Source organism: Saccostrea cucullata, unplaced genomic scaffold, assembly GCF_032062105.1.
Source record: "Saccostrea cucullata isolate Sc308-1 unplaced genomic scaffold, CSIRO_AGI_Scuc_v1 ctg6481, whole genome shotgun sequence".
NCBI classification, from domain to species: domain Eukaryota; kingdom Metazoa; phylum Mollusca; class Bivalvia; order Ostreida; family Ostreidae; genus Saccostrea; species Saccostrea cuccullata.
Genome location: NW_026933348.1, coordinates 1 through 56810, shown reverse-complemented (window position 1 = coordinate 56810; position 56810 = coordinate 1). Strand labels below are relative to the sequence as shown.

The window sequence follows — 56810 nt, the reverse complement described above, 5'->3', positions numbered from 1 at the left end:
TCTCTGAAGTATTTTTAAACCGGTTTTATTGTACAGATATGAAAAAAATTGATCAAAAACAGTATGCACATTAAATTGACATTTTTAAAGCAAAATCCAATTTTATTTTTTTTTTCACAATTATTGACGAAAAAGTAAATGAAAAACACTACAAAAAATTTACGATAAGTTTCACTTAAGATTTTTGTATGACCTACTTTTACGTCAGACGTTTAATTGTGACGTCAGATTTTGAACTTCCTTACTTCACAATGGATTGCGTTCAATATTTGTGTCAATAATGTTTGTTTTGCGGACAAATGTCGAAAACTAAGCTTTATTTTTATTTCAATCCCCTAATGTAAGGATTATAAAGTATATTGAAATCGTTGCTAGGGACGAATTCTGTAATAAGTAAAACATCAAGTTTAATCTGCTACAAATGTGTTCGTGGAAAGCACCTTAGATTTAGTAGTATAGTAAGAGATTCTTAAGTTAAGATCTTACAAAAAACGTAAGATTTTTTTGTGAAAAGGGCCACTAGTCTTATGTGCAAATATCATGAGTTCCATTTTTTCATAGTTTAGTTGAAGCAATCTTGCACTCATCCAGTTTTGTATGTCATTGAAGCAAGCAGTTAGACGGATGGAGATGTTTTTCCAGTTATCCCAGGGTTAAATCATGATATAGATTAGCTGCAGATCTGTAGCTATCCGAAGAAATATATATTGATAGACCAGATAGCTACAGTGCCACCCATTGAAAAAACTGTATATTGCGCACAAAATAGTGCGCTGTCTCTCGATTTATTTCTCCATGTTCCTAAAACTGTAATCTCAAAATATTACTTACCGTGTGTTCCTAACATATTCTTTTACTCTTTCCACAAAAAAACATTCCTCATAATTGTTGTTAATAGTCCTCCCGACCCTGATATTGTAATCATCGAACATTTCGATTATATATACTGCCATTCTGGTTTCAAAGATAATTCGGTCCAATATGCTTCGTTCAGATGGCAACTACGAATGTTCTTGATAGAGGAGAGAGAAACTTTTTAAAATGTTCCCTCTTTTGCAATTGATGTAAGAATTTGGAAGAAATAATCAAGAACCGAGCGCACTTTTTTTTGTGCGCAATAAATATACAGTTTTTTCAATGGGTGGCACTGTAGCTATCCGGTCTATCAATATATATTTCTTCGGATAGCTACAGATCTGCAGCTAGATATAGATCTGTGTGCAGTCTGCATAGCAATGATAGTTCATGTTGTTTTTGAAGCAAATTTCTCCTATTGGTTTTGCATACATGCAGTTGATACTTTGGCCAAGTATCAAACCTTTGGGCACGCCAGTCTTAAGACATTTCGTTTCAATAGTGTTTAACCAATCGAAGCGCGTTGTAAATTACCGCTCAGATACGATTGTAGCCACTGGATGGGCCGATCAAGCTATTCCGGGCCTATGAGTATTCCAGTCAACGAAAACATATATCATGGTTGATGATATCAAACGCCGCAGATTTATCAAGCATCAGTAGCATAACACAACATCCTTTGTCAAGAGATACCGCAATGTCAAGATGAACTCTGATAAAAGGGCGTCCCTGTGAAATAAACCGAGCGACATGCTGACTGAATCGAACTGAGATGATCTTCAATGTTTTGGGACGAGTTTTTGTATGATCTTTTAAACTTAGGACAGGTTTGAAACCGGCCTACAGTCTTTCAGACACTCTTCATTTAGCGACGGTTTCTTTAGAATCAGCTTACGTGTAACTAGTGCTTATTTAAAATCATCTTGAAAAATTCCTTACTTATTTGGCAACAAGACACATGATGATTGGTAGAACCTTTTTGGTGCAAGTTTTCAAGATTTTCATAGGGATCGAATACAAACTTCAGAACCATACGGCTGCATTTTTAAAACACAATTTTCAATTTTTAAGACTTCTTCGGCAGAAGAAGTGGTGAATTCAAGAAACGGTATTCCCGTATACCTTTTGTCTGCACACATATATTCTACTTATGTCTGTTGTTTAGTTTTAAAAGTGTGGTTAAAATTTCTTGAATTTTTGCTTCAAAAACTCCGCAAAGTTATCCGACAGATTTGATATATTGTCACAAGTTGGCAAAAATGATTTTTTATTTATTACCAGTCAAAATGTTAGCAATGCTGAATAACTGTTTTGAATCTTTTCTGGACTCTATTATTTTGGATGAAAAGTAGTCTTTTTATTTGGGTAAATAAAGCGCTAGACTGTAAATACTTTTCTATAAATATTTTTTCTATGCACCAACAAACGAGAAAATCTTCATGTCCGAACGGGCAGTCTGTTCTGAGGTGCTTTTTTCACGTTTTGCAAGTAGCAATTCGTTTGAATAACATTGAGTATTCGGTCACAAAACAATGTTTTGATGCGAAGGTGGGGGCGTGTTAGTCAACAGTATTTCAAACACAATCGTTTTAAATATTTACCAGATCGTTCACTGGTTATGTATGTAAGGGAAAAGTCGGATAACTTTTGAAATTGTCGATGTTCATTTTCTTATAGTTCCTTGATGCAACGGTTTTGCGTTGCGTGGATTGTTTTGAGATACATGATACCGTATTGTTTCTTTTATGATCACTACAGAACATCCCTCTGAAATCACATATGAAACTGTCATCGACTGTCGGGGGTATTTAACAATTTTGAACAACCTCTCGTTATGACAACATCTAGCAGATGACCATGAACGTGTGTTGATGTTTTCACTTGTTGAGTGAACCATATTCTGATAGCGTATTAGAAATATCTGCGTTGACATATCACTCATGTTTTCCAGATGAAAGTTCAGGTCTCCTATAATTGTCCCCCGCTTGAATATTTGGGCCTGTCCGTCCGTCAGTCTTTCTGTCTCTCTGCAACGCTTTCGTTTCCACACGATATCTCGATAACCGTTTGAGCTTTCGCAATGAAATTTTGCTTAGCAACTCCCTATGGACAAAAGAAGAACCCTCTCTATTTTGAGGTCAAAAGTTCAAAGGTCAAGGTCATGAATTTGCAAATTCTGTCTGTTATAACACTTTCGTTTCCGCGCGATATCAGAAGCACCCTTTGAGCTTTTGCAATGACATTTTACATATCAACTCCCTGTGACCTAAAAAAGACCCCTATTGATATTGAGGTCAAAAGGTCAGAGTTCAAGGTCGTAAATTTATACATTCTGTCTGTGTGTAGTACTATCATTTCCGGGCGATATTTCAAGAAGATTTTGAGATTTCGCAATGTAATTTTATACCAAAACTACCAAAGACCTGTCTAACCCCTCTTAAAGTGTCCCGCCCCGTTTGTTTTATTAGTATTTATTTAATACATGTCGCTATTTTTAACACAGGGGCATGAGGAGAGTTATTGCGTACAAAACAGTTTCTCCGCGGACTTTATTATGTCCCCGAACGAAGTTTTTAACTTATTTATTTTAGTGATTAGTAATTGTAGTTGTGCGATTCGCATTTAAAATTTCCAAATAATCGATTATTGCCATGGAAACCAAGGGAAAGTAAAAATACTTTAACTTTGACTTTTAAATCAAAGTACTGAATGGACTGATACGAATCGATGGTTGTCCAAGCTTTGGTAATGGGTTTTGTTTTAGTGATACCAAAAATGAAAGTCTTGTCCAGTTCGGGGCGACATATTGTTTGCAATAGCAGACTCTCTAGTATTTTTATTCCATCTATTAGAACTGTTTAATAAAATTAGACATCATGCTTTATGTAAAATTTTGACAATATCGAACGTGAATATATACATGTACATGTGACTTCATCTTTGCATATAATTTTCATCAATGTCAAGCGGTTTATTGGTGTAGTGGTCAGTTTCCCGCTTCACATGTGAGAGGTCCCGGTTCGAGTCCATTTTATTTTCAAAATACTGATTTTTCTAAATGATAGTATCCAGCATGTTAAATGAAAAATTTATTAAATAAATAAAAAGAATCTTCTATGCATATGATAAAGAAATGAGAAATCAAATTATTATATTCATGTTGGCATATTTTATTTTCTTCAGTATACATGTATACATTCAATAATTCTACAAATTCAGTCAGGGGGATTTGCCCCTCCCCCCTCCCCCAAACTGTGCATGGTTTACTTTTTCCCGAAGCGGGGGACACAAATTCTCTTAATTAGATTGTTAGCAGTACTTTTGTATCGATCACATGACACCTGATATAATCCAACTATTCATTGAAATTTTAAAACAAACATATTGTTAACTTGCTAACTTTTGGAGGACGTGGTCAATAAACTACACAAATCTGCGGTTTAGAATCATTGGTAGACATTGTACAATCAAGAGTCAAACTGAGTAAAGGAGTGGTTCATATGGATTTTTGTTATCTTTATATCCTTCCGAATTACGATGGCAACATCATCATCCGATTTACCCGGGGATTATATATATGTATCACATTGTAACCATTAGGTTCAAGATCTTTTAGTTCTGCATTTTCAACATCAGTCCTAAGTCACCTCTCTGTGAGACATCGCAAACACGTTTCAAATTATTTTTGTACTTAGATCACGGTTCGTTATTTTCACATTTCATTTGTATAAAAACTAAACATAATCTATCTTAAAAGATATATTATTCGTAGGGACTTTGTATTCTGCTGATATGATGTCTTTTGATTTTTCTTTGGAGAAATGTTTCCAATAGAATATAATTTTGCTCAAACAATAAATAAGTAAATGAAAAAATAAAATGAAAAAGAAAATTATCTTAAAATATTAAAATTTGTAAACTCCATTAAAATTGAAGCTTTATCATATAATACAATAATTTCAGTCACCTCAATGACCGATAAGATCGTAGTTGAATTTTCAGTTTATTAAGTTACTTTTATAATCAAGTACAATTCTTTCGACGACTATTTGACTAAACACTCTCCAGGGATCTGGAAGGGAATCAAATCACCATGTTGGAAGGTGATGTCTTCGACAATTTGTTAAATTTACAGACACTGTAAGTAAACAAACATTGAATAAATATTTCATTTTTTTATGACAAAATAATTCCTGATTCTGATTGTCGGAGTTAAAATATTATAGAAAAGAACAACGTTTTATTTACCTGCATGTGAAATTTACGGTGAACATTACCCGTACGAAACTCTTAACCGTTTTCCGGCTGGAGTCCGGGCGGACTGAGACAGATTCCGGTTAAGTGCTGGGAGGACCAAGCTGTACCTAAGGCAGACATGGAAAACGTCTAAGCTTTAACCGTTTTCCGCCTCATATCTAAGGTGGATTCACCTTAAATCCTAGGCGTATTTTTGTTAGACGTTTTCCGGCTTAGCTCTTAGACGGAATCTGCAGTAATCTTAGGATTGTGAACAGTATAAATAAAGTATGACCACATGTTTTATTCCTCTAGATGACCTTGTTTTCTTAAGGCACTAATGGGGGAGATATTCGTAAAAAAAAGTCAAACATAACTTTTAATCAAGTTATTTGACTTCGAGTATTATGCTTTATATAACATTGATTGTTGCGTTTCCTAGATGAGTAAGTTTTTTTTGCTGCCATATTGTATACCAGATACAATGTATACTTTAATTTCTAATGCGCACTGCTTGACCCCCTCTACAGGGGCGGAAATTTTCAGCCAGAGCCTCATTTTGGATGCACTGGTCAGTTTGAATGCAGATTTTGAAAGTGATGACTGTTGTCAATTTGGTTGATGAATCTTTATATTTCATTAAGTTAAAAAGGATTTTTGGCAACATGTATGCCTGTAAATTATTATTAAGAAGATGATTGTTCATTCGTTATGTGTTTTGTTGGAAAAAAAGAGTGACAACTTTTAGTGTTATTCTACTGAGCTTTGAAGTGAAGCAAATTATGCTGGGCAGTGAACATCATCTGCTAAATGGACTGGGAAGGACCTCGGTACGGGAATAAATGTGGAAAACAACGGTAAGTTAAATTCTAAGCCGTGTTTTTTGTTTTGTTATTTCTTTTTCCCCCTCTCTCTCTTTTTTATTTCGTACAGCCAAAATTTGGACTCCACCATTACTCTGTTAATTAAATCCAATAGCATTGAAGTCCCATATATTCACAATACACTATACACTAACCCAGATCTTTAAAGAAAAATGTGCTTAAAATTTCAGGTGCCATTTCTTATTGCCAAATGTATAGGGTAGCCTCAACCAACCCCCCCCCCCCCATGCAAATTTTCTCAATATTATGACTGTTTCCCTTTTGGAGTAAATTGTTAAAAAATACAGAGATAAAAGATAGGAAAATAAATAAATTAATCCATTGATCAATTATTAAGTAACATGTCCTTTTCTTATTTTAATGTGTTTTCCGGAAACATGATTTCCCTTTAAAATTAGTGACCGTCACTTACTTCCAGTTTTAAAATCACGGTTGAAAATTTTGTTATGTTTGTGTGTAAGCACTGTTTTAACCAGGGTTAGTGGAATTGATACACAAACACCTTTTTAAAAGTGTAGTTCGCTGCTTAACCCCCCCCCCCCGTTCACACAGAACTGCGACTCTACGGCGATCATCCCGATCAAGCCACGATCTTAATTTTTTTTTGGATCGGGGCAGATCGCAGCCGATCGGCGTCTAAATGGAGCAATTTTCGCAAATTGTGATCTTCCCGACGACCATACTACGATGTCGCTACGTCAAACGCGATGCTAAAACGCTTCTAGTACGATGTTACGCAGACCGTTGCCGACAATCGGCCGTGTTTACTGCATTTACGCTACGCTGCCACTACGACATTAAACTGTTAAAGACCATACTACGATGCTACGCATACCTAGATGACTGTACGGCGATGTCGCTACGGTGGTGCCGATCATATTACGATTGCATTACGCTTCTAGTACGATTTTGACGATGATGTAAATCTATATAGGTGTCTTTCAATCGCAGATATTTGTACTACGATTTTAGCGATGATACATATCTTGTGACCGCGGTTTTTTTTTTTTTGCGGTCTTGACCATATGGTTTAAGGGCATTTTCAATTTTAACTGTAATAAGATGTGAAAATTCTCAATTGCAAATGATTGTCAAGTATAGTGTCACCCTTTACATGTAGTTTACTGATGATGAAGCGCTATAAGAACAAACTCCTGTCTAATAGGTCGTGATTTGATCGGCGTAAGGTCATTGAAGGTCTTCGTAGGATCTTCAGGAACGTAGAGCGATCGTAGTGAGAACGTAGTACGAACGTATAGGGAGCATTGTATGAGCGTACTTGGTACCTTGATTAAAACCTCTTTTATATTGAAATAGAAAATATTAGGATTTTCTGCAGTGCACTGAGTGCAGTGTTATACATTTCAGCATTTTGAGCAGTACAAGTACTCAGCGATTATGGCTGAATAAAGGTAAAATGAGGATAGCGGCAACCACAGCAAGTCAGGATGAAGGCCAGAAGCAAACGTCCATCCACCCTTACCAGTAAACAGGCAATTCTGCTCTTCTCATTTGAGAGCTTGCTGAAGATTCATGGGGAAGAGAAATGCAATCTTACACATGTGCTTTATGTAGATTATCTATAGACTTAACCGGCTGACCGCTACAGCAGGTTATGAGAGGTAAGAATACATGAAGATATCAGGCAACTGATAGATATATATAAAAAATCATTCTTATATTATGTAAGTTTTAGTGTTGAGAAAAATCACACAAGAATGTTTGCATCCTAGCTGATCTGTAATACAGAACAGAATTCATAAAAGAGTCATTTTATTGAAAAATGTTAAAGTTTTTTTTTTTTGAATGACAAATTCATCTCAGTTATGTATTTTCTTTACAGACTTCATCATGTGTTGTGTGAAGAATGGCAAAGGAAAGCTGGAATCATGGAAAAGATAGCCAGGTTATACCACTGATAATGTAGGAAGGAGAACAATAAAAATGACACACTATTTCCTTACAGACAGAAAGAATTTTGTGAAAATATTCAACCAATTGTAAATTAACAACTAATTGTTCAATTATTTTTTGGTACAATATTTTTTATCTTTTAAGTTTTAATTTCATGTGAAGGCAAGTCAGGACATTTTCAAATGTAAACATGTTTTGTAGTCATTGAATTTTAAAGAACTAAAAAATAAATGATATATTATTTGTATAATTTAATTTTATTTATTGTTAAGTTTGTAAAAGATCTGATACACTGTGATAAGTAAATGTAGATTATGTAAACATTAATGCAAAACCCCTCTAACCATTAGGCGGAATACCGCTTGCTAGTAAGGCGGAATATGCCTACGTGAAGTTAGGCGGAATACGCCTTACAGGTTAGGCGGAATACGCCTATTGTAGGTAAGGCGGAATACGTCTTGCAGTTCAGGTGGAATACGCCTAGCAGGTTAGGTGGAATACGCCTTGTAGGTAAGGCTGAATACGCCTTGCAGGTATTCCATATTAGGAAAGGCGGAATACGCCTTAACTCATTTAAATATTTCGAGCCCTATTACGCCCTGACTCCACCCGGACTCCGTCTAATAGTCTAATTAAGCTCCTTATAGATAATAAGCGGATTCCGTGTTCTGAATTCTGTCTGGAGTCAGGGCGTAAATTTTCGTACAGTTAGGATTTATTATTTCTACATTGGACTAAAAATAATGAGGATTTCCAAGTTAAAATAATTAGTTGACACAATTAATTGTGAAAAATCATATTACCTGACCATTTTTTTAGGCATGTGTCATAACATTCAGGCACCTAAAATCCGGTTGTGGTATGGTGTGTGCCTCCTACCCGCTCCTCATTTCTTCTGAATATAAATTAGAACTTTGACTGTACTTAGAAAACATTTATAAAATGTCTTATATCCCCGTCACAATTTAACACAGAAAACTAAAAAAAGATCCTTGTTACATTAATAAACAAGATGAACATAACATTCAGGCACATAGAATCTTGGGGTGGGGGTGTCATTTCAAATTTTCCGCAGGTAAGTTGTTATTTTTCCCCTAATAAGTCCCACACCCCCTTACAAATGATGCAATGTGCACTGACATTTACTTTATTTTGTAGAGTACAGCACAAAAAGATTCCAAATTAATACAAATGGTTATCCTTATTTAATCCAGCTTTGGCTAAAACAATAAATATAAACAAGAAAGATGGCATGGTTTGCTTTTATGAGTCTGTATCATTTAATCTTTGAATCATGTACTAAAACAATTGTTGTTTAATTATGTCACTCAATACGATAGATTCATAGACAGTACTGTACAGTACAGTACTAATAGAGTCCGAAATAAGCCAGATCATCGTACTGACCAAAAAAATAACAACAACAACAACAACAAAAGTAATTGTATAATACCAGTAGCAATAGGTTATAAATACAGGAACTGAAATGTGGATCAATACCCTTTTTTTAATTAAAAGAAATGTAAGAGTGTATAATATCTCAAAAATGTAGAATTTCCCCGTCAAACAGATCAATATGTCGCACTTTTATTTCGCCTTAACTGATTGGATAACTGTGATACAGTTTAAATTCGTAACCAATCGACTCTAAATCCTCCTCCAAAGCTTTCAAAAAAGAAAATTTATCTGATTAATAAATCGTCCTTTTACAGCATGTCAAACACTAACGGCGGATTTTAGGTTAAAGAGACCAGTAGAAGAACATCTCCCTAACAGCTTTTGCTTGCAAAATTATGATAGGTAACACTGTTATTACCTTGGAAATTTGTCTCGAAGGGAATCCAACGGTTGTTTACAACTTTTGTTTCTTACCTTGTGTATTTTTATTATACCGTATAAGGTCATTCTTTAAACGTGAGTAAAAGTACAGCAGTCTTGTTGCACAGAATAACAAATAGATTTGTTTGATGGGGGGATTTTATACTTTTGAGATATTATATACTCTTACATTTTTTCTAATCAAAAAGGGGGATATTGATCCACACTTTAGATGCCTGTGGTTATGATAGGTTACGTAAGACATTATGTTTTTCCTTATTCCATTGTATATCTAGATCTGATAAAAGAACATGTATTAAATATCATGGAAATTATATGGTAACCCTACGCATCTAGCAGGCAAAGTGGGTACATGATTACAATGAATACTCAGCCTATTATCAAAATTAATATGCCCAGGATCAGTATTAGGGCCCAGGACAGGACATAGTTTGTAAGTTTTACTTTGAAAATTATAATCCAAAAATTAAAATATGTAAGCCTTATCATCAACTTTTCAAGACTTGTCCAAGGCTAAAGTTGGGTGAACTCTTGCAAAAGTAGATCAAACTCCAAGGTCGAGGTAAAGAGGTCAAATGTGTTGACACAGTGAATACAAATTCTAACTATGATTTTTATTTTTTGGCGGACAAACACACAAACAGAAAAAACAGACTGACGAGAATACTTTGAGTTGATAACTCGAAGATATGAAAAACACTTCTCTACACTTCTGTACTGTTTGGTGTTTATCAGAACTCTTAACTTAACAGTAGAAAAAAGGTTATTTATGACCTTGTGGTAAGGTATACTATTATGACGGCATACAAAACATAATATAAGTGTGCGTGTATACTAACGCTTTATAAAATAAAATATAAACTCTCAAAAGTTCCATGACACAGACAGACAGACAGACGAACGGACAGAGCAAAAACTATGTACCCCCAAATCTTCAATTACGGGACATAAAAACTCCTTGTACATATGAATTTATTTCAATTTTTTAGGCGGTTAAATGGCAACAATATAAACACAATTCGGAGCAATGCCTTTAATGGTTTGCCAAATTTACAGAAACTGTAAGTAAACATTCAGTATCAGAATAGAACTCCTCCATGTCTCCTTGATCAATTATCTTATTTTTTGTACCTTGCCATCAACTTTTCTTTGCAAAATCACATTTATTTAGGAAAAATCAATCGGATTCTTCACGAAAATTGAACTGAAGTCGATAATTAGAGATGCTACAATGTATAGTTGCTTCTTAACAATATCTATTTAGTGTTTGGAGACGATATCTTCCAGCGATCTGTTAGACTTGTGGGATTTCCTATTTATGTACTAGTTATGATTTTAATCAGCAGATCTGTTTTTGTATTAATTTAAAGCAGAATACATTTCAAACTCTCTACAAAACAAGAGGCCGAGCTCATTGGTCACAACCTTACATAAAAGACTTTGGCTCTGCTGTTCTTCACACGATTTTCCCCCATTGTCATACTTATTTTGGTCCGACTCTACTCCCAAGGGCCATGGTTTGGAAAATGTAAAGTCTACACTACCGAAGAAGGCTTTCAAAAAAAAAAATAAACTTTACTGGCCATTTGGGTACCGAAAATAAGGTTTTTTGAAAATATTTTTTATTATTTTATATATATTTCAATGTAAAACGTTGATTCCCCATTGTGGCCAAAATCTACCACCTAGGGGGAGCGATTTTAACATTTTAGAATCTACTCTACTTTAAGAAGCTTCCACATCATTTTTGGCTCTTCTTGACCAGAATTGATTCTATTACATTTTACTGTAAATCTTTGATTCCCTGTTGTTGTCCAACTCTACTCCCAGACTTTAACAATTTAAAATTTACACTACCCCAGGATGCTTCCACAAACGTTTTAGCTTTTATGATCCAGTGATTCCTGATCAAGAGAACGTTATTTTTAATTACCCAACTTTATTTTGTCTGTTCGTGATTATTTCCCCTTGTCAGAGAGCTTGGTGCTTTACCTTAATCATTTAAAATTCCCTTCACCCAAAGATGCTTTGTACGAATTTTAGTTCAAATTAGCCTTGTGTTTAGTGAATAGATAAACAGAAAAACGGATGGACTAACGATTAGAAAAGCAAACTGGTGTTTTCAGATCAGGTGATCTAAATAGAAGTCTCTGCAGTGGCATTTACTTTGACATTTAGATATACTGAAAACGTGATCAAATAACATTATTCATTTTCATTCGTACGTTGATTCTGTATCCCATTAAACCTAACGTTAATAACATTACAGGGTCTGACATATCTGTTTGATGTGGATGTTTTCCTATTAGAAGCATTGCAGGCAAATCTGAGAACTTATATATAATTACTTCTATGAAATACATTACTGTTAAAACTTTTCTTTCCCTGACGTGTAGCTGAAATAATGCTTACTCGGCAAAAAACAGCATATACTCATTTGGATGGTCGAAAGGGATAGCTTACTGCTCCGTGACAATGATTTCACTTTGGTGTTTACAGGGGTCAAAATGTTCTATTCCTTCAATGCTCAGTTTGACATTAGCTTTTAAAGTTTTGTTTATCTGAACATTTCATTTGAGATTGAAACTGCTCAGTTCAGCAACTGACTTCCAAATGACATTCGAACAGTTATTATTTTAATAAAACACGAGAAAAATGGATGAGGTCTTCATACACGGCTAGGATAAGGTTGTCCGTAAAATACCAAAGTGTTCCAATTGTAGTTACTTCTCTGAACTACCTAGATATGACATCACAATAGCAAATGATGTCATATCACCCCATGCATGAGCTAAATGACGGGTAAAGTGTCTTATTTTTTACATTCCTCTCATATGAAAGGTAGATTTTTTGGAATTGTTGAATTCAAGTGCTTTTTAAATTCCAGTGTGCTGTAGTGATGTTGCAATTAATATTGATATGCCTTTCACTTATCCGATTTGCACATATTTACACATTAACAAAAAATGCATGTGAAACGCTTCCACGTTCGTAGACTGAGTTGAAATTCATTACTTGTGTATATATTTGACTGGCACAAATGATTAATAAGGATAAATTAAAGATATTCCATGTAAATCTACTAGAGAAGTATGTCCTCTAACTGAATTTTGCGGGGGGATTGTGGGTAATTTATTTTTTTTATATAATTTGCGATAAAAAGTGGAAAATGCTCCCTTATATCTGGGTAACATGAATTTCTCGTAAAATATTTTCTTAAGAAAATTTATTTAACCACCAAGATTACGACGAATTGAATTTCATAACAAACTTTTCACAATAATATTTTTTTGCAATTGTGCCGATTCGATTTTGTGCAATATTTATGGATAGCTCATAAGTGTCCGTCACGTGATCAGCAAAGTCATGTAACGTCACAAAGATGCTTTTTTATAAAACCTGATTAAACTCTCATGACAAGTTGCCTGTAAATTCATACTTAGACTACATATATTGGAAAAAAAACCTAGCCAAAAATAAAACGATTATTTTCACGCAGGTATGTTAAGGTTATAACCAACATTTTACTTGCCTATATGATATGACGTCATAGTAAGCTATATGACGTGAAGTTTAGAAATATTGAATTCTTAAAATCAATACCAAATATTGATTTGAGGTCGTAAAAATGAATCAAAATATGCAGAGGCATAATATAAAGGGGATTTTATCGTTTCTGGGTCTCTTTAGTTATCACAGGTGTAAATACCAAACCCGTGACGTCGAAACTGTTGATCATGCAGTAGAAGAGTGAAAGTGAAACGTAACGAGAATTCATGTAAACAATCACAAGAAATCGGAGTTTAAAAGCAATTATAATGAATATCATGTGAGATTCTTTTGGGAATAAAGCTTATGAATAAGGTATGCTAATATAATTCTACAATTAAAGCAGTAAGGGTGTTTACTTGCCGATCAGCCTTTCCTCTGTCGTCCGTAACAAAAAAGATGCAAAAGTTCAACACTACGTATACGCCGTATACTTTGAAACTTAATTTTTGTTTCTATCTAAACTTCTCGTTCTGTTTTTGGAAAATTGCTGCTAGAATCGTATGGTTTACGGGAATTTATGCAATTTTTACGATGTTATGAGCAAAATGTAAAAATTTTGGGAAGGTTTCGTCTAAAAGTGTTGAATAATACTTTTTGTGATAGGACAGTAGGATTCTAGCAGCACTTTTCATGGTATAGAGATGTTTTTACATAATTATTATTATAAATTGAAAGTAATTATCCCCGGGCTAGTGTTGAACTTTTTACTTTGATATTGAAGTAGAACCTACGTCGTATGACATCATAACTAGTGAATGTGTTTAGCCTCTGCTAGATCCATCATAATTAATTCAATGTCATTTCCCGTACTTTGCAGCCTCAGTATAGAAATGGTAGAAAATTCTGCATTTTGAAATTGACAGAATTCAATTTAAAATCATGCCTAAATAATCTTAATTCGATTTATATATATTTTTTAACATAATGCTTAATGAATATATTTTTTATAAATAAGAGAAACCTGTAGGCACCTTTCATTTAATAGATCTTGACCTGAATTAAGTTGATAAATCCAAGACTATCGTGTGTGATGAAATTGCCATGTTTACAACTTACTGTAATAATGAAAATGGTATGTAACTATTTTGAAGAAATGCAAAAATCCTTTAAAAAAATCGTCAGTTGCCTACTAAAGAGTGTTATATCTTGATTAAATGTGTCTAAGTCAAATATGTACGTGTTGTTGATTGTGTGTATATTTTGTGAAATCTATCATGAAATGATGTGCATTCCTTTTTATAATTATTTGTTACTTATTCATATTCTTGGAGTTTTATTACAATTTCTCTATTAAATATGATCTTTTAAATTAAAAGTACATATTTATAAACATTTTTAATCTGAAAGTAGCCCCAAACAGTCATTTAATAATAAAATCCATGTAAGTGCAAAAGGTCAAGAATATTAGCATCTGTAAATAACCTATCTCTCATTAGTTAGAGGGGAAATGTATATATACTGTAAGGATTAAGAAACGCGTATTAAACTGTTGAGTTAAATTAAAACAATTATTTCAAATATGTTTTTCAGCATTTTTATCATACATTTTAATTCATCTTTAATTAACAATTTACCAAAATTTTATGCGATTTTTAGTGATAGTTCCTGAGATACTGATATCAATATGGTGACACCCCCCAAAATAAAACTAAAAATTTTTATAATCTCTCTTTCGCATCAGTAACTTGATTTTCCTGTGCATTGAGTTCACCAGAGCATTTATTTTTTCATAGCATTATTAGTTAACCCTTCCGACGGTAGACTTTATAGCTGAGATTAGCTGTATTATTCCAAAGTCAACAAATCCCCCCGCTCAATCGAATCCCGCTAATTTTCGATTTAGGATAGAATATACAGAACCCAGCAGGTTTGGTACTTGTGAATGTTTGTAAAAAAGTATTGACAAATATAAGCTACATTTTTCCAGTGTAAACATGCTAAAAAAGCATTACGCAAACGACGCGTACGTGTGCGTTTGAGAGTAAAATTGACGTAAGCTGGCCAAGCTCGCGGCCTAAATTAGAGCGGAGAGTTTCTGTCAGTTTAGGGTGAAAAAAGTGAGTATGTTTGTCTACTGTATAAATTTCAGTTTCGGTGGTAATGCCTTGACAATAACCGAGATGGCGTCAATCTTGTTGTGACGCTGGTACGCGCCAACGTCACCGTCATTGTTGGTTGGAAAAATTTTAAGTTCACTCTCTGACAACCAAAATCCACTTTTATTTGGTTGAAAAGTTGAAAACAATCTGTACATCTGCATGTTTTTGCCTTTTTATTCACTTATACAATATTGAATTCAACTACTAAACGCACAGTAGATTCCGCCAGCCATACCACGATTGCAAGAAATTTATACTGAGTGCAAATATGCAAAAACGATGTCTATTATTCTAATGCATAGTATGGTACTACAAAATTTTATTACAAAATTATCATCATTATCATGCACTTGTTTTTGACTATTTATCATTTCCCATACATTTCATGGTTGAGTAGATTTGACAAGTGATTTTAGTGCAAAGTAACCAAAATAAACAACTGACCAATTTTCATAATTACGGTCACATAGTCAGAAAAATTTCCCATATCATGTTCTTGTGCGTTTCTTTTTCCTTTCAGTATATTTTAATCACTTTTGGTAATCATTTGGGTATGTTCTTTATCATATTAAAGATTGATTACATTGTGACAAAGACTTCTGAAAAATATTTACAAATGTAGGGTGGAAAATTGACTGAAAATAAATAGAGTTCATTTGCCTATAATTTTGAAAATGTGGAGTTATCTTTTATGTCAATTGAATAAAAAAGAACTTATTCTCGGGAAATATTGTTTAATACTGTTCAATCAATAAACAATAAGAACAACGATGTTTAAAGATGTAATTTTGGGATTTTTTTGTCTTCTTTGCATGACAAGTACCTCTAAAATGACTGAAATTGTGAAGTCGCAATATGTATTTATCATTCCATGTTTAACTGGCTGCCTTACATTTAATAACAAGGAAACCTGTCATGTGCTTTTAACTGATTGATAAGCAAGTGTTAATTTATCATTATGAAAAGTTTGAAAATCTTGTGACAAAGACTTCTCCGACATAGGTTCTAGCTTAAGGCATATTTTCTAATTATAGACGTCACGTGATGACGTCGGATGAAGTCCTTCCTCTGGTATAAGTCCTATTGAAGTCTAGATATGTATACCAAATAAAATTTGTTAGAGATGTACAATAAGAAAATTCTTGGCTAATATGACCCTTGATTATAATATGTTGATTAGTTATTCCTAAACCTTGTTTGTTAGAAATATACACCAACCAGAATTTTTTATAAATAGTCCCCTATGATAAGCCATTCTTAAACCTGTACTACATATCTGAACAAATATAGCAGCAATTCTTACATTTCAGAGGCATTTAAGTAATTCATGAACCCATGTTGAATGTTCATATAAAAAATTTATCTAAATAAACAAAATATTCCACCAGATCAACTTTAGCAAAGTAGTTTTTGGTTGATGAGTACACGGATGCCCCTGTTTAACTTAAAATCCCATAGTGATAGGCAATCTTTAATTTGCATTCAGTCTAAGCAAGCAGTAAGGGATCCATGGCTCCTGCCTCCCATATCTGGTTCTGATTTTTGAGGCCCGTATTAATTCATGGCGACTAATTTGCTAAGGGGTAGAAACGAAAACATTCCCCACTGATGGGGCTGTTTGTTGTATTTTCAGTAGGGGCATTATGGGCTCAGATGGTGGAATTTAAGAAAGTGGTGAAGGGGAGTTCTGTTTATTGACTGCATGCAATGGTGAAGGGGTTGTCCTTTGTCCGCACCGCTTCAGTTTCTTATTCTTATTCATTTTCATTGTTCGAACTATCAGTTTTGTTTCTACTGGTTGCATGTATCCAATCTGAATATCGAGTATTGCAGGTGTCTCTCTCTCTCTTTAAAAAAAGCCTTTCTTCAGATTTAATGCAAAAAGGGGGTTAACTTCCAGTGCAGTGATTATAAAATCTATGTATTTTATTTGCACTATATCTCACTTTACTTGTTAGACGAACTAAGTATAAACTCTACTAGCTACCAAAGAATCCAAAAATCTGTCTTTGATTGACAAATAAATATTCTTAACTGAAATAGTTTCTCTCTTTAAGATTAGATAAGTTGATGTGCTTGGTTAAATATAAAATATATATTTCTTTTTAAAAAGTACGAACATGTATTTAAAAGAAACAGACGGATTTTCAATTAAGGATGAAAGATGATCATTCTATCTTAAGATATGTTCCATCGCTAATCATCTATAAAAGTATTAGACGATATGAATGCATTGCATCCAGGATATTAAATTATAAATGTATTTAAATAAACACATTCGATGGCTTATTTCCTGACTTATGCATTTTCTTATTCATGTGCAGTATATAAACTTTTGGATATTTGTTCACTATCTTACCGACATTTTTACTGAAATATGCAGCAAGTTTTGGTCTTTTTCTATAACCATCATTCATTTATATATTAATACTGAGAGTCAAATTCTTATTGATATGAAGTCTAAAGTTTTGAGTTTTCACTCATGTTTCATTTTAATAAAAAAATGATCCTACTTGTGGCACAAATATGTAAAACATAATTCTAAATTTTGATCAGTTACTTTAGATATTGCCATATCACCAAGATAAGAACATGAGAGAAAATTTCTTTAATGGTTGAAATATCATGTCTACACCTAGACACCTAATCATTCCTCTGGTGTTTCCATGGACCGCTATTTTTTACTCTGTTGACGATTCGTTTTGTTTACTAGATCTATGACATGGATTACTTTTCGTTATCTTTATGTTGTACATATAACAATGTTTTAGATACCTTCAAGGGAATCAGATCACCAATCTGGAAGATAATGCCTTCGACGGTTTGTCAAATTTAAAGACACTGTAAGTAAATCAAACCAATGAAGGAAGAGCGTAAGATTATTTTCCCTTTGTACCAGCATGTATATTTTCTGCTTAATTGACAACTATTTAAACCTTTTTTTTTCTTGTTAACCACTGGTGAATGCTTCTAATCAAGGTTTATTTTCCCTCTGAATGAGTTTGTGTATATTGTGAATTCACTGGTTTTCTTTTCTACAGGAAATTAGGTCGGTGGTCCGTTGGGCAATTCGACTGACTGATATGTTTAAATTACAGTAATTAAAATTCCCATTTAACTTGAGAAATAAGTTTTGTATTTATTTGTATTATGACAGGTTAACAAGGCTTATATAGTTATATTGTAAATGGTGACATACTGAGGGACATTTAGCAATGCAAATGCCTAAAGGTAGAGTATACTGTATTTTGCTGGTCATCATGAAGCCATTACGGTCACTTGGTCATTTTTTTAAATCCAATATAATAGACTGTAGTCTATAATGTATAAACATTATTCCATCTGGCAATTGTAACCGTTGGCGTAAATCCAAGTAATAAACAACTGTTGATTTTTAAATTCAACTCCCTGAAATTGCCGATCTCGGTACCTCATTTTTTTGTCAGTACACTAAACACGCGGACTTTGACGTGATTTTCTGAGATATTACGTGATATGAAATTACAATGTGATCTTTTCAATGGAAACTCAAAACAAACTCATTAGCTTTCATTCAACGTTTAATATTTTATCAAACCATTCTCAGATTTTTTCAAATGCCCCTTTTAGGACTCTTGCACTCCCACTGGAATTGTCGCCAGAGTTACATATTTCTTCAAACGTCTTATATTAGTTGACCGATAAAATGCACGTCATTTACGGCAAATCTATTAAAATCTTGATTTTTCGCTTTTGATCTACATTTTCGTGAATAAATGTTCAATTATGAAAACAAAGATTAAAATATTGAATTTTTAACAAATAATTTGGTATATTTGTATTAAGAATAATTCAAAAAGAATACTTCATTCGTAAATTTAAATGGTTGCAGATATTATGAAGCATGGTATATCAAAAGGATGTTACTTTTAAAACGTATGAGTAGCCCTAACACACATAACAAAGTCTTACGCATGAACAACTTTCCTTCATTTTACTGGCTTATATAGTGGCATACCTAAAAAGATCTGAGCATGCACAAAAATTATTCATTAAATGCATTACAACGTACACCAACATACATCATCTTCTTAACAAACCTATCTATATCTCATTCAACGTAAGCCATCACATTTTTCTTTCTTTGTACGTCTGAATACGTTAATACTACATATACACATCGTAGAATGACAGCAACTTAAGCTAGTAGTACAGCTTTGAATAATATGTAAAATACATGTTAAGTAAAGGTTAACGATAGGTAAAAATTAGGTTCCCAATATTTGTTCACACGCTAGATAATTACCCACCGGTGTATGAGATTTTTTTCATGAAACGTGCTGAAACATAAGCATTGATAACTTGCTACGTACATCTAACTTATGATTAACTTGAAAATAAATGCAACCGTGTAATTTTCAAGCTTATAAAAATAAAACATTCAAAATAACACGCACGACATCTTAAAAGCGTGCTTTTGTTCTTTTAACTTAAAAAAAAAATTACTTCTAACTCATTCAACGTATACAAGAGTTTTTGCTTAAGTAATTTTCCCGATTCTGTTCACGTTGATACTAAAGGTCGCACTCCATCATCCGCTTCAAAACAACAACAAAATATCATATTTTGAATAAATTGAAACCAAAAAGATTGTTGAGTAAATATATTGAAGTTAATCTTTAACTGTTTAAAGATTAACAAAGTTAACAAAGTTAAGAATATCGGCCCACAGGCTTAAAATTGAAATTGGACGTTACCCAAAATACCTAGAGAGGAACGAATTTGCTCATTTTGTCATCACAACGAGATTCAGGATGAAATTCATTTTCTCCTTGTATGTCCTCATCTTAATGTACAAAGACTTAAACTCATAAATATTTGTAAAATTAAATGTAAAAGTTTTCAGTCTCTATCTTATGATAATCAATTTTATTGGCTCATGACTAATGAAGACCCAGACATCCTTACATCACTTGCTTCCTTAGTAATTTACCTTAATTGAAGATATTGTGATAAGCATAAAAAATTATATACCTCTTTCCCAGTTTCTTGCATTTAACTATATATATATATATATATATATATATATATATATATATATATATATATATATATATATATATATGTATAAATTATATATATTTGTATGTAACTTACAATACAATACATGTATGTATATTCAGTATATCTCTTATATACTTTTTTTTTTTTACCAATTGCTCTTTATTTGTAATATCATCATCATGCTTGTTCTATCATTTGGATCCTCCTCTTTCTATTTGTAAATCTTTTTGCTCCTCCGGGGCCCAAATTGGATTAATAAAAAAATGTATCTCTTGTATCTCTAAAGCATTAATTTAATCCCCAGTAAATAAATCATTAACATTCATTTGACGGAACATTTCCACGAATCTTCTACTGAATCAAATAACCACACTGGAAGATAACGCTTTCCATGTTTTGTCAAACTTAAAGGCACTGTAAGCACGAGTATTTAAATCTAAAATATTGAAAGTCTGTTATTACGGGATAAATAATCAAATTCGATCAAAGTCTTAAAAAAAATGGAAAGCAATGACCAATGAATTTGTGAACTGAATAGAATCTTACAATTTAAAATGCATAAGCTTGCAAATCTAATTTAATTTCAAGTTTTTTTTATATTAATGTTTTTTTAATATTAAAAACTGACCTTTCAAGGTCAATAAACACACTCAACTGTATATCTTTATTTTCTCAATTTCATGTTTAATGACAAGGAGCACACGGCGACCGGTCACACCCGCCATGTGCTCCTTGTCATGATTCGGAAATAACGGAAAAAATCCGTCGTCAATTCAGTGTATAAATAATGGACTAACAATTGGTATGAAAAAATCGGTCAGCATTTGACTTAATGATAAATTGTATTTGCTGACAAGGTCATTGTATCGACCATAGAACTTGATGGCTTGAAACGAGACTGCTGATATTCTTTTTTCATAAACTTGCCTGTCAATAATTTACCTCGTTTTAGAATTTGTTCATACGTAGAGCATGCTCTTGCGTATCGAATCAACTGAGATATATATACTCCGTATGCATCTGATAAAGGTATACTGCTGCATTACTAAGGGAAGTTGATGATAGAAAAGTTAAAGTCATCACGTTTATCATATAGCTTGGTAGTTAGATTACCATTAGGTCTTTTTCAAGTAAAATATCCAAGTATGAAACAGAAGTGTCGGACTCTGTGGTATCTTTTATCTCAAGCTCACCAGGATATATCATATCGACGTAGAAATGGAAATTACCATTATTAATTGACAATACGTCGTCGATATACCGGTACCTAAATGTCGAGTTGAAGGCTACAGCAAGTGTTTTCTTCTTTTCACGCATAAGATTTTGCATAATTAGAAAATAACTCAAAGTGTATGTTGTGTTAAGAAATCCAGAGAGTTCCGAATGTGAAGATGTGAAGTAGCTTGGTCCTTTGGGTCATGTTAGGTTAAATGCCATAAACATCAGAATTTTTTAATATATAAATAATGAATTTATTCGTTATTCTTAGTATTCTTAGTATTAATACGTGTTTCTGGAATTTCTAAGATTTGCTGAATTAGCCAATCAGAAATTAGAGTATAGATGTTTAGCTGTGCTCTACACGATACATGATACAACGATATTGATATAGTAGGGTCTATCTATAGTAGTTTTCCCAGTTTTTCGAGAATGCACGACTGTGAAGCCGAGCATGCGTATTCAAGGAATTTGGACTAAAGTAGTTGCTAGCGCTTGAGGGCTCTAGCAGTAAGTTAAAGACGTACAACACACTGGGGGAGATAACTCTTGCGATTTCAATTAAACGTTTTATAACTTGATGTCAAATTTGAAGTTTATAGTAAAGCGTTAAAATGACGAACGAATCGATCCGGACGTAATTAAATGAAAATGGGATTAGGTACTTAATGTGGTTTCTTTAAAAATACCATTCGTATCCTTGATAAATTTGGCTCTATAAAAAAGGAAGAAAAGAAAGAATTCTGTTGAACCCAGGATCAGGAAACCATAAAATTGTTAACTGAAATGATCCGAATGCACGAATATCTTATATTCCATCCGACCACTTAGATCTACCATTGTCAATGCGTTTTTCCTCGAATCAAAACTGTACATGAATATTTTGACACATGAATAACTTAAACATAGAAGGGGAATTTACAGTTTGTAAAATTGAAGTTATTTCCAATGAGGGATACATACAGGTTTTGTATTTTAGAACCTTCTCTTGTTTGAAATAAATAAGAAAAAATATATATTCCAGTTACCAGTCTGTTTACATCATAAAAGAGTTGAAATTTCAACATTGTGCTTTCACTTTGATTGAAAAAAGATTAAAATTCAATGTTAGTTGGTTTCATATGCAGGTGTAAAATTATGTGCATGTCAGCCATGTGTATGGACTACATATTGGACACGTAAAGAAGTCTTAGGTGGATAAGTTTAACTTTTATTTTAGTTGTCAGATACATATGTATTTTGCATTTCTTAAATGATTTGAACGATCTCGTATTCAGTATCAGTATGAGACTCCTCCCTGTCACCTTGATCAATTACCTATAGATTCTTTAGGTCCATGTTTACTTTGTTCTCAGTTAAAAGTTTGTTCTTTGGACTTTTGTTCATGATTCCAATTCATTTTATTTTCAAATTTCATTTTATCTGTTAGATTCAGAAAAAATAATCTTTGTATAATATTTTAGCAAGTATAATATGAAAAGATAATTATGCTTTATTTCTTGCTCTGGATTTAGTAATTTGCACAAATTTAAGTACCCAACGTCAGTAGTGGGTGTTAATTGCAATAACTGAAGCATTACCGACTTAACGGAAACAAACAACTGAATGCCACCAAAACCAATAAAGAATATCTTATTGTTTGATGTGTTATTCAATGATGACGACTATACAAAATAATAATTATAGCTTATTGACTGTATATCGGAAATATGACCGCCTGAGGTATGCGCAGTAAAGCGGATTTAGCATGCGAAATGGACTTCCAAAGGAAGAAAATGTTATGCTTTTTGTTTGTTGTATTTAACTTCTCTCTCGAGAATTTTGTTTACTCATATGGAGACGCCACCCCTTGCTGGTGGGGGTGGGTTGAAAGAATATATTTATTCCCGGTACTCAGGACCATCGAGCATTGAGGGATCTTTTTCTTGCCAACATCTACCTCGGCTTATTCGGTCTCACCCGAAGGACTGGTCACCACGTCTTGCAGTGAGTTCGAACCCGCAACGTAGGGATCAACTCCTTACCCCTCGACTGAAGAGCAGACGCTCTAACCACTGCGTCACGCGTGCGACAAGAAATTTTCAGCTAACAAGGTCTAGGTTAAAGAATAAGTTGTCTTGTTTAACATCTGCACAAATAAGTTCGAATAATATGATACATTGATCCTAACAGCAAAATAATTGCAGGTGTCAAAAATAAGAGAAATGCTCGGTAATGGTTTTTAGCAGTGTGTTTCAGTTTACATGCACGAACGTGTTTTATAGTACAAATTAAAAAAATGTCTTTGATTGTCACTGATGTCAAGGAGACGTGATCAGGCTCGTCAGTTCAAGTTACTGTTAAAATAATTATGCATTATTCTGATATGATGGTTTCTGTTAGTGACGATTTTTCTATACAGTTATGTTGTGTATAATAAAATATAATTTTGCTCAAAATGAATTAATAATATTAGAGTAAATAAATAAAAATAAAAAAGAAAGAAAAGTCTAAATTTATCCCCCAATAGATACTGAAGCTTATCATGGATTACAATAATTCCACTCTTAATAACTGAAATGATCATGGTTAAAATTTCAGATCATTCACGTAAAAATTACTTTGATAATAAAGTTAAACACTGTTGACGATAATTTGACTAAACACTTTCCAGGAATCTGGTGGATAATCAAATCACCATGTTGGAAGATAATGCCTTTGACGGTTTGTTAAGTTTACAGACACTGTAAGTAAACCAAAGGTATAATTCTATATATCAGAAATTTGTTCAAATAAAGATATACGTCTTTTCCTATTCCATAGTATATTTAATGAAACAACACAAAATTACAATGTAATTTTCAATTTACCCCATTTTTTGTTTGAGCGATGCTAAGCAGTGTATGACTAAAGGGGAAAATATTGCATTTGATGTAATTTGAACAATCATGAGCGTGAAATATTCATATAACTGTTATTGCTTCGTGATGCAAATAATCAAGATCTCGTGAAGTAATGATCAAAATTATAAGTACATTTTAACAACATAGATTAAACAAGACGTAATGAAGACGTCATCATGTTAATATGAAGATTTAAAGTTTAGAAAGAAAACATTGCTGTCTTTGAGATGGAAGAATGATTTATTTAGCCACTAGAACAGTACTCTACTCACCAAGTCTGCCTAAATCGTCATATTTACTTAAAGAATAGCAATGATTGATTTATTATGACGTATGTAAAATAACAAACAGTAATCAAGGTCAAATGTCCATTGAAACAATACAAATCAGGAGCAGATACATACATCCAAAACATCAGAGGTGGGATCAGGTTCCATGGAGGAGTGAGCATCCCCTGTTGATTGGTCACGCCCGCTGTATGCTCACTGTCATGATTGGGCAAAGAAAAATCACCTTTACTCTTCATGGCCTATGGGTTTGGACGCCGTCATGAAGACATTTAATGTAGTGAATTGCTCATTCTGTTTCCTTCCTCTCATAAACCTTTCAATTTTTTTGCAAAAAAATTGTTTTCTAGACTCTTCAAGAAATTTGTACTTCCTCCCCGAATATGAATTTGAAGATCAAGACCGCTAATATTTAAGAAAATAGCATATAAAACTGTTTTATGATCCTGCAATTCTTTGCTCTTCTTAGTCCTTTGCAGTTTTGTCAAGTGCATCTTATTGTAAATTTGTTTTGAGGGCTTAAAGCAAAATGGATTCAAGTTTCTTTATCTGTTAGAATTTCATACAAACGTGGATAAGTAGAAAATTTGTTTTGTTTTTTTTTAATATATTTTTTTTTTTGGCTACACACTGTCCTTTTTACTCATTTTTCAAAATATAGGTTGACCTTTGAGTATCAATCCTTTTTACTATCAAATGTATCTTTGAAACATTATGAACAAATCCCAAAATGATTTTTATTAATTTTGCTATATGTCTTAAAGTCAATAAAACATAATTAGTAATATTTTGTTGAAATTTCGCAAATATACATCGGTTGTTGTAAGTCATTGATGCCAAGGACGGTACCCATTGTTCATACCCATTATATAATTTTTGTTTATTGAAATCTACATGTTAACCTGTCTATAAAACAGGCAATGGTTGCTGTAAATTTCACATATTTCAGTTAATATATTTTTGGGATATTAACAAGTTTTACAGCTGCTTTAATGAAGCATTTATTTTTACTCTAGTTTACTGATTCTTACATTAGGCTATAATGATGTGATTGATTTAAGTGTTTGTACAATATTATGCTTATAAATATGTAATTCACCAACACCAGCAACTAAAGTCTTGGATTCGATTTATTCCATAATTTCACATTTCAATTTCATTTAGTTCGAAATAAACTGAATGCTTATAGCAAAACACTTGTATCAATTTATGTTTTTTTCCTTCAGATGGCTATCCTACAACAAGATAAGCATAATTCAAAACAATGTCTTTAATGGTTTGCCAAATTTACTTGAACTGTGAGTATTTTGTGTGTGTAAAAATTATCCATGTGTCGAATTCGAAAAAAATGTTACCCATGTGTCATAAATGAGCAAGTTTCAAGCTTTTTCCTGCGCTGTAGTTTTATAAAGCTGCAGAAATTAAAGTACCTAAGACCATATCAACCAAACTTTAGTGCTCAAAGGAACGAGTGTGTCACGTGATTTATAGCATCATTAAAGACGCCAATAAATATTATAGTAGTAAACAATCTCGTTACACGTATTTTTACTGTGAGCAATGAGCTCACTAAATGATAACCCCGCCTCCCATACTGTCGATGTGTTGCTTTATATAGTTTTACGGTAATGTGTAAAGAGGAATAACTCGTCCTATCAAATGTTATCCAGAAGCTTCTATTATGTTATGTGATAGGTAAACAAAAAATGGCAATGTCCATGTTTTGCTCTGGGAAACCTAAAATACGTGTCGAATAAAAAAGTAAAATAGGAGGTGCACAATGGCAAAATGTAAACAAAATTCTGTGAAAGTTTCATTAAATTCAATTCAGTAGTATAAGAGGAGTAGCGGATAAGAGGAAAAGCGTAACAGACGGACGGACGGACGGACGTACAGACGGGCAGACGGACAGACGGACGGAAATCCCGATCACTATATACCCTCCCGCTTTTCAGGCGGGGGGTATTACCATCCTGACTATTTTGCCAAGTAGGTCAATTACTGTCAAGAGATTTGTAACGCTAGTATATTTTTAATATATATTTCTATGACAAACTGCACAAGCTAAATGGCATAAACTTACCTTTAGAATTAAAAATGCACTGTATTTAAACACTAATAAATATTTTATACGTAGGTCAAAAGTAAAGATCACTAGGTCGGTAACCAAAATACTTTCATTAGGAAGAAAACTAGCTTGATATGTCGATAACCAAGGTACCTTAAAATCTTTACTTTAGAATTTAATTACGGTTAAACCTCCAAAAAATAATTATCTCAAATTTCCTTAATACTATTGTTCTCCGCCTTTTTAAATAAAATCAATTACAAACCTTAAAAGTCTATTTATCTGAAAAGTTTTACACCTGTAATTTTTTTTTATCAATAAAATAAATGATATTATGTTGCAACAATTTGAACAATTTGGATTTTGTTTAGACTTTTACGATTCAATGTTTTTGCTGTTTTATTTGTCAGAAACTTTATACATGAAACATATGAAGATTACGAACAGGATTCAAGCTCAAAAGTCCATAAACAATTGCATGTCTTCGATTGTGCAAATCATACATGTTGTGACCACTCGTTTGCCGTGAATATGAAATCTTCCAATAACGAAAAAAAACACGTGACCTACATCCATCCTGACTAAAACCGCTTCCCCATACTTTTTAGCGACTCCCCAGCGTTACCCGTTTAAATGGCGATAAGGACCATCTAACAACTAAATTGTAGGACAAACGAAAAGACTTCGTCTTTACAATCGTCAGCTTTCCTGATTTCTATCACACTATAACCTGCATATAGTGTTTACAACTCCCAGCTTATCCGACACTCGAGAATATAATCCGAGTACAATCAATATTTAAACCGAGGCAGGCTACTGATAGGTTGATTTTACAGGAATTTTGTTAACCTTGTTTAAAGTCAGCATTTCCTTAATCTCTGGGCGTTATAATGATTTTGATAGCAAATATAACCGATCTTTCTGTCGTCTTTTGGCCGACGGGATTCTTACCAATTGCTAGGCCTTTCTTTTTATTCTGAATTTGATAGAGAACGTTCTGCAGCTGTATACCTGACCAATACGTTGTGCTCACGGCGGGTGATTACAACCCTGATTAGTCCATGAATATTATTATGAGGCACCTGATCTCTTCTCTGGAATTTTTAAGGTCCCTGTGTTATGTCCATTTCAGAGAGTTATATTGTTTATAGATTTTTGATGTTGATCACAGTTCGTGGGTTGATACTAAAATCGACGTATATTTTATTCGCAATATATCTCACTAAACTTGTTATGTGAATTGTGTATAAACTATACGAACTACAAAGGACACCAACAATTGATGATTGAGGTTCTGGTACATGTATAATTCTAATAATATTTTGATTGAAAAAACGTATTGTAAAATCACATATTTTCGTGGTAGCAAATTTCGGGGTTTGAGGGAAAAAATATTGATTTGTGGGGATTTCATCTCGTGGTTGGAGAAGTGTTTGGTAGTAATGCATATTAGATTTTTACATGTCGTGGGAGTCAAGAATTCGTGGATATCTCCAACCTCTAAATCAATGAAAATTAAACCCAACGAAAATTTATGGTTTCACAGTATATGTTGGTCTGCTTGGTTAAATATAAAAATATTTCTATGTAATCAGTACGGTTATTTATTTGAGAGTAACAGATTGATTTTCAATTCAGAATAAAAGATTATAATCATTTTTTCCATAAAAGGATAAAATATTCCTTTCATTGCTAACCAATTATAAAAGCATTAGAGGAAATGAATGCATAGCGTCTAGGATATTGAGTAAAAAAGAAAAAAAATGCAGCATATGTAAATAACTAACATATTATTTACTGTACATAAATAACAAAATTCAACCTTCAGAAAAGAAGCTCAAAACTGTCTTTATTTTAATACATTCGAGAACTATAGATATTTACATGTGCTGCATTTGTTTTCTATTTTACAATAACATTATAATGTAGATTAGGTCCCGAGGATCTACAGCCCAGTAGCTAAGTACTTCGGCACTAGCTTGAAAATACGGATAGGTATTGAAAAATTCAAATAGGTTAATCATTATTCCGAATTTGCACCTATGTTTGATTTTCATATAAAAAAAAAATACAAAATACTTGTGGAAAATTTTGTTATTTGTAATTATTGGGCAAAAAAGTATGTTAGAGATATCCATATCAAACAAGATATGAACATTAAAGATATAAAAATAACATAAATCACATGTAAACTATCACTTAGACTTATACTTGTAAACATGTTCAGAGATTCTGTTTATTTCTTTTGATTTTGAAGGCAAAAGACTGAATGCTTATAGCAAAAATACTCGATTAAATAATTTTAAAAATCCATTTTAGACGGCTGTATTCCAACAAAATAACTACAATTCAAAACAACACCTTTAACGGGTTGCAAAAGTTAGAACAACTGTGAGAATTTTGTAGTTCCACGAAAACCCAAAGTTAGTGATGAATATCAATAGTAATGACTGTTAGTGGAGTTCGAACCTTTAAAGCTGAGAGATAAACGAACTTGCTTTAGTTGGTTACTGTGTTTACATTTGTTACTTAAGTGAGAGGGATTGATAAAAATCCTCCTTAGAAAGGGTACTAAGGTTATACTATGAGTTTAAATTATATTTCCCTTCGTAACATTAAATTAAAGATCCTCTAAAATAAATTTGTAATAATGAGTCTTACAAAGATTTTATTGTTACCTGTTTTAAGATGGGACCAGTATCAATAAAAAAATGAATGTGGCATCAATATTATATATTATCATATATATTATAATATCTACAATATTTTATAATTATATCTCAGGCACAAGTATTGGACAAAAAAAAGAATCTCTTAAATTTGGTGCATAGATGCAGGCATACCTATTCTGCATACGATGATTGTGTATATTACACGTAGAAAACACAACGCAAATCTGAGATATAATTACCTGAAGCAACTGGAATTAAACAAGTCTATTTGGCGCAAGATGCATATTCAATGCTATTTTATTTTGGTGTCCATTTTTTGTCTCTTCTGTAGCTCATAATAATATGTGAATTTCACGGCATATGTTGCTAGTTTTGCAATTCGGTCTCCCGATGTCATATTTAGTATTTGTATACTTTAAAATTTTGGGTATTTATGAAGTTGATTCATGAAATATAATTTTTGCTTTTGATAGAAACGAAAGATTTTTTTTTTCAAAATAAAAAAGCTTATTTCAAATATTTTTAGTTGTGATCACAAGGTATGATATGATCAATGTTTTCATTCATAATAAGTTTTTTATTATAAGGGGTGGGTATCCAAAAGCGTAACAGTGGACGGACGTAGAGACAGACGAACGAATGAACGGACGGAATGGAGGACACCCCATTTCTACAAACCCCCTGCTTTTCAAGCGGGTGGTATAAAATCCAGAGGCTTGAAAAAACATTTATTCGACCTGGAGGCATAATTTACAAACACTGGGAATTAGAACAATTCCCACAATTCAGTATATAATGCCCATGTCTTATAGGATGTAATATTTATACAGTATTTATTTTGATACACCAGATACTATTTCAACATATTACACCCCCTGAAACGTTCTAACTTTTTCGATCGTTCACCGTTCGTTGTCCGTTCGTTCAGCGTGCCTTCACTCTTCGTTCACCGTTAACAGTTTTGCGTTCAACGTTCTCCGTGCTCTTGCGTTCAACGTTCGCTCTTCGTTCCGTTCACTTTGTGTTCACCTTGCATTCAGCGTTCACCTTTTTATTCAGTTTTTATTGTCATTCGGAACTCCGAAGTGAAAGGACATCTTTTTTGTATGTAACTATTTACATGATTTGTAAATTAATAACTAACATATCGTGTTTTTTAATGGGGAAAAATATCTACGATATATTTTTATTATCCTAAATTAGCTGTTAGGTTGTTTATTAAATTTCTCTGGAAAATAAATATTGTTTCCAGTACATTATGTTCCTTTGTAGGTGCTGAAATATTGAATTTAAGTAAGGGCAATGTACAAATCCTGCAACATTTTGCTGTTTTCTTAAACAAGACAAATCATTAATTGAGAAATGATTATCCAAGTCAAATAATTATCCAGCAAAATTAGGAAAACATTTATTTCTAACACGTTTTTCTAACATGTTTTTTTTTTTTTCAAGTACAGAACTAGTTCTGAGAGTTATGCATAGTTCTGCGGATATCCTGTTAAGTTGTTATCTTTGGAGAAAATTAAATTGATAGTGTAATTAAAGGATATATTTATTCAAAATGTAATGTACTACAGAAATTCCTGTACTATACTCAACAAAAAAAAGAAACGCATATTCATAAGAATATGAAAATCTCAGCTTTCAGCTTAAACCTTATTTTCTTTAAGTGATTTTAGAGTGTGTTGTGATAAAAATCAAACATGTCCTATGTTGCAAATAGAAAAGTCAAGTTGATGTCATTTTCATCGCCCCCAAATTCAAGGGGCATAACATTATGTACTATGCGACGTTTCAATGCTAGTGGGTGTCCAATGTACAGATATCGTGGAGGAATACCATCTCTTTTCAGTCTCTTGCGAACAATTTATGCACTTTTATGCTGATTTTTTCATCCAGGAATTGTAGCAGCAGTTATTACAGCAAGTTCTGAATAGCATGAGGTGCTGAAAGGGGGGTGTCTGACGGTCCTGCCTGGTTGTGGTTACCTGCGGATGGCCAGATAATGGTCTTCGATTGCAAAGCCCATTGATTTATTCCAAATACATTTGCAACTTTCTGATGCGTAGCTCCGTTTAGTATCATCGTTAGCCTGGTTGTGTTCATCTTTGTTTCGGCATGGCATTGCAGCATCAACATTGCAATCAAATCTTAAATATGGGTTTAATAGGAGCGTGAATAGTTTCTCTAAATCCAAAATATCAACGAAAATAGACATCGAATTTAGAAGAAATCATGAAAAACACTACTTTTATAAACATGTTTAATCAAGGGCGATAATTCAACACTTGGGTTTTAAAACCCCATGTTGTCCTTTGAATAGGTCACAGGTAACCAATGATATAATAAATAGTTGTTCCATGTACATTTTTAAAAATTTCTATGACGAGTAAAACAATATACGTTTCTTTTTTTTTGTTGAGTATATAATGTGTAAAGTCTATTGATATATTTGCCATTAACACGATAAATAATCCCCCCCTTGCGCCATCCCCCGAAATCGGATAAGTAGACAGTACTGTATTTCCAGGATATTTTAAATAACTTTTTTTTTAAGTTAAGGTCTGTTATAAAACAAAAATTTCATTCTCAAAATATGCATCAAAATAAGTCGAAAATAACAGTAAATCAAAATGTACACATGTAGGTGGTGGTATTTGATATTGCCAGAGAGAATGTTTCAAATTCGAGTGATAATGCCTAATGTATTTTATTTATTATTCAGATGTTAGAATCATATATTCCGTTTGAAATACTCGCACTTCGTTTTCCTTGACCGTTCACGTTAGCTCAGTCAGTTGAGCACTCGCTCCGTGATCGGGAGGTCGTGAGCTCGTGTCTCGGCCGCGACTTACCTAGTCGATAAAATGGGTAGCAACTGTTCTTTCGCTATGCGCTCGACACTTTGAAGTGAAAGTTGCGTGTCCTTCGGATGAGACGTTAAAAACCGAGACCCCGTGCGAGCGGCAGGCGTTGGCACGATAAAGATCCCTCACTGCTCAATGGCCCTGAGTGCCGAGTAAAGGTCAAAATTTGAAGTCTTCACTGGCATACGAAAATAAAAATGAGTATGACTGTCAAACAAATACATATGATTTGTTGATTTAAAAAAGGGTTACTTTCACTGTCTGATATATTTAGAAAAAGTTCAGAATTTTTGTTTGATATAGATACAAACATTCAGTGAAGCCTGAAAAGGGGGGCCTAAAACGGACTCTCTCTCTCTCTCTCTCTCTCTCTCTCTCTCTCTCTCTCTCTCTCTCTCTCTCTCTCTCTCTCTCTCTCTCTCTCTCTCTCTCTCTCTCTCTCTCTCTCTCTCTCTCTCTCTCTCTCTCTCTCTCTCTCTCATTTGCCTGTTTAATAAAAACTATAACAACGTATTACCTAAATATCAAGTTCTGAAAATTGAACTGATAACAAATAATATGAATATGTTTCTTTGTATTATCTCATATTATAAATGAAGATGTCTGCTCAATGAATCATCATAAAATAGAAATGAAACATAAAATATTATTGTATTAAAATATCAAAATAAGAGAGTATAAATGCAATAGGTCCACTGACCTTTGTAATTATGTTTTTTTAATACTATCAGTGGCGGATTTAAGGGGGGGGGGCGCACATGCCCCCCTCCCTAAAATTGTCAAAGTTAGCGTAAATCAAATATGTCTACTTGGTAGACCTCATTTTCACCCTTCAAAATCTCTAGAATCCAGGAGCTTCCGGGGGCTTCGCCCCTTGGGTCCCCACCAGGGCTTTGGTACACCTCATTTGTACCCTTCAAAACCTCTAGAATCCAGGAGCTTCCGGGGGCTTCGCCCCTGCCCCTCCCCCCAGGGCTTTGCCCTGGACCCACTGGGGGCCTCAAGGCGGCCCCCAGACCACTTGCCTAGTTTTGGCGCCCCCTCTTACTCCAAATCCTGGATCCGCGCCTGACTATACGCGAAATCGCCTTGCCACGGAAATATATGAATTGATGTTACAACCGCTTTCATTCATTCTATAAGTCAGAAGTTTTATCTAATTTTTTATAAAAAAAAAAAAAAAAAAAGAATAAATATTTTTGTTTTCCTACTAAAATAAAACATCTTTTATACCTCAGTGTTCGGCAACAATTGCAATTACCTTTTTAGCCCGAAATTTCTTCGAAGTTATGTAAACTAAAACAGGCGATACCAGCACTTTTGACTTCAAATATATTGGAACTCAAAAAATAGTAAAACTATTCTCTGTAGCGATCATTGTTCTTTCATTATATAACAGAAATTTTCAGAACTCGACCGCTGAACATCAAAGTAAATATTCAAATGTCGGAGGGAGGCAAACTTTCAAGACCAAACAACATCTAGATCATTGCACGTCACAACATAGCAATACGGCGGCCCGTTCGAGTAATGAATGCAGTTTTACGCTGAATCTTCGTTTCAAATGTAAATATATAATTAATAAACAACAATGAAAAGAGTACTCTGGGACATGAACTTGGTTGGTATGTGATCAAATCTACTGAGAAGCCCTAAGGGCCTCACAGGATTTGATCACGTGACCAACCAAATTCATTTCTTGAACTTTTTAACATTGTTGTTTATTTATTTTAGCCAGTGTTTCACATTGTAAATGCATGCACTCAATTTTTTTTTTCAAATAAAAACGTGTTTGACTGTCACTTATTGTCACCGAGATGTGATCCATCTCTTCCAATCAAATTACTGCTGTCATAATAATATATATGTAGTGTGCTGATATGTGTTTGTGACGATTTTCCTTCAGAAATATGTTTATAATAAAACATGATTTTGCTCAAAATGAATTGTTAAGCTTAATTATAATGAAAAATAACAATTTCAGTCATCATAATAACTGATATGATCATGATTAAATTTTCAGTTTATTGACTTAAAAGTTACGTTGACACTAAAGAAAAATACTATTGTCGATAACTTGACTGAACACTTTCCAGGTTTCTGGAGGATAATCAAATCACCACTTTGGAAGATAATGCCTTCGACAGTTTGTTAAGTTTACAGACACTGTAAGTAAATTAAAAGTTATAATTGTATATATCAGTAATATGCTCAAATAAATATATGCGTCTCTCCTTATTCCACAGTATATATATATTTAATGACACAACACATAAGTAGTATGACAAAACATGCTTGCGGCTAGGGTAATCTATCCCTTTATAATAAAAAAAAATCAAAATTTATCTCTTTAGGACTGGGCTTTGTCTTGGGTATCTTTCCGGGGTATGTGTCTCAGGGATGAGACCTATTTAAAGTCATTAGACGACTGTACCTTTGATCTGATACAGGGTGCAGCCAGGTATTAGAAAAACATGCTCTTCTATATGTACAGTAAGAATACAACTGTTAAACAAGCTAGTAAAGACAATACAACACTTAACAATTGTATGAACAATAAAACGTCTTTTTATTTACAATCACCGACAATCTCCGTTTTAGCCAGTCAAATGCAGCATGACTCACTCACTCACTCACTCGGTCGTCCTTACACGACCAACGACATGACCACTCCAGTTCTTCCTATCAGCCATTAGGGAAGCTAGCTCATTTGTATCCCTTGTATTTGTGTCACGCTGTAGTGTGTCTAAAAACGTGGCCTTGGGTCAACCTCTTCTACGGCGTCCGTGATTTGGCTCCCACAGTACAAAAGATTGAGCGCTGAGCTCTGGATGACGGAAGCAATGCCCAGCTAGCTGCAATCTCCTGGAGGCTATCTTATCACTGACCTTTGGGAGGTTACCATATAGGAACTCGTTGGGAATCTGGCTTGACCAGTGAATGTCTAGAACCTTTCGGAGCATGCGTGTGTAGGTTCCGTCTAGTGACTTCTCCTGGGCTACTGTCAGGGTCCAGCTCTCACAGCCATACAGTAGAATTGACTCGATTGTGGCTATGAAGAAACGCAACTTGAAATCACTTTGCATTGTTGAGCGCCATATTCAGGACATCTTGTTCAGAACCTGCCAGGCTAGTGCTTTCCGGACAGTTATGTCCTTTTCTAAACTTTCGACCCAGGAACCAAGATATTTAAAATCTACTACCCATTTGATTTCAGTGCCATCTAAGGTTTTGAGTGGAGTAGGGTTGTCAGTATTGAAGGGGAGGACTTTAGTCTTCTTGGCATTGATACATTGCCCAACTTTCTTACACTCCCTCTCTACTCTAGATAACAGTTCCTGTGCTTGGACAATTTCATCTGATAGTAAGGAAATGTCGTCAGCAAAATAAAGATCAGTAAGAACTTGTTTTGGGTGTCTTCTGGATTTTCTAGGCAGTATGGTGAAACCCAATTCCTCTTCATTTCCAGAGATGGCTTTTCTCAGGGCATAATCCAGTACTATGATAAATAAGAATGGTGTTAAGGTATCTCCCTGCAGATCTAGAACTCCAGCAGTTATTTCAAACATACCAGTTTCTCCATCAGGTGTCACGATCTTGGCCATGGTATTAGTGTACATCTTTTCGATTGCTCGAAGAAGATTAGGTGGAATTCCATATGCCTTAAGTATGCGAATCATCTTATACCTCTGTGTATGGAGTCAAATGCTTTCCGGAAGTCTATAAAAGTAAAGATTGCTTTCAAGTTGTTGGCTTTGACACCTTCAATTATTCGGCGGAGGGCAAGAATTTGTGCAACTGTTGTTTTTCCAGTGCGAAAACCATTCTGATTTATTCTAGACGTAGATCAATGACACTCCTGATACGATTTAGTATGAGCCGATTGTAAATCTTGGCTATGATGCATATCAAGCTGATGCCTCTGTAGTTATCAGTCTTTGATAGGTCGCCAGACTTGAGCACAGTTACAATGTTCATGAATGACCATGTATCTGGTTTTTCATTGTTGGCGAGTGCATCATTACAGAAACCTAAACAAACACTATCAAAATCACACAGTTTGAAGACTTCCGGGGGGATTTCATCCGGACCTGCTGCCTTGTCTAGCTTCAGGGAGGACTTCACTTTTCTGTATTCAGCTAGAGTGAAAGGTTCATCACTGATGTCGATATCATCGAACACCTTTGGAATTTCCTCCTCAGGCTCGTCTACATCAGGTTGATTTCCTAAGAGATTCTTGAAGTGCGTATACCATGTGCTGACTCTCTCTTCAATGCAGCATGAGAATATTATAATTACCTCTGTTGCGCTGTTATATATACAATAGGGATACCCAGACTAACCTCGGCTTCAATCAAAGCCCTAATGATAAAACCCGCTAATTTCAAGTCTCGAGTCCGATCGTCAAAATTTCTTCACTTATTTGTATTGTTGAGTAAAACTCAAATAATTAAAAGTTATTTTTAAAAAGCTTTGATAAGAAGAATTTTGAACCTAGAGCAAAAGAAAATTGCTTAAAATCCGATGCAATTTTTTATCGACCAATTAAGCACTGGACATCGGTACTTAACGCTAGTTGTCTGCTTAATAGTCCGCCATTATGCAAATATAAATGAAATAAAAATTCAAATTGAGTAAAAAAAATGGGACAAAATCAAATGAAATTCGTCTGCTATTTGTCCTTTATTACACAATTTACAAATTCTTTCATCTAATGGAATATTTGACCATCTACCAGTTTCAACCGGGAGGTGGTGGTTTTAGGTTCTGAATTTTATTAGTATTTTTAGGAGCTTACGAGGTAAAATACTTAAACATTTTTCACATCCAAATTCACTCTTAAAAAATTTATAAATTTGACCTTTCGATGAATTATTAATATCACTATGCCATTTTTGAATAAATTGATCTCTTAATCTTTGCTTCACTGCTCCAAGTACCTTATTTCTGTCAATGGAACTGTGTTCATTACAATAATGTTAGAGAACCCACTAGAGGTTCAAATTTTATAAATGAAATCTACCCATGGGTTTTTTTGGACCTCCGAGAAAGTATTTAGAACATAGATATTTATACAAAACACAAACCATTTTGTTTTCTGAAGAATTCGGGGTAAGGAATTTTAACCAGTAGGAGATCATTCGTGTAAAAATAATACACAATGGAAATCGCCCAATCTACCCATACACCATATACGAGAGCATTCTACTCTTATTTTAAATGTACACGTTCAATAATGTCAAGGTTTTCAAAACCCCAAATTTCACAGCCATAAGTCAAAATTGGTACAACAACTTTATCAAAAAGATCTAACTGACATTCAGTTGGTAAGTTAAATTGTCTTAACTTCCTTATAACGCCATATATTGCTTTCTGTGCTTGTTCACACAAAGGTTTTTGGTCTTACAAAATGAGTCTGAATGTGAAAATATTATCCCAAGATACTTAAATTCTTTTACAGTTTCAATATCATTATAACGAAATACTTTTTTTGACATTGGTCGTTTAGAAAACACTAGAATTTTTGTCTGGCTAACATTAGCAGTTTCCATTGTGAACAATATAAATAAAAATAATCCAGAGCCTTTTGTAGATCTACATGTTTCAGCCATGATAACAGTATCGTATGCATATAACAAAATGAAAAGCTTAAGATACACATATAATTCTTCTTCAATAGCATTAGTTATGCTTTGTAAACCAATAATATTTCTGTCAGAGAGAAACTCTTCTAGGTCATTTATATATAAGGAAAGCAAAAAAGGCGATAGATTTTCACCCTGGCGAACACCAACATTACAGTTTAAATAATTTGTAGTTATTGCTATTCAGATTTATTATAGATTTAATTCCAACATACATATTTTTGATGTAGTTAAAACAGATCAAAACTATTCAAAACTCGATCATACCCTCTTAAGATTAATTTTAGCTTTTAAAAAGTCTTTGTTCTGGTTTCATGCCGACTCAGTAAAATGGAAATATTTCAAATGGCATTAACTTCTTTTTTCAGGCTCACTAATTCATGAATGATTGATTGATTGATTGTATATTGTTTAAGTCCCTCTCGAGAATTTTTCACTCATATGGAGACGTCACCGTATGCCGATGAAGGGCTTCAAATTTTGAATTTTACTCGGCACTCATGGCCATTGAGCAGTGAGGGATCTTTATCGTGCCAACGCCAGCCACTGACACGGGGCCTCGGGTTCAAAGGTCTCATTCGAAGGATCCGCAACTTTCACTTCAAAGTGCCGAGCGTATGGCGAAGGAACAGTTGCTACCCATTATATTGACTGGGTCAGTCGCGGCCGAGATACGAACTCACGACCTACCGATCACGGAGCGAGCGCTCTATCGATTGAGCTACCGTGAGCACTAATTCATGAATGATGTAAAAAGTGAAGATAACAAACAGTGATTGATTTAAAAAAAACAATAAACAATACAAATATATGAAAAGGGTATACAACATGGAGCCCCTGAAATTCCAGAGGTAGGATGAGGTGCCTAGGAGGAGTAAGCTTCCCGCCGCGCCTAGGTATTGATAAGGTAGACATCACTTTCCGTAGTCAAACTCGGTATAAAAACAGAGGCCTAACAATTGATATGAAACAAGTCAGTCAAAAAAAAAGCCAAAACAAAACAAAACAGTCAATGGTAGGTTATATTTGCAAACAAAGTCATGCTAACGACCACTAAATTTACGAAAGTCATTTTTAAACGAGGTTTTTGAAATCCCTGTAACATGAAATTATCAGTGATTGCTTTAAAAATTCCTCATACCCAGAGCAGTTTCTTGAGTAGCGATTAAGTTGGGAGACATAAGGAAAATGATCACGTGATAGTGGAATATCAATGCATAAATTAGGAAATTTGACGATGGAAGATCTGAAATCATCTTGTTTGTTATGCAATTTATTTTTTGATTGTTAATTGTTAAATGTTTTATTTAGTTTTTTACAAAAATGGTGTTCGGTTTTGTATTGTATTGTGTCACTTGGGTACCTAAATTGGCTGGATCTTATTGTACATGTATTATTGTAAGGTTTGATAATTAAATGTTTAAATATTTCTCTGGGTTCCAATGTGGAAATATTTTTGAAGCATGATAAATAACTCCTCAGCTAGGATAATGCTGTCCGTAAAATATCAAACTATATATTCAGACTTAACCTAACTTCTCTGAACTAACTAGATGTGACGTCATGATAGAATATGACGTCAAGTCACTGCATACTTGATCTGACATGACGGGGAAAGTGTCATAATTTGTACATGGCATGTAGATTAATTTTAGGGCCTTCTTGTTTAATTCAATTGTTAGGATTGTTTTTAAGCTCCAGTGTGCTGATATGAATTTGAACATTTGAAATCTTAATATTCCTATTTCTTTCGCTTGTCCGATATGCACATCTTCAAACAATAGAGAAAATTCTGTGTGAAACTCTCCCCTTACACGTCCGTAGACAGAGTAAGAATCTAAGAATCGTGTTTAAATTGGAATGGCACAAGTGATAAACCAAAATACATTAAAGATATATTGTGTGAATCTACACGTGAAGTATGTCCTGTACTTGAATTTTGCTGGGGTATTGTGTTTAGTTTATCCATTTTTGGAGAAAGTGGAAAATACCCCCTCTTTTGTTGATAAGTTTAATTTTCTAGTAAAATATTTTCTTAACGAGTAAAAGTTCACCCAGTACTTTCTTTGTACCAGAGATCACGATGCATTGATCTATGTAACATACTTTTTCCAGTACTTTTGCTTTGCACTTGTGCCGAAGCGATTTAAAAAATTAAAACAAAATGCTTGTAGGAATATCATAAACCTCCGTCACGTGATCAACACAGTCATGTGAAATCACAAATATGCTTTATTATAATACCTGATTTACCTATTATCTATGTCTTGTTGACTGCAATTCAAGACAAGGATTACACATTTAAATTAAATCTAAGTCAAAATAAAATGTATATTTTAAGGCATTTTAAGCCTTCGGACAGCATTATCATAACTGCGTCGATAGTTTTAGGAGTTTAGAGAAAAATTCATCCCCATTTTCATATTACCATTTCAACTCCATTTCAGGGAAATAAATTGAATTTCTCTGGCAATGGTTAATATAGATTTCCATTTCTTTCCTTGAATTAAAGCAAGAATGAACCTTAATTACATGTACATATCACATATATTTGATTGATACTTTAATTTTTTTTCATCCAGGAGAAATATTTCAGCGATCATTCTTATAACACAGGTCATGCCATAAATAATTTCATGGTTATATGTAATAAAACATTAGAATTCAAAAGAAAAAAGCATTTGTCTTGATTGTTTCACGTTATGACTTGTAATCTATATATGCTAAGCTATGAAGGCAAGAATTTACTTTCAACAACGTCCTTTGTTATGAGTCACGAACATATAGCATTATCTTTGCAAACCATCCATTAAAGCATAAAATGATATCATTGCATAACGTCCAAGACATGGAAAAATGATTTACATTGTTAAACAAAAATAAATACATGTATATAAATACTATATATAAGTAGATATCTGTGAACTGTACATTTTTCTTATATAAGCTATAATCCATATTTGTTATTCATGATATTAACAATTAGGCTATAATAAAGTCATTGATTTAAGCAATTGGTACCATATTATGCTTATAAATGTGAAATTTACTAACACCAAAAGCTAAAGTCTAAAGTCTAAAGCTAAAGTCTTCGGATTCAATTTATTCCATGATTTCACGTTTCAATTTCATTTCGTTCGAAATAAACTGAATGCTTATAGCGGAACATTTGTATGAATTGATGTATTTTTTCTCAGATGGCTATACGCAAACAAGATAAGCATATTTCAAAACAATGTGTTTAATGGTTTGCCAAATTTACTGTAACTGTAAGTGTTTTGTACATGTAAAAATTCGAAAAGAAAATGTTACCCTTGTGTCAAAAATGAGCAAGTTTCATTTAAAAAGCTTTTTCCTGTGCTGTAGCTTTATAAATTTTGAGAAATTGAAGTACCTAAGATCAGTGATGGGTATATCAACCAAATTTAGTGCTCCAAGGAACGGGTGTGTCACGTGATTAATAGCACCATTAAAAACGCCAATAAATCTTATAGAAGCAATTTTTTTGTTACACGTATTTTAATTTTATAATAGTGTATTTGCCTGTGAGAAAAAAAAAACATGGATAGTAAGACTGTGCTAGAATCAGAAATATGATTCTCCCACACCCAAAGCAAAAATAAATATTGAAAATGAAATAATTCGAATTTTATAACAATCCTTCTAAAGAGACTCCAGACTGTCTTTACTGCAATTTTCAGTCTACAAATATCCATTTTGGTATACGGACACGATTTATTTTCATAATATTTTAATCTCAGTTTGTGTGGTAAATAAAGTTTATCAAAGTACACTTTCAGAGTAAAGTGTCATAAACTCATAAACATGTAAATTAAATCAAAACCTTGCCTATAAAAAATCAAGAAAGTAAATTTAACGATCCTGACTATTTTGCCAAGTAGGTCAGTTACGGACAAGTGATCTGTAACGCTAGTATTTTTTTTAATATATATTTTTATGACAAACGGTGCACATGCTAAATAGCATTAACTTACCTTTAAAATTAAAAATGTGCTGTATTTAAGCAATATTAAATATTTTATATGTAGGTCAAAGGTAGAGATCAATAGGTCGGTAACCAAAATACTTTCATAAGGAGGAAAACTAATTTGATATGTTGGTAACTAAGGTATCTTAAAAATTTTACTTTAGAATTGAATTATGGTGATTCCTCAAAAATAATTATCTCAGATTTCCTTAATAATGTTGCTCTATGCCTCTTTGAATAAAATCAATTACAAACTTTAAAAGTCTATTTATCTGAAAAAAAAAGTTTTACACCCTTTTTTTCATCAATAAAATAATTAATGTTATGCTGCAACAATTTGAACAATAGGGATTTTAAAAAAATCTTTTAAAATTCAATGTTTTCAATGCTTCAACTGTCAGAAACTTTATGCATGAAACATATGAAGATTACAAACAGGATTCAAGCTCAAAAGTCCATAATCAATTGCATGTCTTCGGTTGTGCAAATCATGCATGTTGTGACCACTCGTTTGCCGTGAATATGAAATCTTCCAATAGCGAAAAGAAGACGTGACCAACACCCCTCCTGACTAAACCGCTTCCCCATACTTTTTAGCGACTATCCTGCGATACCCGTTTGAATGGTGATATGGAGCAACTAACAACTAAATTGTAGGACAAACAAAAATACTTCGTCTTTTACATCGTCAGCTTTCCTTATCTCTATCCCACAATAACCTACATATGGTGTTTACAACTCCCAGCTTATCCGACACTCGAGACAATACTCCGAGTACGCTCAATTTTTAAACCGAGGCATGCTACTGACAGGTTGATTTGACAGGAAATTTGTCAACCTTGTTTAAAGTCAACATTTTTTAATCTCTGTGGGCGTTATAATGATTTTGATAGCAAATATAATCGATCATTCTGTCATATTTTGGCCGACGGGATTCTTACCAATTGCTAGGCCTTTCTTTTTATTATGAATTTGATAAAGAACGTTCTGTATACCTGACTAAAACATTGTGCTCACGGTGGGTGATAACTTCCTTGATTACTTCATGAATATTATGATGAGGCATCTGATCTCTCCTCTGAAAATTTCAGGGTCCCTGTGCTATGTCCCTTTCACAGAGTTATGTTGTTTATAGATTTTCGATATTGATCATCGTTCCTTGGTTGATACTGAAATCGACGTACATTTTATTCGTAATAGATCTCTCTAAACTTGTTATGTGAATTGTGTATAAACTATAATAACTAACAAGGAAACCAGCAATTGATAATTGAGGTTCTGGTACATGTATAATTCTAATAATATTTTGATTGAAAAAACATATTGTAAAAACACATATTTTCGTGGTAGCAAATTTCGGGGTTTGAGGGAAAAACATATTGATTTTTTGGGATTTCATTTCGTGGTTGGAGAAGTGTTGGTTAGTAATGCATATTAAATTTAACATTTCGTTTTGGTCAAGAATTCGTGGATCTCTCGATACCTCTTAAACAATGAAAATTAAACCCAACGAAAATTTGACGTTTCACAGTATATGTTGGTCTGCTTGGTTGAATATAAAAATATTTCTTTGTATTCAGTATTTGTATTCTTTGAAAGTAACAGATTGATTTTCAATTCAGGATAAAAGATGATTATAATATTTATCCATTTATGAATAAGAGATTACTTTCTTTGCGAACCAATAATAAAGGCAATGGAGGAATAGAATGCATAACGTCTAGGATATTGAATAAATACTCGTTCTCGTATGTATTAAAACAAAGACAGTTTCGGGCTCCTTTTCTGAAGGTTGAATTTTGTTATTCATGTATAAATAATATGTTGGTTATTTACATGTGCTGCATTTTTATTCTTTTCTACAATAACATTATAATGTATATTAGACCCCAAGGATCTACAGCTTAGTAGCCGGTGTAACGTTGAATTTTGACCCGGGTTGAAAATTGACCCGGGGGTCATTTTTCAACGTTGAATACTGAGACCAAAGGTGTTGAATTTAGACCCTAATCCGTTGAAAACTGAGCCGGGTCGTGGAATTTTGATCATGAAACCGGTTCAAAATTCAACAGCATAAAAACACATATTTATGATTGGGTTTTCACTTCTGTGATTTAATTCATAGGTATGAGGACCCGTTTTGGTATTTACTGCAATAAGTAATATCCCCTATTTGAATAAGTGATATCGCCTGTTCCAATAGATGATATCACCTATTTGATTTGAATTTGTGATATCACCAATTCGAAAAGGTGATATCACTTATTCGAATTGGTGATATCGCCTATTCGATTTGGTGATATCACCTTTTCCCGTCGCACAACTGTAGTTTTTTTTTTTTTTTTTTGCTTACAAATTAATTTATTTCACTTATATATCATGTATACAATAAGAAAATCGTAGAAACCGCATGAAAACTAGATAGTCCGAATTTTCTTGATTCCAGTGGTAATCTATATATTATAGGGAGCATTCAGTATTGATTGTTGTAAGAAACTCAAACAGGTAATATCACCTATTCGAATAGGTGATAGCACCTACTAGTATTTAGCAGGAAAAAGTGATATCACCTTTTATTCTAAGCTCTCTGATTGATTCAAACTTGGTCACATGATTAAGTATAACAGCATAAAGACTTGAGGTACTATTTATAGAATCTGAAATGCATATTGACTTCATGTTTTTTTTTCTTGTGATCATATGCTATATTGCAGGAGTCCTTTTAGAAAATTTTATTAAAGTGAGTGATATCAAATAGTATTGATTTCTCAATTAAAGATAATACAGAGTATGACTTGATGTTCTGAAAAAAAATTACTACAACTTGTATTAATATTTTTTAATGTTCCTTAATTGATGAGACATAACAATGCTTTAAAGTCTTGAATTAGGATCTACATGTACTTTATATTAAAACATAATGGATATCTTTGTCAAAAATTGATACGAGACATAATCAAATAATTAAATTAGTATTCTGAATAACTAAATCCTCTATAATTACTCCATCAATGTATAAAACGAAACACATTTATTTAATATTAAACAGCAACAGCTTGATTTATGCTGATCTCTAGTCTCTAAGTCTTGAAGGGAGAAAACTTATGCCTTATTCCCATATTTTCAAATTTTGTTTTGTCAATCTATGTGATAAAATGATTCATATTCGATAATAATGTGAAACTTTACATTCCTATTTAATTTAGTTTACAACCAATTCTAGTTTAATTTGTCATATTTCCCAGAATGCTATCATGGCAATTATTGAAAAAGAATTTTTAAAAAACATCACATAGGAGATCATAGAGATAAAATTATGTAATAAGATGAGAAGTTTATCGAATAGGAATCGTATTTTTTCGAAAAGAAATGGATGCTAGTATGTTTTCGAACAACAACTTTATTGCATATAAACCAAATAATTATCGAATAAAAAAAGATAAAATTATCGAATAAAAAAAGATAAAATTATAGAAAAGGAATGACAAAATTAGCGACTAGCAACCGATTGTTTTAAATATTAATGACATCGAATAGGAAACGCGTGTTTTCGAGAGAAAAATATATGACTGCCGTCATGAGAAAAGGGCCCTTATCTTTTGACGTCATAATGCTCAGAAAACGACGTCAAAGTCGCGTTATTGTAAACACGGAAGTATTTTGTTGACTGCATTTTGTGAACCAAAAATAAAATTGAATTTCAAAGTGTATCAAAAATTTGAAATTTGATGCGGACATTTTTAATAGGTATTTGATATTATTTACTATTTAGTACGTAAATTTATTCATAATTTTGTTTAAGTATTTAACTTGTTGATATACGGAACATTGGACATGCACATTGCTAGGAACAGCGATTAAAACGATGTCTATGCATGACTAAATTAAAGCTGCTGCATATTTGTTTTCTGGGCAATTTACAATTGCTGAAATTTGAATTAATGATAAGAAGTCTTAATATTAAAATATATTTTCTATATACATGTACATTCTTTTTCAGAGAGAGAGAGAGAAAGAAAGAGCGAGCGAGTGAGAGATCTATGCACATATAGTAATTACCGTTTTTATGAGCGCTACTTATATACCATAATTTAAAATGTATTTAGCTATTTTAATTTTAATCCATAGTTAATCTTACTGATGTACCCCGATAGCCAGCCTTCGGTGAACTGTCTATTTTAAAGTGTGTAAAAAAAAAAGGGAGGGGGGTCAGTAGACAAGCCAAAAAAATCTCCGAATTAAAAGACCGGTTAAAGTTCAAGGTAAAAACATAATCCCTCTTTGATTGAATAAAAATACTGGGAAACCTTCTACATGAACAATATTTTTTTAAAGTAAATTAACAGTAAGAGAACATGCTAAGAAAAAAAGGAAAAAAATACGAAGGATGGGGATGCCCCGAAAATTTTGCTTAAAAAAAAATTGTTTCAAAAACAAATTTAAAATGATCAAATGATCAAAAATAAAATCAAAGCAATTGTATGATAAAAATTACTATTAATTTCAAATTTCTAAAATTATTCCGATGAAATGATTGAATGAAATCCCACTCGAACCTGTAATGCAATATGTTAAGAAATTAAATACAGCTATTGTAGACTTTTCCCAAAAGCGTTATACCTAATGTTGGTGGAATTAACAATATTACATCGACAGTGATATTATGAATGAGCTCGAGAATATTTATAAACCAAGGGAAAAAAACTATATAGATTACAGTAAGCGAAAAGACGTACGAATTTCTGGCTAATGTCAGATATACATGTATGGGTACATGTATTGAGAATACATTACTATAGATAGAGCAAAACGTATAAGTGACAAGTGGTTATGGGTGTAATTTCCAAAAGATATGAAAATGTGCGTGAAATATATTTCACTGACTATATATTCTATTCATGATATGAAATAAATAAGTCACGTCCTGCGTTGAAATCTTCAAATCTGATGCATATATCAAAATACCCCGCTTATCTCTATCGACATTAATTTCTTTAAGTTTCGTTGAAATCGAGATAAGACTTTACTAGTAGATCATAATCTTACATGTAACATGACTCCACGGAAAGAAATTAATAAACAAACACAAATATTTCTACTTTTAAAGAAAATATTGGCCATTACAGTCCACGCAAGTAGCAACGGGGGGCTACATTGAAAGTCCCCCCCCCTCCACACACACACATACACACTTTTTGTTGCGGCACAGTCAAATTCGTGCAGTACAAAAGAATAAGGCAGTGTGTTATGTTCGATTAAAAAAATTTGATACTGAAAGAAGATTGAACCTATCCCCCCCTCCCCAACGGCGAAATTGGATTCGAGTTTCGACAACCCCTCCCCCTTTTTTGGTTGAGTAGTTTTTTAAAGGTAAATTTATTTTTTTTTCTGGCAGACCCGCACCCCCTTTTTTTTCAAATGAGTTGTGTGGGGACAGGCGAAGATACGAGTCGAATATGTGTTTTTTTTTTATATGTTTGGTATGTTTTGAAGTAATAACAAGGAAAACAATGGTTTGCATTAATATTTTAAGCGAAAGAGAGTCAAATTAGAGCGGCAAATTATTACTTAATTAAAAGCATCGCCTCATACAAAAAGCATGAACGTGTGCTGGACGTAATATTTCATTAGTGAATAAGACAATCGCATCGAAATGTGAAAAACCTATAAGGTGTCAAGTTAATTAGCCATTGTTACGGAGGAAAATGAATAGATGACCATTCATGGACGCGTGAAAGATTTTGTTTTGCTTGTCAAGGAATATTTGGTGGTTGAGAGTGCCCACAACTGAAAAAAATATAGCTGCCCCCCCCCCCTGTTCACACACACACACACACACACACACACCTAATATGGCTTCCTACGGGTCTGTCGTTCTTACGTAAAAATAAACTAGTATTTATTCAGTTTCAGTTTCAAATAGATTTCGTCAAAATTTTAATGGAACTGTAATTTCGCACAGAAAAATCTAGCTGCAGGTCTGTTGCGTTATGGTTTTACATATTTGTGTTTGATCATGGTCATAACGTTACAGATCTGCAGCTAAGAAAAGTCAAGCACGGCGTTTAGTGTACATATATGAGAAAGAGACAAGAACCGCACAATTCACCATTCCTTTTGATTATATCATACAATATACATAAATCATTTTTTTTTTTTCAGATCGTAGTAGCAGTAGTAGTAGTAGTAGATCGTGTATTCAAGTTAAACAGGGTACAGGTGCCACAAAATTAAAAAAAAAAAGTTAAGGTGCAGAAATATTTGTAATCGATTTTAATTGTGGTATACTTTTAAAAAAGTAAGAAGTTAAAAGGCGGTTTCAATTTTAGGTATAAATTCAAAGAAAGTTTCAACTTAAGGTACGGTATATAAACCATTCATAAGAGAATCATTTTCTAGTATTTGCCTATTTACTATGTTTCTACTCCATAACTAAGACTGGCGAAAAAATGAATTGTTTAAACAATGGAACCTTAGAGCTTTAAAAATTTTAAATAAGATATTCAAAAAAGGAAAAGTTTTAAAATCCGCTTGCATGGAAGTAGCGAACGTATAGTATATATATTTTTATTCATGAATTTTTATAAACGGAATAAACGTCTTTAAAAAAAGTTTTCATATCTTGGAGTATCTGAATTTATTTTCCAATTGAATTTTTCGATGATACAGAAAATACATGGTGTTTTTCATCCTATCATAACAGTTATAGGGAATAAAGTTACGTGCGTGTGTGTTGGTGAGTGAATGTTGACTCATATGATTTTTTTAATATCGGGATCGATGTGCTTTTTGCGAGGGGGTGCCCCGTTTTGTGCGCGGTGTCATTCTGCATGGGATTCTCTCTCTCTCTCTGCATATATTTCCTTTAATCTTTAAGTGTCCGAGTGCTTTATATATTTTATAAATTGAATTAGATTATTTTATATAAAAAGATTAATTTGTATGGATTTAAACAAATATTATTTCCCTACTTATTATGTTACATATATAAACTATTCCTAGATTCTGTCTAGACCCCCCCCTTCTTTTTACAAAATAACTAGATCTGCTCTAGAATAGTCTAAAAATAATAATAATATACGAAATTCCTTATGAATAATTAAAAAGTAGTCGCTTGGAAGAAAAAAATTAAATACTTTCTCAAGTTTTTAATTCTCAAGACGATTGAGGTTATTTAAATAACGTAATTTTAAGAATTTCTGAAAAATGAAGTAGACGCAGGCGACGTCATTACGTTTTCAGTGAATAACGTCAAAGTTGTTTTTGGAGCGCCTCACTAAAATGCTCATTAAATACTGAAAAAGTAAGATATTTTCAAAATTTATGTATATTTGCATTCAGAAAGAGTCCGGCTATCAAAATTCATCAAAAAGTCATTTTATGAAAATTTGACCTTAAGGGCCCTTTTCTCGTGACGGCAGTCATATAAATTTTATGATATATGAATCATATTGTCACATTTCCTTTAATTGTAATAGCAATTTATCGAATACACATTACAAATAATGGAATAGAAATAACAAGTAATCAAATAGGAATCACATTGTATAAAATAAGAATTTTTTAGAATAAGAATAATCTAATTCTCAAGGTTATGGTCCGAAAGCGATCATTTTTCAAGCCGAAACAGGCTACTGACAAATAAGTTAATTGTTACAGGAATTTCAGCAATTTATTTAAAGCCAGCATTACTTACATGCTATGGTCGCTATAATATTGCTCTTTTTCACAATATAACCTATCATTGGAATCATTTTGGTCGATGTGTTTCATTCTAATTTTTAGGCTATTGAATTTGTTATTTTTATACTGAATTTGACTAGATGGGATGTTCCATCTGCCTGTTCAATATATATATATATATTATTATAACAGTAACTTGATCCGAAGGGTCGTATCACGTCGAGTTGACTGGCGCGGATCCTCATATCTAACAAGACGCGAAGCGTCGAGTTTGATCTGATGATCCGCGCCTGTCAACGAGACGAGATACGGCTCTTCGGATCAAGTTACTGTTATAATGATAAATTCATTATATACCCCCTCATAACTAGCAAAATATAGCAAAAGAAAACCTCAGAGATCAATTGCATAACATTTATCCATAAAACAAAGCATAATAACAAGGTACTTTTTAACGCGCAAGAAAAATAACGTCATATTTCTGCGTACTACGTCATCAGTTTCAGAGAGTGGTGATATGGATTCAGAAAACAACATGTTGGTGATCCGGAAAATCGGATCACGACGTCACGTGATAGCGTAAATTCAACAGTAAAATTGGGTGATACACATTAGGTATATAATAAATATAGGGCTCACTCTCTAGACAGCAGATTTTTAAGATTTTTGTTTTATGCCCTATTCGTTGTTCTGTAGTTATTTATGGATGCCATGGATTTTGGAAAGTATTTTCAAAAATAAAGTTGTCATGCTTGAAGATAACTGAAATCGTTCACTGATCAAAATGTACATATATACACGGGGTAATACTGTATGTTTATTTCTATTATTCTTGGAAAGGGAAAAAATTGAAACCAAAATATAAATAGTGATATTGCATGATAAATCCCGTAAAACAACTTCCCAGCTAAAAAAGATGTTCAAACTTCGAGGTGGGGTCAATATTCAACAGGGTCAATTTTCAACTTGTTGACGTCATCAGGTGTAAGAAAAAAACTATCAAGCTGATGAAAATTGACCCCGGGTATAAATTCAACGACTTTTGGTCTCAGTATTCAAAGTTGAAAAATGACCCCGGTTCAATATTCAACGTTGATAAATGACCCCCGGGTAAATTTTCAACTTGGGTCAATATTCAACGTTATAGCGGATAGATATTTAAAAATTCAAATATTTTAATCATTATTCCGACTTTGCACTATCCTTGATTTCAATTTAAAAAAAAAATACTTGTAAAAAAAATTTATTTATAATTATTGGAAAAAAAGTTTGTTAGAGATATCAATATCAAATAAGATAGGAACATTTAAAAGAAATCAAAATAACATAAATCACATGTAAACTATCACTTAGAGTAATACTGTAAATATGTTCGGAGATTCTGTTTATTTCTTTTGATTTTGAAGGCAAAAGACTGATTGCTTATGGCAAAAAAACTCGATTAAATAATTTAAAAATCTATTTTAGATGGCTGTATTCCAACAAAATAACTACGATTCAAAACAACACCTTTAACGGTTTGCAAAATTTACAAGAACTGTAAGTATTTTGTAGTTGCACGAAAACCGAAAGTTAGTGATGAATATCAATAGTAAAAACTGTTAGTGGAGTTCGACCTGCTTGACATGTGCATTCTACTGAACACTATTAGAACCACATTGATGAGCTATATGTTTGATACGTGACTCTATGATCAAAAGCATCTTTAGAGGTTCAAACAAATATTTTTTCAGTGTTATTTACATGCAATACATCATTGCATCCCATGTTCTCTTTTAAATATGACCAATTAAAAAGTCCCGAATTTCTTCCCCTTGCTTTTGATCTGGTCACACTTGACCTATGAACATATGGTGCAAGATGATTTTCTTCTTGGTATGTCATATGTGGCTAGGTCTTGAAATGTTTCAAAAACACAAATGACAAAATATTAATGCAAAATGATTTTTCCCGATCATGAAAAGGGTAACACGGTCGATGCACACTCCTCCATGGCACCTAATCCCATCTCTGATGTTTTAGAGATCCATCTTTATCTGCTCCCGAATTGTATTGTTTGTATGGACTTTGAATATTGTTCGTTACCTTCACATATTTCATTTCTTTAAATCTGAGAGATAAACGTGCTTGCTTAAGTTGATTGCTGTGTTTACATTTATTACTTAAATGTGAGGGATTAATAAAAATACTCATAAAAGGAGTGAAAAAAAATCTTTCCAGATAGATTAACGTCTGCTGAAATCTTATGAATATTGAATGTTTCTTTTTATATTATTATTCAAAAATATGTTTGACATAAACCTTAGAGATACTTAAAACAAACATATGATTTTGGGGAAAATAATCCTTAGAAAGGGTACTACGTATGAGTATAAATTATATTGCCACTTGTAGCCTTAAATCATAGTTCCTCTTAAATGCATTCGTAATAATGAGTTTAACAAACACTTTATTGTTACCAGCTTTAAGACGGGACCCGTATTTACAAAAATTGAATGTTGCTCAGGCTGAAGTATTGGACAAAACAAAGAATCCCTTATATTTGTGTGCATAGATGCAGGCATGTGTATTTTGCATTATTCTGCATACAATGATTGTGTGTATTACACTTAGAATACACAACATATTTTGACGATTTGATTACCTGAAGCAACTGGAATTAAAGAAGTCTTGTTGGTGCAAGGTGCATATTTAATGGAATTTTCTTTTGGTGTCCATTTTCCAGTGTAAAGACGAATATTGACCCGAGTTGAAAATTAAACCGGGGGTCATTTTTTAACGTTGAATATTGAACCAGGGGTGTTTTTTCTCCGTTGAAAATTAAGACCAAAAGTCGTTGAATGTGTAACCGGGGTCATTTTTCAACAGCTTGATAATTTTTTTTCTTATCCCTGATGACCTCAACAAGTTGAAAACTGACCCTGTTGAATGTTGACCTCACCTCAGAGTTTGAACATTATTTGAACTTGGAGGTTGGTTTTACGGGATTTAACATTATTTCTATACTTACTAGTAAATTTCGGTTTCAATTTTTTCCCTTTTCTAGAGTTATTGAAATATACATATCATCCTGTGTATATATGTACATTTAAATCAGTGCACGATTTCATTTATCTTCAAGCATGGCAGGTTATATTTATTTTTTGACAATACTTTCTGAAATCCATGGCATCCATTAATAACTACAAAACTATGAATAGGGCATAAAACAAAAATCCTGGAAATCTGATGTTAAAAGACATCAATCAGCAAAACTTGTCAATGAAATTTATTAGGATCCTACACTCTTCACCAAACTTTAAACCAGGCATTACTTTCTGTTGGAAATATAAGTATTCATTAATATGTATAGAAATAAAGTAAAGAGTGTTCGGCAGTTTTTGTAACAGGTACTTGCCCTAAAGCCTGCCTTGTCAGGGGTCCACCTTGGCAGTGTATTCTTGTGGTAAACATAATTTAAAAATTACATCATAATCGCCTTTGCTTTTGTCTTTGCTATAAGTTTTAATTGGTTCCGAGGTAAATATGTCTTTGCATCTTGTGTCTGTTTTCATTTCGTTCCAGTATTCTAAGATGCGTTTTTAGTCCCATCGACTCTCGGATTAAATTTTGTAACCACCAATTTATTGTGGGGTCTCAATTGGCAATTACTTTTATTTAGGATCTCATGTCTGTCTGTTCCAATTATTCCTGTGATAATAGGATCTATTTCTGTATCAGAGAAGACTCTTTTTGACAAGTGTTTCTTAAAGTCTTGTAGAAAAATACTGAGAGCAGTGTCATTGGTATTCCTCACATGTCTTTCGCATTTACCTTAAACAAAACCTTTGAATACTGCTGGGTTGTGAGAACTTTCTCTGTGTAGATATTGGAAATTGTTTGATGGTTTTATTAAAGATTTGATATCAAGTTTGTTTGATTCTTGAAAATTTTCTTCATTTACATGTATACACTTTTGTGACTTAGAAGTTTACTGAATCAACAGAGATTTCAAAGGTGAATTTTAAGTGCGAATGTCACCGATTGCCAAGTTTAAAGAAATCAAAAATCTCAGTCTCAGAACGATTGAAAATTATGAAACCATCATATCTAAATCAGCCATGAAACAAGATGTCATTAGCAAATTGAAACATCCCAAAAAGGGGAGATCAACCCCCCCCCCCCTTTCCATCTTCTACTTAACAAAATAAATATGTATTGCGGGGTTCGTTCTTGAACTGTTAGATTAACTGCCAAAAAGATCACAAAACCTTTCATTTTGAAAAAAGTCTGTTTCTCAAGTTGGACATTATGAGTTATTTTAAAATGTAGTGCATGGCTAAATAAGCATTAAAACGTGCGTGCATCATACGTCTCACTATTTTCCAAATACTAATACATGTATTACAAATTTTAAGATTGAAATAAATGTAGTGTTGTTAGCAAAAAGCAAATATAGATAAACAAATTTCTGAACTAAATTGTATACTGTGTAACTATGTTTACTAATAGGATTTACATATACTAATGATTTACGTATACTAATGATTTTTTAAAATAAATATTACACGAAATATTGCGATTTTAAACAATTTGTAATTTTAAAATCTAAGATATTTTTGTTAATTTTTTTATTTTAAGAATATAACTGAATTATTGAATTAAGTGTGCATTGATTACATTGGTGTCGGGAGTAAATTAAAAGTTCGGGGTGGGTAATTGAAAATGAAAAAAAATCAAATTTTAAAAATAATTGACCAAAAAAAAATTGTTCAGTAGTCCAAACCCGAAAATCCTATTTCAGGGGTGGGTGGGTGTTGGGTTGTGTAAGGATCCGATTTCTTTTTTTTTTTCTTTATCAAGCACTACCCACTTACTCTTCTTTCTTTAAGTACACTGTCACGTGCCTGTTGAAAGGGGGGGGGCTGAACACCAATTTCACTTTGTTCAATGCCTATATAATTATGTGTATCTTTGCAAAAAAGTGGGGTTGGGACTAAGCATCCCTACCCCCCCCCCCTTCCCGACGCCAATGGATTAAATCACAGTTTTGAAATCCAAGTCATAAATATGTATTTTATGCTGTTGAATTTAGAACCGGTTTCATGATCAAAATTCCACGACCCGGCTCAGTTTTCAACTGACTAGGGTCTAAATTCAACAGCATAGGCCTAAATTTGCAGCCCTTCACCGGCAATGGTGACGTCTCCATATCAGTGAAATATTCTGGAGAGGGACGTTAAACAGTAATCAATCAATCAATCAATCTTTGAGTACACTGTCACGTGCCTGTTGAAAGGGGGGGGCTGAACACCACTTTGTTCATTGCCTATAAAATTATGTGTATCTTTGCAAAAAAGTGGGGTTGGGACTAAGCATCCCTACCCCCCCCCTTCCCGACGCCAATGGATTAAATCACAGTTTTGAAATCCAAGTCATAAATATGTATTTTATGCTGTTGAATTTAGAACCGGTTTCATGATCAAAATTCCACGACCCGGCTCAGTTTTCAACGGACTAGGGTCTAAATTCAACATCTTAGGTCTCAGTATTCAACGTTGAAAAATGACCCTCGGGTCATTTTTCAACCCGGGTCAAAATTCAACGTTACACCGGCTCATCTATAACTCATAAAAATGTGTGAATTTCAAAGCACATGTTGCTAGTTTTGCAATTCGGTCTCCCGAAGTCATATTTAGTAATTGTATACGGTTATTACATTAAAATTTAGGATATTTATAAATTTGATTGATAAAATATAATTTTTGCTTTTGATAGTAACGAAAGATTTTTTTTCAAAATAAAAAAGCTTATTTCAACTAAATTTTAGTTGTGATCACAAGCTCCAAAATGATCAATGTTTACATTTATATATAGCTTTTTATTATAAGGAGTGGGTATTCAAAAGCGTAATTTCAGCGGACGGACGAATACACGGACGGAAGGGACGACACCCCATCACTACATATGCCCCTGCTTTTCTAGCGGTGGTATAAAATCAAGAGACTTGAAAACACATTTCTTCACCCTAGAGGCATAATTTACAAACACTCGGAATTAAAACAATTCCCACAATTCAGTATATATGTGCATGTCTTATATGATGTAATTTTGGAGCGAATTAAATGGATAGTATGATTAAAGGATATATTTATTTAAAATGTAATGTACTACAGAATTTACTGTACTATGGATCTACAGCCCAGTAGCTAAAGTACTTCGGTGCTAGCTAGAAAATACGGATAGATATTTAAGATTCAAAATGGACCAATCATTATTCCGACTTTGCAGCTATGTTTGATTTTAATTAACAAAATAGAAAATGCTTCTGGAAAATTTTGTTATTTATAATTATTGGGAAAAAAGTAAGTTAGAGATATCCATATCAAACAAGATATGAACATTAAAGAAATTAAAATAACATAAATTACAAGTCAACTATCACTCAGACTTATACTTGTAAACATGTTCAGAGATTCTGTTTATTTCTTTTGATTTTGAAGGCAAAAGACTGAATGCGTATAGCAAAAATACTCGATTAAATAATTTTTAAAATCTATTTTAGACGGCTGTATTCCAACAAAATAACTACAATTCAAAACAACACCTTTAACGGGTTGCAAAAGTTAGAACAACTGTGAGTATTTTGTAGTTGCACGAAAACCCAAAGTTAGTGATGAATATCAATAGTAATGTGCATATTTAATGGAATTTTCTTTTGGTGTCCATTTTCCGGTGTAAAGACGAATATTGACCCGAGTTGAAAATTAAACCGGGGGTCATTTTTTAACGTTGAATATTGAACCAGGGGTGTTTTTTCTCCGTTGAAAATTTAGACCAAAAGTCGTTGAATTTGTACCCGGGGTCATTTTTCAACAACTTGATAATTTTTTTCTTATCCCTGATGACCTCAACAAGTTGAAAACTGACCCTGTTGAATGTTGACCTCACCTCAGAGTTTGAACATTATTTGAACTTGGAGGTTGTTTTTATGGGATTTAACATTATTTCTATACTTACTAGTAAATTTCGGTTTCAATTTTTTCCCTTTTCTTGAGTTATTGAAATATACATGTCATCCTGTGTATATATGTACATT

General features: G+C 33.1%; 1 protein-coding gene across 2 annotated transcripts; it reads left to right on the top strand.

The window, feature by feature from the left end:
• The first annotated feature begins 4807 nt into the window (after nt 1–4807).
• Nucleotides 4808–51275, top strand: LOC134238064 (leucine-rich repeat-containing protein 15-like). 2 transcript variants are annotated; one of them, XM_062720193.1, is made up of 6 exons: nt 4808–4995; nt 10718–10789; nt 18151–18222; nt 24294–24365; nt 26036–26107; nt 51200–51275. In XM_062720193.1, the coding sequence occupies exons 1-6, from the start codon at nt 4949–4951 to the stop codon at nt 51273–51275; spliced, it is 411 nt and encodes a 136-aa protein (XP_062576177.1). In that variant the 5' UTR covers nt 4808–4948. The 2 variants fall into 2 exon arrangements, with proteins under 2 accessions (XP_062576177.1, XP_062576178.1); XM_062720194.1 differs by lacking the exons at nt 24294–24365; nt 26036–26107 and adding an exon at nt 34513–34584.
• Nucleotides 51276–56810: the final 5535 nt, after the last annotated feature.

Excerpts from the sequence above, each read along its gene's own strand:
- LOC134238064 (XM_062720193.1), top strand. The coding sequence starts at position 4,949 with ATGTTGGAAGGTGATGTCTTCGACAATTTGTTAAATTTACAGACACT. Across the intron at positions 4,996-10,717 it reads TTGTTAAATTTACAGACACT|GCGGTTAAATGGCAACAATA; the intron begins GTAAGTAAACAA and ends TCAATTTTTTAG. Across the intron at positions 18,223-24,293 it reads TTGTCAAATTTAAAGACACT|GAATCTGGTGGATAATCAAA; the intron begins GTAAGTAAATCA and ends AACACTTTCCAG.